Genomic DNA, 72089 nt, shown 5'->3' with positions numbered 1-72089 from the left:
GATTTGCATGTCCTTTGGTATGTAGCATCTAGAGACACCCAAGACAAAAAGTTATCAAAAGCTTTTTGATAGACCAATGCGTTCTCGTATAAATTGACAACATATATGGCGGCGAGAACGCCAAAACGGACGTGAGGCCTTATCTTCGCAAAACTTTATTGTATCGACACGAAACTTGGTATATGTCATAACAGTCATGACCTGAGGGTGCCTGCAACGTTTCGTCACAGCGCCACCTAGTGGTCACGAGATTCGAAAAATGCCTATTTTCGCTTATAACTACTTCAAACTTGAGTCTAAAATCATGGAGGTGGTCTTGTTAGATTCCTTGAAGCATGCCGAGTCAAACGATACCAAACGGTTTTCGGTCGGCCATTTTGGGTGTCGGCCATTTTGAATTTTCTCATTAAGTTCAGTATTTCACAAACAGAATGGCGTATCGCTACGAAATTTGGCATGGTTCATCAGTGACATGTTCTGAGCGCACCTATAAATCTTTAGGACGGCGCCACCTAGTGGTCAGGATATGTAAAACATTTTTTTTAATCTTTATATCATTTGATTAAATTGCCACTATGACATAAGACTTCACTCTATTGATTCCTTGGCTCATGCTGAGTCCGACTGTACCAAATACGTCTGAGTCAAACCTACTTCCTGTCGGCCATTTTGAATTATATTGAACACCTACTTTTTCGAACTCCTCCTAGAGCGCTTGTGTGATTGGCTTGATTTTTGGTATGCATCATCTAGAGACACTCTAGACAAAAAGTTATCAAAAGATTTTCGGGAGACCTATCCGTTGTCGTATAACGCATCAAAGAATGCGAGGGCGAGCACGCCAAAATGTGTTTGAGCCTGTATCTTCGCAAAACTTTTGCGTATTAATATGAGACTTGGTATATGTCATAACAGTGATGACCTGAGGGTGCATGCACCATTTCGTCACACTGCCCCCTACTGGTCACGAGACATAAAAAATGTCTATTTTTGCTTATAACTACTGCAAATTTGAATGTAAAATTATGAGACTGGTCTTGTTAGATTTCGTGAGGCATGGCGAGTCAAACGATATCAAATGGTTTTTGGTCGGCCATTTTGTGTGTCGGCCACTTAGAATTTTCCTTTAAGTTCAAGTATTTCAGAAACGCAATTGCGTATTGTTATGAAACTTGGTATGGTTCATCAGCAACATGTTCTGGGAGGACTTGTAAACTTTCCGGTGCCCCCTAGTGGTCAAGAGATTTGAAGCTATATCTCTGCATCTCTTTATCGTATTTACACCAAATTTGGTGGGTGTCATCACAATCAAGACCTGAGTCACAATTTATTTTTTGGTCAGTGCCCCCTAGTGGTCAAGTCATTTAAGGCTATATCTCTCCATATCTTTATTGTATTTACACCAAATTTGGTGGGTGTCATCACAATCAAGACCTGAGTCACAATTTATTTTTTGGTCAGTGCCCCCTAGTGGTCAAGTCATTTAAGGCTATATCTCCGTATCGCTTTATTGTATTTACACTAAATTTGGTATGTGTCATCACAGTCATGACCTGAGGCACCATCTATTCTTTCGGCACAGTGCCACCTAGTGGTCTCAAGATACGAAAAAAATGCTTTTTTTCATAAAAATAATGCAAACTTAGATCTTAAACCATGACAGTCATCACATATGAATCATTTTTTGCCATGTTTGGCTTGACCCCGGTATCGCTGCTTGCAGCTATATTTAGGGGTCAAGCCCTGAAGGGGCGAAGACCCCTATTGTATCCGTTAGTTTTCTTTTTATTATTATTATTATTATTATTATTATTCTTCCTCCGCCATTGCGGTCTATGGCAGCCCATAGAACCGTACGTAGGAAAGTTATGAAATTTGGCACACTGATAAAGGACAGTCCAAATATTATCCACAGCAAATTTGGAGTCTCTATCTCAAACCCGCTAGCGCCACCAACAGTCCAAAGTTGCACTTATGTTTTTGCTTATAACTTTTGATCCGTAAGTCCTAGAAACGAAATTCTTGTTTCCTCTGATTCCTTGGCTCAAGACGATTCGACTGGACCCTATGACGTCATTTTCCGTCATGAAAATTTTTCCGCCATTTTGAATTATTCGTAAAACCTACTTTTGCGAACTCGTCCTAGAGCTTTTGCCCGATTTCCACGAAAATCGGTATGTAGCATCTACAGACCCTCACGGCAAAAAGTTATGGAATTCATGTCGATTCGCCAATCTGTTTGCGTAAACCGCGTCAACAAATTTTACGTAGAGTGCAAAAAAATGGATTTGAGGCTGTATCTTCGCCAAACTTAAGCCTATTGAAACGACACTTGGTACTTGTGATGCCAGTCAGGAACTGAGAGCGCATGCCCAGTTTCGTCGCAGCGCCACCTAGTGGTAAGACGAATGTTTTACACACCTATAACTTTGGCTGTGATCGACGTATTTTCATGGGACTTGTTTCCTTGGAGTCCTGAATTGTTGCCGAGTCCAACGATACCAAACATGCCAGAATTGGCCTTACGGTTAACCCTGCGCGGCAAAATAGCACTTAAAAAACACGCGCGAATATCTCCGCGAGCGTAATTCTGATCGACTCGAAAACATCATAGGAAGAATATTGCATTACCTTCTGAACAAAAAGTTCTATTGGCATTGTATTAAAATTTTCATCAGAAATGGCTGAAAATTGCAAAAAACGAAAAATTACCTTTAAATTTTGTGTTTTTACACATAAATGGCTATAACTTCGTAACGCAAAGAGATTTTTTTACCATATTTGATACCCTGATGTATGAGCATATTTTGAGGCCACACAAAAAAAATTGTATGCTTGCACCACTAGGTGGCCCTATAATTGAACAAAACCTTTGATATCAAGCCAGCCCTATGGTCATACAACTGTTTCTTCACTAAACTAAAGTGTATAGTCATAAAACTAGCTAGATGTAACACAGTTATGACCTGAGGTTGCATGCACAATTTTGTCATTGCGCCACCTACTGGTTTTGAGATAGAATAACGCATTTTTTGCCTAAAACTACTGCAACAACACTTCTAAAACCATGAGTCATCATGGATTATTCCTTTCATGGCTTTGACTATAATCACTGATGGTTGCCAATTCACTCCCTAGCAACCAATGAGAATACCTTATCAACCGTTTTTGCAAAAGCTATATCTCTGCATCGGAACACCGTAGAGACACGGGGGTGGGCTCTTTTCACTAATTAAACTTGGTTTATCTAGGTTCTTCAGTCTGCTTATCCAATCTCAATTATACATCCTTTTGGGCCCTTTTTGGCTTGACCCCGGTGATTGCTGCTTGCAGCTATATTTATTATTATTATTATTAGTTATTCTTCTTCCGCCATTGCGGTCTATGGCAGCCCATAGAACCGTACATAGGAAAGTTATGAAATTTGGCACACTGATAAAGGACAGTCCAATGTGTCCCCACAGCAAATTTGGAGTCTCTATCTCTAACCCGCTAGCGCCACCAACAGTCCAAAGTTGAACTTATGTTTTTGCTTATAACTTCTGATCCGTACGTCCTAGAAATTAAATTCTTGTTTCCTCTGATTCCTTGGCTCAAGACGATTCGATTGGACCCTATGACGTCATTTTCCGTCATGAAATTTTTTCCGCCATTTTGAATTATTCGTAAAACCTACTTTTGCGAACTCGTCCTAGAGTTTTTACCCGATTGCCGCGAAAATTGGTATGTAGCATCTAGAGACCCTCACGGCAAAAAGTTATCAAAAGAATTTCGATAAACCAATCCGTTGTCGTATAGCGCGTCAACAAAATTTTCGTAGAGCCCAAAAAAACAGATTTTAGGCTGTATCTTCGTCAAACTTAGGCCTATTGACACGACACTTGGTACTTGTGATGCCAGTCAGGAACTGAGTGTGCATGCACAGTTTCGTCGCAGCGCCACCTAGTGGCCAGACAGATGTTTTTTACACCTATAACTTTGGCTGTGATCAACGTATTTTGATGGGACTTGATTTTTAGGAGTCCTGAATAGTCGCCGAGTCCAACGATACCAAACATGCCAGATTTCGCCTTACGGTTAGCCCTGCGCAGCAAAACAGCACTTAAAAAACAAGCCCGAATATCTCCGTGAGCGTAATTCTGATCGACTGGAAAACATCATAGGAAGAATATTGCATTACCTTCTGAACAAAAAGTTCTATTGGCACTATATTAAAATTTTCATCAGAAATGGCCGAAAATTGCAAAAAACGAAAAATTACCTTTACATTTTGTGTTTTTACACATAAATGGTTATAACTTCGTAACGCAAAGAGATTTTTTCACCATATTTGATACGCTGATGTACGACCACAGTCTGAGGCTACACAAAAAAAATTGTATGGTTGCACCACTAGTTGGCCTTATAATTGAACAAAACCTTTGAAATCAAGCCACCCTATGGTCATACAACTGTTTCTTCACTAAACTAAAGTGAAGTGTATAGTCATGAAACTAGCTAGATGTAACACATTTATGACCTGAGGTTGCATGCACGAATTTTGTCATTGTGCCACCTACTGGTTTTGACATAGAATATGGCATTTTTTGCCAAAAACTACTGCAACAACACATCTAAAACCATGAGTCATCATGGATTATTCCTTTCATGGCTTTGACTATAATCACTAGAGGATGTCCATTTACTCTCTAGCAACCAATGAGAATATGTTATCAACTGTTTTTGCAAGAGCTTTTTCTCTGTATCAGAACATCACAGAGACATGGGGATGGTCTCTTTTGACTCTTTTAACTTGTTGTAACATGTTGTGACCCATGTTTGCCCACTGTAAGCATCACATACATGTCCTTCAGTGCTCTAATGTTCCATGATTGTCAATAACCGAAGGACAGTTGCAGTAGACAAGAATATAGATTACTTTTGTTGATTACCTTTGGATTTTTTCATCTGAAATCATTAGGTTTACCTAGGTTCTTCAGTCTGCTTATCCAAATGCAACTTTACATCCTTCTGTGCCCTTTTCGGCTTGACCCCGGTATTGCTGCTTGCAGCTATATTTATTATTATTATTATTATTATTATTATTATTATTATTATTATTAGTTATTCTTCTTCCGCCATTGCGGTCTATGGCAGCCCATAGAACCGTACGTAGGAAAGTTATGAAATTTGGCACATTGATAAAGGACAGTCCAATGTGTCCCCACAGCAAATTTGGAGTCTCTATCTCTAACCCGCTAGCGCCACCAACAGTCCAAAGTTGAACTTATGTTTTTGCTTATAACTTCTGATCCATAAGTCCTAGAAACGAAATTCTTGTTTCCTCTAATTCCTTGGCTCAAGACGATTCGATTGGACCCTATGACGTAATTTTCCGTCATGAAAATTTTTCCGCCATTTTGAATTATTCGTAAAACCTACTTTTGCGAACTCGTCCTAGAGTTTTTACCCGATTGTCGCGAAATTTGGTATGTAGCATCTAGAGACCCTCACGGCAAAAAGTTATCAAAAGAATTTTGATAAACCAATCCGTTGTCGTATAGCGCGTTAACAAATTTTACATAGAGCGCAAAAAAACAGATTTTAGGCTGTATCTTCGTCAAACTTAGGCCTATTGACACGACACTAGGTACTTGTGATTCCAGTCAGGAACTGAGTGTGCATGCACAGTTTCGTCGCAGCGCCACCTAGTGGCCAGACAGATGTTTTTTACACCTATAACTTTGGCTGTGATCAACGTATTTTGACGGGACTTGATTTTTAGGAGTCCTGAATAGTCGCCGAGTCCAACGATACCAAACATGCCAGATTTCGCCTTACGGTTAGCCCTGCGCAGCAAAACAGCACTTAAAAAACACGCGCGAATATCTCCGCGAGCGTAATTCTGATCGACTCGAAAACATCATAGGAAGAATATTGTATTACCTTCTGAACAAAAAGTTCTATTGGCACTATATTAAAATTTTCATCAGAAATGGCCGAAAATTGCAAAAAACGAAAAATTACCTTTAAATTTTGTGTTTTTACACATAAATGGTTTTAACTTCGTAACGCAAAGAGATTTATTCACCATATTTGATACGCTGATGTACGACCACAGTCTGAGGCTACACAAAAAAAATTGTATGGTTGCACCACTAGTTGGCCTTATAATTGAACAAAACCTTTGAAATCAAGCCACCCTATGGTCATAAAACTGTTTCTTCACTAAACTAAAGTGTATAGTCATAAAACTAGCTAGATGTAACACATTTATGACCTGAGGTTGCATGCACGAATTTTGTCATTGCGCCACCTACTGGTTTTGAGATAGAATATGGCATTTTTTGCCTAAAACTACTGCAACAACACATCTAAAACCATGAGTCATCATGGATTATTCCTTTCATGGCTTTGACTATAATCACTAGAGGATGTCCATTTACTCTCTAGCAACCAATGAGAATACGTTATCAACTGTTTTTGCAAGAGCTTTTTCTCTGTATCAGAACATCACAGAGACATGGGGATGGTCTCTTTTGACTCTTTTAACTTGTTGTAACATGTTGTGACCCATGTTTGCCCACTGTAAGCATCACATACATGTCCTTCAGTGCTCTAATGTTCCATGATTGTCAATAACCGAAGGACAGTTGCAGTAGACAAGAATATAGATTATTTTTGTTGATTACCTTTGCATTTTTTCATCTGAAATCATTAGGTTTACCTAGGTTCTTCAGTCTGCTTATCCAAACGCAACTTTACACCCTTCTGTGCCCTTTTCGGCTTGACCCCGGTATTGCTGCTTGCAGCTATATTTATTATTATTATTATAATAATTATTCTGCTTCTTCTTCTTCTTCTTCTTCCGCCATTGCGGTCTATGGCAGCCCATAGAACCGTATGTAGGAAAGTTATGAAATTTGGCACACAGACAGAGGACAGTCCAAATATTATCCATAGCAATTTTGGAGTCTCTATCTCAAACCCGCTAGCGCCACCAACAGTCCAAAAATGCACTTACGTTTTTGCTTATAACTTCTGATCCGTAAGTCCTAGAAACGAAATTCTTGTTTCCTCTGATTCCTTGGCTCAAGACGATTCGATTAGACTATATGACGTCATTTTCCGTCATGAAAATTTTTCCGCCATTTTGAATTATTCGTAAAATCTACTTTTGCGAACTCGTCCTAGAGTTTTTACCCGATTGCCGCGAAAATTGGTATGTAGCATCTAGAGACCCTCACAGCAAAAAGTTATTAAAAGAATTTTGATAAACCAATCCGTTGTCGTATAGCGTGTCAACAAATTTTACATAGAGCGCAAAAAAACAGATTTAAGGCTGTATCTTTGTCAAAATTAGGCCTATTGACACGACACTTGGTTCTTGTGATGCCAGTCATGAACTGAGTGTGCATGCACAATTTCGTCGCAGCGCCACCTAGTGGCCAGACAGATGATTTATACACCTATAACTTTGGCTGCGATCAACGTATTTTGACGGGACTTGATTTTTAGGAGTCCTGAGTAGTTGCCGAGTCCAACGATACCAAACATGCCAGATTTCGCCTTACGGTTAGCCCTGGGCAGCAAAACAGCACTTAAAAAACACGCGCGAATATCTCCGCGAGCGTTATTCCGATCGACTCGAAAACAACATAGGAAGAACAATGCATTACCTTCTGAACAAAAAGTTCTATTGGCGTTATATTAAAATTTTCATCAGAAATGGCCGAAAATTGCAAAAAACAAAAAATTACCTTTAGATTTTGTGGTTTTAACACATAAATGGTTATAACTTCGCAACGAAAAGAGATTTTTTCACCAGATTTGATATGCTGATGTATGAGCAGAGTCTGAGGCCACACAAAAAAATTGGTATGCCTGAACCACTAGGTGGCCCTATAATTGAACAAAATATTTCATATAAAGCAAGCCCTATGGTCATACAACTATTTCTTTGCCGAACTAAAGTGTATAGTCATGAAACTAGCTAGATGTAACGCAGTCATGACCTGAGGTTGCATGCACGATTCTGTCATAGCGCCACCTAGTGGTTTGGAGATAGAAAATAGCTTTTTTTGCCTAAAACTACTGCAACAGCACATCTAAAACCATGAGTCATCATGGATTCTTCATTTCATGGCTTGGTCTATAATCAACGGTGGATGTGAATTTACTTTCTAGCAACCAATGAGAATACCTTATCAACCGTTTTTGCAAAAGCTATATCTCTGCATCAGAACATCGTATAAACATGGGGGTGATCTCTTTTGACTCATTAACAACACTGTAACATTTTGAGAGCTGAGTATTGCCACTGCAAGCACCACTCATTTTAACGTCAGTGTTATGGTTATCAATGCTCTTCAAAAGAGAGGGAGAGATTTCACTAAATGAGAACACAGCTTTTTTGCAGATAACTGTTATATTGTTTTGTCTGAAATCAAGAGATTTTCTTAGGTACTTTAAACTGCTCATCCGAAGTCAACTTTACTTTCTGCTGTGCCCTTTTTGGCTTGACCCCGGTGATTGCTGCTTGCAGCTATATTTAGGGGTCAAGCCCCGAAGGGGCGAAGACCCCTATTGTATTTGTTAGTTTTCTTATTAGGGGTCAAGCCCCGAAGGGGCGAAGACCCCTATTGTATTTGTTAGTTTTCTTATTAGGGGTCAAGCCCCGAAGGGGCGTAGAACCCTATTGTTATTGTTAGTTTTCTTATTATTATTATTATTATTATTATTATTATTATTATTATTTTTCTTCCTCGTTCTTCCGCCGAAAGTCAATGGCAGCCCATAGAACCGTACATAGGAAAGTTATGAATTTTGGCACACATGTAGAGGACAGTCTCAGAAGTTACTATAGCAACATTGGTGTGTCTGACTCAAACCCTCTAGCGCCACCAACAGTCCAAAAATCCACTTATGTTCATGCTCATAACTTCTGACCCATGAGTCCTAGAAACAAAATTCTTGTTTCCTCTGAATCCTTGACTCATGGTGATTCAAATGCACACATTGATGTCATTTGTGTCATGCACATCTTTCCGCCATTTTGAATTTTTTGAAAAACCTACTTTTTCGAACTCCTCCTAGACCGTTTGTCCGATTTGCATGTCCTTTGGTATGTAGCATCTAGAGACACCCAAGACAAAAAGTTATCAAAAGCTTTTTGATAGACCAATGCGTTCTCATATAAATTGACAAAATATATGGCGGCGAGCACGCCAAAACGGACGTGAGGCCTTATCTTCGCAAAACTTTATTGTATCGACACGAAAATTGGTATATGTCATAACAGTCATGACCTGAGGGTGCCTGCAACGTTTCGTCACAGCGCCACCTAGTGGTTACGAGATTCGAAAAATGCTTATTTTCGCTTATAACTACTTCAAACTTGAGTCTAAAATCATGAAGGTGGTCTTGTTAGATTCCTTGAGGCATGCCGAGTCAAACGATACCAAACGGTTTTCGCTCGGCCATTTTGGGTGTCGGCCATTTTGAATTTTCTCATTAAGCTCAGTATTTCACAAACAGAATGGCGTATCGCTACGAAATTTGGCATGGTTCATCAGTGACATGTTCTGAGCGCACCTATAAATCTTTAGGACGGCGCCACCTAGTGGTCAGGATATGTAAAACAATTTTTTTAAATCTTTATATCATTTGATTAAATTGCCACTATGACATAAGACTTCACTCTATTGATTCCTTGGCTCATGCTGAGTCCGACTGTACCAAATATGTCTGAGTCAAACCTACTTCCTGTCGGCCATTTTGAATTATATTGAACAGCTACTTTTTCGAACTCCTTCTAGAGCGCTCGTGTGATTGGCTTGATTTTTGGTATGCATCGTCTATAGACACTCTATACAAAAAGTTATCAAAAGATTTTCGGTAGACCTATCCGTTGTCGTATAACGCATCAAAGAATGCGAGAGCGAGCACGTCAAAATGTGTTTGAGCCTGTATCTTCGCAAAACTTATGCGTATTAATATGAGACTTGGTAAATGTCATAACAGTGATGCCCTGAGGGTGCATGCACCATTTCGCCACACTGCCCCCTACTGGTCACGATATATAAAAAAATGTCTATTTTTGCTTATAACTACTGCAAATTTGAATGTAAAATTATGAGACTGGTCTTGTTAGATTTCATGAGGCATGCCGAGTCAAACGATACCAAATGGTTTTTGGTCGGCCATTTTGTGTGTCGGCCATTTTGAATTTTTCTTTAAGTTTAAGTATTTCAGAAACGCAATTGCGTATTGTTATGAAACTTGGTATGGTTCATCAGCAACATGTTCTGGGAGGACTTGTAAACTTTTCGGTGCCCCCTAGTGGTCAAGAGATTTGAAGCTATATCTCTGCATCTCTTTATCGTATTTACACCAAATTTGGTGGGTGTCATCACAAACAAGACCTGAGTCACAATTTATTTTTTGGTCAGTGCCCCCTAGTGGTCAAGTCATTTAAGGCTATATCTCTGCATCTCTTTATTGTATTCACACCAAATTTGGTGGGTGTCATCACAATCAAGACCTGAGTCACAATTTATTTTTGGGCAGTGCCCCCTAGTGGTCAAGTCATTTAAGGCTATATCTCCGTATCGCTTTATTGTATTTACACTAAATTTGGTTTGTGTCATCACAGTCATGACCTGAGGCACCATCTATTCTTTCAGCACAGTGCCACCTAGTGGTCTCAAGATACGAATAAATTGTTTTTTTCATAAAACTAATGCAAACTTAGATGTTAAATCATGGCAGTCATCACGTATGAATCATTTTTTGCCATGTTTGGCTTGACCCCGGTATCGCTGCTTGCAGCTATATTTATTATTATTATTCTTCTTCTTCTTCCGCCATTGCGGTCTATGGCAGCCCATAGAACCGTACGTAGGAAAGTTATGAAATTTGGCACACTGATAAAGGACAGTCCAATGTGTCCCCACAGCAAATTTGGAGTCTCTAACTCCAACCCTCTAGCGCCACCAACAGTCTAAAGTTGCACTTACGTTTTTGTTTATAACTTCTGACCCGTACGTCCTAGAAACGAAATTCTTGTTTCCTCTGATTCCTTGGCTCAAGACGATTCGACTGGACCCTATGACGTCATTTTCCGTCATGAAAATTTTTCCGCCATTTTGAATTATTCGTAAAACCTACTTTTGCGAACTCGTCCTAGAGCTTTTGCCCGATTTCCACGAAAATCGGTATGTAGCATCTACAGACCCTCACGGCAAAAAGTTATGGAATTCATGTCGATTCGCCAATCTGTTTGCGTAAACCGCGTCAACAAATTTTACTTAGAGTGCAAAAAAACGGATTTGAGGCTGTATCTTCGCCAAACTTAAGCCTATTGAAACGACACTTGGTACTTGTGATGCCAGTCAGGAACTGAGAGCGCATGCCCAGTTTCGTCGCAGCGCCACCTAGTGGTAAGACGAATGTTTTACACACCTATAACTTTGGCTGTGATCGACGTATTTTCATGGGACTTGTTTCCTTGGAGTCCTGAATAGTTGCCGAGTCCAACGATACCAAACATGCCAGAATTGGCCTTACGGTTAACCCTGCGCGGCAAAATAGCACTTAAAAAACACGCGCGAATATCTCCGCGAGCGTAATTCTGATCGACTCGAAAACATCATAGGAAGAATATTGCATTACCTTCTGAACAAAAAGTTCTATTGGCATTGTATTAAAATTTTCATCAGAAATGGCTGAAAATTGCAAAAAACGAAAAATTACCTTTAAATTTTGTGTTTTTACACATAAATGGCTATAACTTCGTAACCCAAAGAGATTTTTTCACCATATTTGATACGCTGATGTACGACCACAGTCTGAGGCTACACAAAAAAAATTGTATGGTTGCACCACTAGTTGGCCTTATAATTTAACAAAACCTTTGAAATCAAGCCACCCTATGGTCATACAACTGTTTCTTCACTAATCTAAAGTGTATAGTCATAAAACTAGCTAGATGTAACACAGTTATGACCTGAGGTTGCATGCACAATTTTGTCATTGCGCCACCTACTGGTTTTGAGATAGAATAACGCATTTTTTGCCTAAAACTACTGCAACAACACATCTAAAACCATGAGTCATCATGGATTATTCCTTTCATGGCTTTGACTATAATCACTAGTGGATGTCCATTTACTCTCTAGCAACCAATGAGAATACTTTATCAACTGTTTTTGCAAGAGCTTTTTCTCTGCATCAGAACATCGCAGAGACATGGGGGTGGGCTCTTTTGACTCATTAACACCACTGTAACATTTTGTGAGCTGAGTATTGCCACTAGAAGCACCACTCATTTTTACGTCAGTGTTCTAGTTATCAATGCTCGACGAAAGAGAGGGAGAGATGACACTGAATGAAAACACAGCTTTTTAGCTGATAACTGTTATATTATTTAGTCTGAAATCAAGAGATTTTCCCAGGTTCTTTAAACTGCTCATCCGAATTCAACTTTACTTTCTTATGTGCCCTTTTTGGCTTGACCCCGGCATTGCTGCTTGCAGCTATATTTATTATTATTATTATTATTATTCTTCTTCTTCTTCTTCCGCCATTGCGGTCTATGGCAGCCCATAGAACCGTACGTAGGAAAGTTATGAAATTTGGCACACTGATAAAGGACAGTCCAATGTGTCCCCACAGCAAATTTGGAGTCTCTAACTCCAACCCTCTAGCGCCACCAACAGTCTAAAGTTGCACTTACGTTTTTGTTTATAACTTCTGACCCATACGTCCTAGAAACGAAATTCTTGTTTCCTCTGATTCCTTGGCTCAAGACGATTCGACTGGACCCTATGACGTCATTTTCCGTCATGAAAATTTTTCCGCCATTTTGAATTATTCGTAAAACCTACTTTTGCGAACTCGTCCTAGAGCTTTTGCCCGATTTCCACGAAAATCGGTATGTAGCATCTACAGACCCTCACGGCAAAAAGTTATGGAATTCATGTCGATTCGCCAATCTGTTTGCGTAAACCGCGTCAACAAATTTTACGTAGAGTGCAAAAAAACGGATTTGAGGCTGTATCTTCGCCAAACTTAAGCCTATTGAAACGACACTTGGTACTTGTGATGCCAGTCAGGAACTGAGAGCGCATGCCCAGTTTCGTCGCAGCGCCACCTAGTGGTAAGACGAATGTTTTACACACCTATAACTTTGGCTGTGATCGACGTATTTTCATGGGACTTGTTTCCTTGGAGTCCTGAATAGTTGCCGAGTCCAACGATACCAAACATGCCAGAATTGGCCTTACGGTTAACCCTGCGCGGCAAAATAGCACTTAAAAAACACGCGCGAATATCTCCGCGAGCGTAATTCTGATCGACTCGAAAACATCATAGGAAGAATATTGCATTACCTTCTGAACAAAAAGTTCTATTGGCATTGTATTAAAATTTTCATCAGAAATGGCTGAAAATTGCAAAAAACGAAAAATTACCTTTAAATTTTGTGTTTTTACACATAAATGGCTATAACTTCGTAACGCAAAGAGATTTTTTTACCATATTTGATATGCTGATGTACGACCACAGTCTGAGGCTACACAAAAAAAAATTGTATGGTTGCACCACTAGTTGGCCTTATAATTTAACAAAACCTTTGAAATCAAGCCACCCTATGGTCATACAACTGTTTCTTCACTAAACTAAAGTGTATAGTCATAAAACTAGCTAGATGTAACACAGTTATGACCTGAGGTTGCATGCACAATTTTGTCATTGCGCCACCTACTGGTTTTGAGATAGAATAACGCATTTTTTTGCCTAAAACTACTGCAACAACACATCTAAAACCATGAGTCATCATGGATTATTCCTTTCATGCTTTGACTATAATCACTAGAGGATGTCCATTTACTCTCTAGCAACCAATGAGAATACGTTATCAACTGTTTTTGCAAGAGCTTTTTCTCTGTATCAGAACATCACAGAGACATGGGGATGGTCTGTTTTGACTCTTTTAACTTGTTGTAACATGTTGTGACCCATGTTTGCCCACTGTAAGCATCACATACATGTCCTTCAGTGCTCTAATGTTCCATGATTGTCAATAACCGAAGGACAGTTGCAGTAGACAAGAATATAGATTATTTTTGTTGATTACCTTTGGATTTTTTCATCTGAAATCATTAGGTTTACCTAGGTTCTTCAGTCTGCTTATCCAAATGCAACTTTACATCCTTCTGTGCCCTTTTCGGCTTGACCCCGGTATTGCTGCTTGCAGCTATATTTAGGGGTCAAGCCCCGAAGGGGCGTAGAACCCTATTGTTATTGTTAGTTTTCTTATTATTATTATTATTATTATTATTATTATTATTATTATTTTTCTTCCTCGTTCTTCCGCCGAAAGTCAATGGCAGCCCATAGAACCGTACGTAGGAAAGTTATGAAATTTGGCACACTGATAAAGGACAGTCCAATGTGTCCCCACAGCAAATTTGGAGTCTCTATCTCTAACCCTCTAGCGCCACCAACAGTCCAAAGTTGCACTTATGTTTTTGCTTATAACTTCTGATCCGTAGGTCCTAGAAACGAAATTCTTGTTTCGTCTGATTCCTTGGCTCAAGACGATTCGAATAGACCCTATGACGTCATTTTCCGTCATGAAATTTTTTCCGCCATTTTGAATTATTCGTAAAACCTACTTTTGCGAACTCGTCCTAGAGCTTTTACCCGATTTCCACGAAAATTGGTATGTAGCATCTAGAGACCCTCACGGCAAAAAGTTATCAAAAGAATTTCGATAAACCAATCCGTTGTCGTATAGCGCGTCAACAAAATTTTCGTAGAGCGCAAAAAAACAGATTTTAGGCTGTATCTTCGTCAAACTTAGGCCTATTGACACGACACTCGGTACTTGTGATGCCAGTCAGGAACTGAGTGTGCATGCACAGTTTCGTCGCAGCGCCACCTAGTGGCCAGACAGATGTTTTTTACACCTATAACTTTGGCTGTGATCAACGTATTTTGACGGGACTTGATTTTTAGGAGTCCTGAATAGTCGCCGAGTCCAATGATACCAAACATGCCAGATTTCGCCTTACGGTTAGCCCTGCGCAGCAAAACAGCACTTAAAAAACACGCGCGAATATCTCCGCGAGCGTAATTCTGATCGACTCGAAAACATCATAGGAAGAATATTGCATTACCTTCTGAACAAAAAGTTCTATTGGCGTTGTATTAAAATTTTCATCAGAAATGGCCGAAAATTGCAAAAAACGAAAAATTACCTTTAAATTTTCTGTTTTTACACATAAATGCTTATAACTTCGTAACGCAAAGAGATTTTTTCACCATATTTGATACGCTGATGTACGACCACAGTCTGAGGCTACACAAAAAAAATTGTATGGTTGCACCACTAGTTGGCCTTATAATTGAACAAAACCTTTGAAATCAAGCCACCCTATGGTCATACAACTGTTTCTTCACTAAACTAAAGTGTATAGTCATAAAACTAGCTAGATGTAACACAGTTATGACCTGAGGTTGCATGCACGAATTTTGTCATTGCGCCACCTACTGGTTTTGAGATAGAATATGGCATTTTTGCCTAAAACTACTCCAACAGTACATCTAAAATCTTGGGTCATCATGTATTATTCCTTTCATGGCTTGGAGATCATTGATGCATGCCAATTAACTCCTTAGCAACCAATTAGGATACCTTATCAATCCTTTTTACAAGAGCTATATCTCTGCATGAGAACATCGTAGAGACATGGGGGTGGTCTCTTTTGACTCATTAACACCACTGTAACATTTTGTGAGCTGAGAATTGCCACTGCAAGCACCACTCACATTTTCTTCAGTGTTCTAGTTGTCAATGCTCCTCGAAAAGAGAGGGAGAGATGACACTGAATGAAAACACAGCTTTTTTGCTGATAACTGTTATATTATTTAGTCTGAAATCAAGAGATTTTCCCAGGTTCTTTAAACTGCTCATCCGAATTCAACTTTACTTTCTTATGTGCCCTTTTTGGCTTGACCCCGGCATTGCTGCTTGCAGCTATATTGGCAATTGTTTCTGTTAGTAAATTTTTCTTCTTCCGCCATTGCGGTCTATGGCAGCCCATAGAACCGTACGTAGGAAAGTTATGAAATTTGGCACACTGATAAAGGACAGTCCAATGTGTCCCCACAGCAAATTTGGAGTCTCTATCTCCAACCCTCTAGCGCCACCAACAGTCCAAAGGTGCACTTACGTTTTTGCTTATAACTTCTGATCCATAAGCCCTAGAAACAAAATTCTTGCTTCCTATGATTCCTTGGCTCAAGACGATTCGATTGGACCCTATGACGTCATTTTCCGTCATGAAAATTTTTCCGCCATTTTGAATTATTCGAAAAACCTACTTTTTCGAACTCGTCCTAGAGCTTTTGTCCGATTGCCACGAAATTTGGTATATATGATCTTGAGACACTCATGGCAAAAAGTTATCAAAAGAATTTCGATACAGCAATCCTTTTTTGTATACCGCCTTAACGAATTTTACGTAGAGTGCAAAAAACAGATTTTAGGCTGTATCTTCGTCAAACTTAGGCCTATTGACACGACACTTGGTACTTGTGATGCCAGTCAGACACTGAGGGTGCATGCACAGTTTTTTTGCAGCGCCACCTAGTGGCCTGACAAATGATTTATACACCTATAATTTTGGCTGCGATCAACATATTTTGACGGGACTTGATTTTTAGGAGTCCTGAGTAGTCACCGAGTCCAATGATAACAAACATGCCAGATTTCGCCTTATGGTTAACCCTGCGCGGCAAAATAGCGATTAAAAAACACGCGCGAATAACTCCGCAATCATTATTCCGATCGACTCGAAAACACCATAGGAAGAACATTGCATTACCTTCTGAACAAAAAGTTCTATTGGCGTTATATTAAAATTTTCATCGGAAATGGCCGAAAATGGCAAAAAACAAAAAACTACCTTTAAATTTGGGTGTTTCACACATAAATGGTTATAACTTTGCAACGAAAATAGATTTTTTCACCAGATTTGATACGCTGATGTATGAGCATATTCTGAGGCCACACAAAAAAATTGTATGCTTGCACCACTAGTTGGCCTTATAATTGAACAAAAACTTTGAAATCAAGCCACCCTATGGTCATACAACTGTTTCTTCACTAAACTAAAGTGTATAGTCATAAAACTAGCTAGATGTAACACAATAATGACCTGATGTTGCATGCACAATTTTGTCATTGCGCCACCTACTGGTTTTGAGATAGAATATGGTATTTTTTGCTTAAAACTACTGCAACAACACTTCTAAAACCATGAGTCATCATGGATTATTCCTTTCATGGCTTTGACTATAATCACTGGTGGTTGCCAATTCACTCCCTAGCAACCATTGAGAAGATTTTATCAACCGTTTTTGCAAAAGCTATATCTCTGCATCGGAACATCGTAGAGAGACACGGGGGTGGGCTCTTTTGACTCATTAACACCACTGTAACATTTTGTGAGCTGAGTATTGCCACTGCAAGCACCACTCATTTTTACTTCAGTGTTCTAGTTATCAATGCTCGTCGAAAGAGAGGGAGAGATTTCACTGAATGAGAACACAGCTTTTTTTGCTGATAACTGTTATATTGTTTTGTCTGAAATTAAGAGATTTTCCTAGGTTTTTTAAACTGCTCATCCGAAGGCAACTTTACTTTCTGCTGTGCCCTTTTTGGCTTGACCCCGGTGATTGCTGCTTGCAGCTATATTTATTATAATAATTATTCTGCTTCTTCTTCCGCCATTGCGGTCTATGGCAGCCCATAGAACCGTACGTAGGAAAGTTATGAAATTTGGCACACTGATAAAGGACAGTCCAATGTGTCCCCACAGCAAATTTGGAGTCTCTAACTCCAACCCTCTAGCGCCACCAACAGTCCAAAGTTGCACTTACGTTTTTGCTTATAACTTCTGACCCGTACGTCCTAGAAATGAAATTCTTGTTTCCTCTGATTCCTTGGCTCAAGACGATTCGACTGGACCCTATGTCGTCATTTTCCGTCATGAAAATTTTTCCGCCATTTTGAATTATTCTTAAAACCTACTTTTGCGAACTCGTCCTAGAGCTTTTGCCCGATTGTCAAGAAAATCGGTATGTAGCATCTACAGACCATCGAGGCAAAAAGTTATGGAATTCAAGTCGATTCGCCAATCTGTTTTCGTAAACCGCGTCAACAAATTTTATGTAGAGCGTTAAAAACGGATGTGAGGCTGTATCTTCGCCAAACTTAAGCCTATTGACACGACAATTGGTACTTGTGATGCCAGTCAGGAACTGAGAGTGCATGCCCAGTTTCGTTGCAGCGCCACCTAGTGGTAAGACGAATGTTTTACACACCTATAACTTTGGCTGTGATCAACGTATTTTCATGGGACTTGTTTCCTTGGAGTCCTGAATAGTTGCCGAGTCCAACGATACCAAACAAAGTCATCATGGATTCTTCATTTTATGGCTTGGACTATAATCACAGGTGGATGTGAATCTACTCTCTAGCAACCAATGAGAATACCTTATCAACCGTTTTTGAAAGAGCTTTTTCACTGCATCATAACATCGTAGAGACATGGGGATGGTCTCTTTTGACTGATTTAACTTGTTCTAACATGTTGTGACATGTTGTGTTTTATGCCACTGCAAACATCACTCACATGTCCTTCAGTGCTCTAATGTTCCATGATTGTCAATAACAGAAGGACGATTGCAGTAGACAAGAACATAGATTATTTTTGTTGATAACTTTTGTGTTTTTTTCATTTGACATCATGAGGTTTACATAGGTTCTTTAGTATCCTTATCCAAACTCCACTTTACACCCTTCTGTGCCCCTTTCGGCTTGACCCCGGTATTGCTGCTTGCAGCTATATTTAGGGGTCAAGCCCAGAATGGGCGAAGACCCCTATTGTTTCTGTTAGTTTTCTTTTTCTTTTTCTTTTTCTTTTTCTTCCTCCGCCATTGCGGTCTATGGCAGCCTATAGAACCGTACGTAGGAAAGTTATGAAATTTGGCACACTGATAGAGGACTGTCCAAAAAGTCTCCACAGCAAATTTGAAGTCTGTATCTCTAACCCGCTAGCGCCACCAACAGTCCAAATTTGCACTTATGTATTTGCTTATAACTTCTGACCCGTAAGTCCTAGACACTAAATTCTTGTATCCTCTGATTCCTTGGCTCAAGACGATTCGATTGGACCCTATGACGTCATTTTCCGTCATGAAAAATTTTCCGCCATTTTGATTTATTCATAAAACCTACTTTTGCGAACTTGTCCTAGAGATTTTGCCCAATTGCCACGAAAAATGGTATGTAGCATCTAGAGACACTCAGGGCAAAAAGTTATTAAAAGAATTTTGATAAACCATTCCGTTTTCGTATAGCGCGTCAACAAATTTTACGTAGAGCCCAAAAAACAGGTTTTAGTGTGTATCTTCGCCAATCTTATGTCTATTGACGCCACACTTGGTAGTTGTGATGCCAGTGAGGATCTGAGGGGGCATGCAGAGTTTCGTCACAGCACCACCTAGTGGTCATACGAATGTTGTACATGCTTATAACTTTGGCTCTGATCTGTGTTTTTTCACGGGACTTGTTTCGCTGAAGTCAAGAATAGTCGCCGAGTCCAACGTTACCAAACATGCCAGATTTCGCCTTACGGTTAGCCCTGCGCAGCAAAACAGCACTTAAAAAACACGCGCGAATATCTCCGCGAGCGTAATTCTGATCGACTCGAAAACATCATAGGAAGAATATTGCATTACCTTCTGAACAAAAAGTTCTATTGGCATTGTATTAAAATTTTCATCAGAAATGGCCGAAAATTGCAAAAAACGAAAAATTACCTTTAAATTTTCTCTTTTTACACATAAATGGTTATAACTTCGTAACGCAAAGAGATTTTTTCACCATATTTGATACGCTGATGTACGACCACAGTCTGAGGCTACACAAAAAAAATTGTATGCTTGCACCACTAGTTGGCCTTATAATTGAATAAAACCTTTGAAATCAAGCCACCCTATGGTCATACAACTGTTTCTTCACTAAACTAAAGTGTATAGTCATAAAACTTGCTAGATGTAACAGTTATGACCTGAGGTTGCATGCACGAATTTTGTCATTGCGCCACCTACTGGTTTTGAGATAGAATATGGCATTTTTTTGGCCTAAAACTACTGCAACAACACATCTAAAACCATGAGTCATCATGGATTATTTCTTTCAGTGCTTTGACTATAATCACTAGTGGATGTCCATTTACTCTCTAGCAACCAATGAGAATACCTTATCAACTGTTTTTGCAAGAGCTTTTTCTCTGCATCAGAACATCGCAGAGACATGGGGATGGTCTCTTTTGACTCTTTTAACTTGTTGTAACATGTTGTGACCCATGTTTGCCCACTGTAAGCATCACATACATGTCCTTCAGTGCTCTAATGTCCCATGATTGTCAATAACCGAAGGACAGTTGCAGTAGACAAGAACATAGATTATTTTTGTTGATTACTTTGCATTTTTTTCATCTGAAATCATTAGGTTTACCTAAGTTCTTCAGTCTGCTTATCCAAACGCAACTTTACATCCTTCTGTGCCCTTTTCGGCTTGACCCCGGTGATTGCTGCTTGCAGCTATATTTAGGGGTCAAGCCCCGAAGGGGCGAAGACCCCTATTGTATTTGTTAGTTTTCCTATTATAATAATAATTATTCTGGTTCTTCTTCCGCCATTGCGGTCTATGGCAGCCCATAGAACCGTACGTGGGAAAGTTATGAAATTTGGCACACTGATAGAGGACAGTCCAATGTGTCCCCACAGCAAATTTGGAGTCTCTATCTTTAACCCTCTAGCGCCACCAACAGTCCAAAGTTGAACTTATGTTTTTGCTTATAACTTCTGATCTGTAAGTCCTAGAAACAAAATTCTTGTTTCCTCTGATTCCTTGGCTCAAGACGATTCGAATTGACCCTATGACGTCACTTTCCGTCATGGAAATTTTTCCGCCATTTTGAATTATTTGTAAAACCTACTTTTGCGAACTCGTCCTAGAGCTTTTGCCCAATTTCCACGAAAATCGGTATGTAGCATCTACAGACCCTCACGGCAAAAAGTTATGGAATTCATGTCAATTCGTCCATCCGTTTCCGTAAACCGCGTCAACGAATTTTACGTAGAGCGCAAAAAAACGGATTTGAGGCTGTATCTTTGCCAAACTTAAGCCTATTGACACGATACTTGGTACTTGTGATGCGAGTCAGGAACTTAAGGTGCATGCAGAGTTTCGTCACAGCGCCACCTAGTGGTCAGACTTATGCTTTAAACGCCTATAACGTTGGCTCCGATTGACATATTTTCACGGGACTTGTTTCTTTGGAGTTCTGAATAGTTGCCGAGTCCAACGATACCAAACATGCCAGAATTCGCCTTACGGTTAACCCTGCGCGGCAAAATAGCACTTAAAAAACACGCTCAAATATCTCCGCGAGCGTTATTCCGATCGACTCGAAAATGCCATAGGAAGAACATTGCATTACCTTCTGAACAAAAAACTCTATTGGCGTTACATTAAAATTTTCATCAGAATTGGCCGAAAATTGCAAAAAACGAAAAATTACCTTTACATTTTGTGTTTTTTACACATAAATGGTTATAACTTCGCAACGAAAATAGATTTTTTCACCATATTTGATACCCTGATGTATGAGCATATTTTGAGGCCACACTAAAAAAATTGTATGCTTGCACCACTAGGTGGCCCTATAATTGAACAAAACCTTTGATATCAAGCCAGCCCTATGGTCATACAACTGTTTCTTCACTAAACTAAAGTGTATAGTCATAAAACTAGCTAGATGTAACACAGTTATGACCTGATGTTGCATGCACAATGTTGTCATTGCGCCACCTACTGGTTTTGAGATAGAATAACGCATTTTTTGCCTAAAACTACTGCAACAACACTTCTAAAACCATGAGTCATCATGGATTATTCCTTTCATGGCTTTGACTATAATCACTGATGGTTGCCAATTCACTCCCTAGCAACCAATGAGAATACCTTATCAACCGGTTTTGCAAAAGCTATATCTCTGCATCGGAACATCGTAGAGACACGGGGGTGGGCTCTTTTGACTAATTAAACTTGGTTTAACTAGGTTCTTCAGTCTGCTTATCCAATCTCAATTTTACATCCTTTTGGGCCCTTTTCGGCTTGACCCCGGTATTGCTGCTTGCAGCTATATTTATTAGGGGTCAAGCCCCGAAGGGGCGAAGACCCCTATTGTATTTGTTAGTTTTCTTATAATTATTATTATTAGTTATTCTTCTTCTTCCGCCATTGCGGTCTATGGCAGCCCATAGAACCGTACATAGGAAAGTTATGAAATTTGGCACACTGATAAAGGACAGTCCAATGTGTCCCCACAGCAAATTTGGAGTCTCTATCTCCAACCCTCTAGCGCCACCAACAGTCCAAAGTTGCACTTACGTTTTTGATTATAACTTCTGATCCGTAAGTCCTAGAAAAAAAATTCTTGTTTCGTCTGATTCCTTGGCTCAAGACGATTCGACATGACCCTATGACGTCATTTTCCGTCATTAAAAGTTTTCCGCCATTTTGAATTATTCGTAAAACCTACTTTTGCGAACTCGTCCTAGAGCTTTTGCCCGATTTCCACGAAAATCGCTGTGTAGCATCTACAGACCCTCACGGCAAAAAGTTATGGAATTCATGTCAATTCGTCCATCCGTTTCCGTAAACCGCGTCAACAAATTTTAAGTAGAGCGCAAAAAAACAAATTTGAGGCTGTATCTTCGCCAAACTTAAGCCTATTGACACGATACTTGGTACTTGTGATGCCAGTCAGGAACTAAGGGTGCATGCAGAGTTTCGTCACAGCGCCACCTAGTGGTCAGACTTATGCTTTAAACGCCTATAACTTTGGCTCCGATTGACGTATTGTCATGGGACTTGTTTCTTTGGAGTTCTGAATAGTTGCCGAGTCCAACGATACCAAACATGCCAGAATTCGCCTTACGGTTAACCCTGCGCGGCAAAATAGCACTTAAAAAACACGTGTGAATATCTCCGCGAGCGTTATTCCGATCGACTCAAAAACACCATAGGAAGAACATTGCATTACCTTCTGAACAAAAAGTTCTATTGGCGTTGTGTTAAAATTTTCATCAGAAATGGCTGAAAATTGCAAAAAACCAAAAATTACCTTTACATTTTGTGTTTTTTACACATAAATGGTTATAACTTCGCAACTAAAAGAGATTTTTTCACCAGATTTGATACGCTGATGTATGAGCAGAGTCTGAGGCCACACAAAAAAATTGGTATGCCTGAACCACTAGGTGGCCCTATAATTGAACAAAATCTTTCATATCAAGCAAGCCCTATGGTCATACAACTATTTCTTTGCTGAACTAAAGTGTATAGTCATGAAACTAGCTAGATGTAACGCAGTCATGACCTGAGGTTGCATACACGATTATGTCATAGCGCCACCTAGTGGTTTGGAGATAGAAAATAGCTATTTTTGCCTAAAACTACTGCAACAACACATCTAAAACCATGAGTCATCATGGATTCTTCATTTCATGGCTTTGACTATAATCACTGGTGGATGTGAATTTACTCTCTAGCAACCAATGAGAAAACCTTATGAACCGTTTTTGAAAGAGCTTTTTCTCTGCATCAGAACATTGTAGAGACATGGGGATGGTCTCTTTTGACTTATTCAACGTGTTGTAACATGTTGTGACCCATGTTATGCCACTGCAAACATCACTCACATGTCCTTCTGTGCTCTAATGTTCCATGATTGTCAGTAACATAGATTATTTTTGTTGATTACTTTTGCGTTTTTTTCATCTGAAATCATGAGGTTTACATAGGTCCTTTAGTATTCTTATCCAAACTCAACTTTACACCCTTCTGTGCTCTTTTTGGCTTGACCCCGGTATTGCTGCTTGCAGCTATATTTAGGGGTCAAGCCCAGAATGGGCGAAGACCCCTATTGTATCTGTTAGTTTTCTTTTTCTTTTTATTATTATTATTAGTTATTCTTCTTCCGCCATTGCGGTCTATGGCAGCCCATAGAACCGTACGTAGGAAAGTTATGAAATTTGGCACACTGATAAAGGACAGTCCAATGTGTCCCCACAGCAAATTTGGAGTCTCTATCTCTAACCCGCTAGCGCCACCAACAGTCCAAAGTTGAACTTATGTTTTTGCTTATAACTTCTGATCCGTACGTCCTAGAAATGAAATTCTTGTTTCCTCTGATTCCTTGGCTCAAGACGATTCGATTGGACCCTATGACGTCATTTTCCGTCATTAAATTTTTTCCGCCATTTTGAATTATTCGTAAAACCTACTTTTGCAAACTCGTCCTAGAGTTTTTACCCGATTGCCGCGAAAATTGGTATGTAGCATCTAGAGACCCTCACGGCAAAAAGTTATCAAAAGAATTTCGATAAACCAATCCGTTGTCGTATAGCGCGTCAACAAAATTTTCGTAGAGCGCAAAAAAACTGATTTTAGGCTGTATCTTCGTTAAACTTAGGCCTATTGACACGACACTTGGTACTTGTGATGCCAGTCAGGAACTGAGTGTGCATGCACAGTTTCGTCGCAGCGCCACCTAGTGGCCAGACAGATGTTTTTTACACCTATAACTTTGGCTGTGATCAACGTATTTTGACGGGACTTGATTTTTAGGAGTCCTGAATAGTCGCCGAGTCCAACGATACCAAACATGCCAGATTTCGCCTCACGGTTAGCCCTGCGCAGCAAAACAGCACTTAAAAAACACACGCGAATATCTCCGCAAACGTAATTCTGATCGACTCGAAAACATCATAGGAAGAATATTGCATTACCTTCTGAACAAAAAGTTCTATTGGCACTATATTAAAATTTTCATCAGAAATGGCCGAAAATTGCAAAAAACGAAAAATTACCTTTACATTTTGTGTTTTTACACATAAATGGTTATAACTTCTTAACGCAAAAAGATTTTTTCACCATATTTGATACGCTGATGAACGACCACAGTCTGAGGCTACACAAAAAAAATTGTATGGTTGCACCACTAGTTGGCCTTATAATTGAACAAAACCTTTGAAATCAAGCCACCCTATGGTCATACAACTGTTTCTTCACTAAACTAAAGTGTATAGTCATAAAACTAGCTAGATGTAACACATTTATGACCTGAGGTTGCATGTACGAATTTTGTCATTGCGCCACCTACTGGTTTTGAGATAGAATATGGCATTTTTTGCCTAAAACTACTGCAACAACACATCTAAAACCATGAGTCATCATGGATTATTCCTTTCATGGCTTTGACTATAATCACTAGAGGATGTCAATTTACTCTCTAGCAACCAATGAGAATACGTTATCAACTGTTTTTGCAAGAGCTTTTTCTCTGTATCAGAACATCACAGAGACATGGGGATGGTCTCTTTTGACTCTTTTAACTTGTTGTAACATGTTGGGACCCATGTTTGCCCACTGTATGCATCACATACATGTCCTTCAGTGCTCTAATGTTCCATGATTGTCAATAACCGAAGGACAGTTGCAGTAGACAAGAATATAGATTATTTTTGTTGATTACCTTTGCATTTTTTCATCTGAAATCATTAGGTTTACCTAGGTTCTTCAGTCTGCTTATCCAAACGCAACTTTACATCCTTCTGTGCCCTTTTCGGCTTGACCCCGGTATTGCTGCTTGCAGCTATATTTCTTCTTCCGTTTCTTCTTCCGCCATTGCGGTCTATGGCAGCCCATAGAACCGTATGTAGGAAAGTTATGAAATTTGGCACACTGATAAAGGACAGTCCAATGTGTCCCCATAGCAAATGTGGAGTCTCTATCTCTAACCCGCTAGCGCCACCAACAGTCCAAAGTTGCACTTATGTTTTTGCTTATAACTTCTGATACGTAAGTCCTAGAAACAAAATTCTTGCTTCCTCTGATTCCTTGGCTCAAGACGATTCGATTGGACCCTATGACGTCATTTTCCGTCATGAAAATTTTTCCGCCATTTTGAATTATTCGTAAAACCTACTTTTGCGAACTCGTCCTAGAGCTTTTGCCCGATTTCCACGAAAATCGGTATGTAGCATCTACAGACCATCACGGCTAAAAGTTATGGAATTCATGTCAATTCGTCAATCCTTTTTCGTAAACCGCGTCAACGAATTTTACGTAGAGCGCAAAAAAACAGATTTGAGGCTGTATCTTCGGCAAACTTAAGCCTATTGACACGATACTTGGTACTTGTGATGCCAGCCAGGAACTACGAGTGCATGCAGAGTTTCGTCACAGCGCCACCTAGTGGTCAGACTTATGCTTTACACGCGTATAACTTTGGCTCCGATTGACGTATTTTCACGGGACTTGTTTCTTTGGAGTTCTGAATAGTTGCAGAGTCCAACGATACCAAACATGCCAGAATTGGCCTTACGGTTAACCCTGCGTTGCAAAACAGCACTTAAAAAACACGCGCGAATATCTCCGTGAGCGTAATTCTGATCGACTCGAAAACATCATAGGAAGAATAATGCATTACCTTCTGAACAAAAAGTTCTATTGGCGTTGTATTAAAATTTTCATCAGAAATGGCCGAAAATTGCAAAAAACGAAAAATTACCTTTAAATTTTCTGTTTTTACACATAAATGGTTATAACTTCGTAACGCTAAGAGATTTTTTCACCATATTTGATACGCTGATGTACGACCACAGTCTGAGGCTACACAAAAAAAAATTGTATGCTTGCACCACTAGTTGGCCTTATAATTGAATAAAACCTTTGAAATCAAGCCACCCTATGGTCATACAACTGTTTCTTCACTAAACTAAAGTGTATAGTCATAAAACTAGCTAGATGTAACACAGTTATGACCTGAGGTTGCATGCACGAATTTTGTCATTGCGCCACCTACTGGTTTTGAGATAGAATATGGCATTTTTTTGGCCTAAAACTACTGCAACAACACATCTAAAACCATGAGTCATCATGGATTATTCCTTTCATGGCTTTGACTATAATCACTAGTGGATGTCCATTTACTCTCTAGCAACCAATGAGAATACCTTATCAACTGTTTTTGCAAGAGCTTTTTCTCTGCATCAGAACATCGCAGAGACATGGGGATGGTCTCTTTTGACTCTTTTAACTTGTTGTAACATGTTGTGACCCATGTTTGCCCACTGTAAGCATCACATACATGTCCTTCAGTGCTCTAATGTCCCATGATTGTCAATAACCGAAGGACAGTTGCAGTAGACAAGAACATAGATTATTTTTGTTGATTACTTTGCATTTTTTCATCTGAAATCATTAGGTTTACCTAAGTTCTTCAGTCTGCTTATCCAAACGCAACTTTACATCCTTCTGTGCCCTTTTCGGCTTGACCCCGGTGATTGCTGCTTGCAGCTATATTTAGGGTTCAAGCCCAGAATGGGCGAAGACCCCTATTGTTTCTGTTAGTTTTCTTTTTCTTTTTCTTTTTAGGGGTCAAGCCCCGAAGGGGCGAAGACCCCTATTGTATTTGTTAGTTTTCTTATTATTATTAGTTATTCTTCTTCTTCTTCCGCCATTGCGGTCTATGGCAGCCCATAGAACCGTACGTAGGAAAGTTATGAAATTTGGCACACTGATAAAGGACAGTCCAATGTGTCCCCACAGCAAATTTGGGGTCTCTATCTCCAACCCTCTAGCGCCACCAACAGTCCAAAGATGCACTTACGTTTTTGCTTATAACTTCTGATCCGTAAGTCCTAGAAACAAATTTCTTGTTTCCTCTGATTCCTTGGCTCAAGACGATTCGATTTGACCCTATGACGTCATTTTCCGTCATAGAAATTTTTCCGCCATTTTGAATTATTCGTAAAACCTACTTTTGCGAACTCGTCCTAGAGCTTTTGCCCAATTTTCACGAAAATCGGTATGTAGCATCTACAGACCCTCACGGCAAAAAGTTATCAAAAGAATTTCGATAAACCAATCCGTTGTCGTATAGCGCGTCAACAAATTTTAAGTAGAGCACAAAAAAACAGATTTTAGGCTGTATCTTCGTCAAACTTTGGCCTATTGACACGACACTTGGTACTTGTGATGCCAGTCAGGAACTGAGTGTGCATGCACAGTTTCGTCGCAGCGCCACCTAGTGGCCATACAGATGTTTTTTACACCTATAACTTTGGCTGTGATCAACGTATTTTGACGGGACTTGATTTTTAGGAGTCCTGAATAGTCGCCGAGTCCAACGATACCAAACATGCCAGATTTCGTCTTACGGTTAGCCCTGTGCATTAAAATAGCGCTTAAAAAACATGCGCGAATATCTCCGCGAACGTTATTCCGATCGACTCGAAAACACCATAGGAAGAACATTGCATTACCTTCTGAACAAAAAGTTCTATTGGTGTTATATTAAAATTTTCATCAGAAATGGCCGAAAATTGCAAAAAACGAAAAATTACCTTTTACAATTTGTGTTTTTATACATAAATGGTTATAACTTCGCAACGAAAAGACATTTTTTCACCAGATTTGATACGCTGATGTATGAGCAGAGTCTGAGGACACACAAAAAAATTTGGTATGCCTGAACCACTAGGTGGCCTTATAATTGAATAAAAACTTTGAAATCAAGCCACCCTATGGTCATACAACTGTTTCTTCACTAAACTAAAGTGTATAGTCATAAAACTAGCTAGATGTAACACAGTTATGACCTGAGGTTGCATGCACAAATCAGTTGAAATTTTTCATTGCGCCACCTACTGGTTTTGAGATAGAATATGGCATTTTTTGCCTAAAACTACTGCAACAACACATCTAAAACCATGAGTCATCATGGATTATTCCTTTCATGGCTTTGACTATAATCACTAGTGGATGTCCATTTACTCTCTAGCAATCAATGAGAATACGTTATCAACTGTTTTTGGAAGAGCTTTTTCTCTGCATCAGAACATCGCAGAGACATGGGGATGGTCTCTTTTGACTCTTTTAACTTGTTGTAACATGTTGTGACCCATGTTTGCCCACTGCAAGCATCACATACATGTCCTTCAGTGCTCTAATGTTCCATGATTGTCAATAACCGAAGGACAGTTGCAGTAGACAAGAACATAGATTATTTTTGTTGATTACTTTTGCATTTTTTCATCTGAAATCATTAGGTTTACCTAGGTTCTTCAGTCTGCTTATCCAAACGCAACTTTAAATCCTTCTGTGCCCTTTTCGGCTTGACCCCGGTATTGCTGCTTGCAGCTATATTTATTAGGGGTCAAGCCACGAAGTGGCGTAGACACCTATTGTTATTGTTAGTTTTCTTATTGTTATTATTATTAATCTTTTTCTTGATCTTCCGCCATTGAAGTCAATGGCAGCCCATAGAACCGTACATAGGAAAGTTATGAAATATGGCACAAATGTAGAGGACGGTCTTAGAAGTTACTATAGCAACATTGGTGTATCTGACTCAAACCCTCTAGCGCCACCAACAGTCCAAAAATCCACTTATGTTCATGCTCATAACTTCTGACCCGTGAGTCCTAGAAACTAAATTCTTGTTTCCTCTGAATCCTTGGCTCATGATGATTCAAATGCACACATTGATGTCATTTGTGTCATGCACATCTTTCCGCCATTTTGAATTTTTCGTAAAACCTACTTTTTCGAACTCCTCCTAGACCGTTTGTCCGATTTGCATGTCCTTTGGTATGTAGCATCTAGAGACACCCAAGACAAAAAGTTATCAAAAGCTTTTTGATAGACCAATGCGTTCTCATATAAATTGACAACATATATGGCGGCGAGCACGCCAAAACGGACGTGAGGCCTTATATTCGCAAAACTTTATTGTATCGACACGAAACTTGGTATATGTCATTACAGTCATGACCTGAGGGTGCCTGCAACGTTTCGTCACAGCGCCACCTAGTGGTCACGAGATTCGAAAAATGCCTATTTTCGCTTATAACTACTTCAAACTTGAGTCTAAAATCATGAAGGTGGTCTTGTTAGATTCCTTGAGGCATGCCGAGTCAAACGATACCAAACGGTTTTCGGTCGGCCATTTTGGGTGTCGGCCATTTTGAATTTTCTCATTAAGTTCAGTATTTCACAAACAGAATGGCGTATCGCTACGAAATTTGGCATGGTTCATCAGTGACATGTTCTGAGCGCACCTATAAATCTTTAGGATGGCGCCACCTAGTGGTCAGGATATGTAAAAAAATGTTTTTTTAAATCTTTATGTCATTTGATTAAATTGCCACTATGACATAAGACTTCACTCTATTGATTCCTTGGCTCATGCTGAGTCCGACTGTACCAAATATGTCTGAGTCAAACCTACTTCCTGTCGGCCATTTTGAATTATATTGAACACCTACTTTTTCGAACTCCTCCTAGAGCGCTTGTGTGATTGGCTTGATTTTTGGTATGCATCATCTAGAGACAATCTAGACAAAAAGTTATCAAAAGATTTTCGGTAGACCTATCCGTTGTCGTATAACGCATCAAAGAATGCGAGGGCGAGCACGCCAAAATGTCTTTGAGCCTGTATCTTCGCAAAACTTTTGCGTATTAATATGAGACTTGGTATATGTCATAACAGTGATGACCTGAGGGTGCATGCACTATTTCGTCACACTGCCCCCTACTGGTCACGAGATATAAAAAAATTCTATTTTTGCTTATAACTACTGCAAATTTGAATGTAAAATTATGAGACTGGTCTTGTTAGAATTCGTGAGGCATGTCGAGTCAAACGATACCAAATGGTTTTTGGTCGGCCATTTTGTGTGTCGGCCATTTTGAATTTTTCTTTAAGTTCAAGTATTTCAGAAACGCAATTGCGTATTGTTATGAAACTTGGCATGGTTCATCAGCAACATGTTCTGGGAGGACTTGTAAACTTTTCGGTGCCCCCTAGTGGTCAAGAGATTTGAAGCTATATCTCTGCATCTCTTTATCGTATTTACACCAAATTTGGTGGGTGTCATCACAATCAAGACCTGAGTCACAATTAATTTTTTGGTCAGTGCCCCCTAGTGGTCAAGTCATTTAAGGCTATATCTCCGTATCGCTTTATTGTATTTACACTAAATTTGGTATGTGTCATCACAGTCATGACCTGAGGCACCAACTATTCTTTCGGCACAGTGCCACCTAGTGGTCTCAAGATACGAAAAAATTGCTTTATTTCATAAAACTAATGCAAACTTAGATGTTAAATCTTGGCAGTCATCACGTATGAATCATTTTTTGCCATGTTTGGCTTGACCCCGGTATCGCTGTTTGCAGCTATATTTATTATTATTAGGGGTCAAGCCACGAAGTGGCGTAGACACCTATTGTTATTGTTAGTTTTCTTATTATTATTATTATTATTAATCTTCTTCTTGTTCTTCCGCCATTGAAGTCAATGGCAGCCCATAGAACCGTACATAGGAAAGTTATGAAATTTGGCACACATGTAGAGGACGGTCTTAGAAGTTACTATAGCAACATTGGTGTATCTGACTCAAACCCTCTAGCGCCACCAACAGTCCAAAAATCCACTTATGTTCATGCTCATAACTTCTGACCCGTGAGTCCTAGAAACTAAATTCTTGTTTCCTCTGAATCCTTGGCTCATGGTGATTCAATTGCACATGTTGATGTCATTTGTGTCATGCAAATCTTTCCGCCATTTTGAATTTTCCGTAAAACCTACTTTTTCGAACTCCTCCTAGAGCGTCCGTCCGATTTGCATGTCCTTTGGTATGTAGCATCTAGAGACACCCCAGACAAAAAGTTATCAAAAGCTTTTTGATAGACCAATGCGTTCTCGTATAAATTGACAACATATATGGCGGCGAGCACGCCAAAACGGACGTGAGGCCGTATCTTCACAAAACTTTATTGTATCGACACGAAACTTGGTATATGTCATTACAGTCATGACCTGAGGGTGCCTGCAACGTTTCGTCACAGCGCCACCTAGTGGTCGCGAGATTCAAAAAATGCCTATTTTCGCTTATAACTACTTCAAACTTGAGTCTAAAATCATGAAGGTGGTCTTGTTAGATTCCTTGAGGCATGCCGAGTCAAACGATACCAAACGGTTTTCTGTCGGCCATTTTGGGTGTCGGCCATTTTGAATGTTCTCATTAAGTTCAGTATTTCACAAACAGAATAGCGTATCGCTACGAAATTTGGCATGGTTCATCGGTGACATGTTCTGAACGCACCTATAAATCTTTAGGACAGCGCCACCTAGTGGTCAGGGTACGTAAAGTAATTGTTTAAAATCTTTATAGCATTTGATTCATTTGCCACACTGAAATGAGACTTCAATCCTTTGATTCCTTGGCACGTGCCGAGTCCGACTGCACCAAATATGTCTGAGTCAAACCTACTTCCTGTCGGCCATTTTGAATTATATTGAACACCTACTTTTTCGAACTCCTCCTAGAGCGCTCGTGTGATTGGCTTGATTTTTGGTACGCATCATGTAGAGACACTCCAGACAAAAAGTTATCAAAAGCTTTTCGGTAGACCTATCCGTTGTCGTATAACCCATCAAAGAATGCGACGGCGAGCACGCCAAAATGTGTTTGAGCCTGTATCTTCGCAAAACTTTTGCGTATTGATATGAGACTTGGTATATGTCATAACAGTGATGACCTTAGGGTGCATGCACCGTTTCGTCACACTGCCCCCTACTGGTCATGAGATATAAAAAATGTCTATTTTTGCTTATAACTACTTCAAAATTGAATATAAAATTATGAGATTAGTCTTGTTAGATTACGTGAGGCATGCCAAGTCAAACGATACCAAATGGTTTCAGTCGGCCATTTTGTGTGTCGGCCATTTTGAAAATTTTCTTTAAGTTCAAGTATTTCAAAAACGCAATTGCGTATTGTTATGAAACTTGGTATGTTTCATCAGCAACATGTTCTGAGAGGGCTTGTAAACTTTTTGGCGCCCCCTAGTGGTCAAGAGATTTGAAGCTATATCTCTGCATCTCTTTATCGCATTTACACCAAATTTGGTGGGTGTCATCACAATCATGACCTGAGTCACCATCTATTGTTTTGGTCAGTGCCCCCTAGTGGTCAAGTCATTTAAGGCTATATCTCCATATCGTTTTATCGTATTTACACTAAATTTGGTATGTGTCATCACAATCATGACCTGAGTCACCATCTATTGTTTTGTTCAGTGCCCCCTAGTGGTCAAGTCATTTAAGGCTATATCTCTGTATCGCTTTATCGTATTTACACTAAATTTTGTATGTGTCATCACAGTCATGGCCTGAGGCACCATCTCTTGTTTCGGCACAGTGCCTCCTAGTGGTCACAAGATACAAAAAATTGCTATTTGTTCCTAAAACTAATGCAAACTTAGATCTTAAATATGCCTGAATAACTTAAAAATACAAGCAGTGTTAAAATGCTTTTGTATATCGATTTATTTCAAGATACTTTCAAGCTTATATTGCTCCACAAATATGAATAGAATAGACAGGATTTAAATTGAATTTCTTTATCTAACTTTTGCGAGTTTGTCCATGGTTTATATTGTTGTAGTTTTATATTGATTAAACAAATGATTGGTTTGCTTATTTTAAATAAATCTAAGGATCTTTAGATGTATTTATGTATTAAGGCAGGTAAAATATTTTCCATTTATTCGTTTTTGTTAAACCTTCTCCTTTATATAAGTGAGTCATTTTAGTAATTTATTGTTGTTCTGTTATAATAAAATAATAATAAACAAACACTAAGCAGTCGTATTAATGGAAAATTATGTCTTTCATTTATTTGTGTTAGAACGCATACCATCCATCGAATTTGTTTTATTAATAAACAAGCTGTTTTAGCGAGTTTGTCTGAACTTGTTGTACTATTTTATTGGTTTTAAGTTTTTCGTTCATAATATTAATAAAGAAACATTTTAAAAAACTATTTTAATTCAAGAAATTGAAATATTTAATAATCTGACTTTAAAAGCAAAAGTGATCTACAGATGAACGTCTTTGCTAAATATAGGCTATTTCCTATAAAAATATGCGGTTTGTTTAGTTCAGAAGGTGAAAAAATCCTTACCTGTATTTCCCTCAGAGCCGGCCTTAAGCATCTGGTGGCCCGTTTCAATAACTAATAGGAGGCCCTACCCACATAAAACATAAGCATAATAGAGCAAAAAGCAAGGATTCCTGTTGGTTTGCATCAATGGTATATTATTTTATTACGTGCACTTTTAGCTTCACGAACAGGCAGCTCAAAAGAAATGATCCAACCTTATTTAATTACAACTATACAATTATAGTTGCCTCGCCCTTTCATGGACGCTAAATTCTCTGCTTAATTGATTTGCGCAGTATATTTTCAGCTGTCTGGGCTGACTTTAAAAAAAAACATCTCAAACATCCCCTCAACTTGAATTATTTAACAAAAGCAAACAAGACAAGTGTCTGACTGACACTGAACCGAACTTATAAATAAGGATGGGCTCCGCGTTTTTTCAGCACCGTAGACAGCTCACCTGGCGGCGAGCGTAGATTTCACCTAAACCTTATTAGAAATCCACCTTTCTGTGTTTGGGTGCTGAGAATTCCCTGATAAGTTTATCTTTGTCCAGCGATTTTGTCACCTCGTGCTCAATAAAAATCTGAACGAGAGCTGACGGCATCTATGTTCAATAGGCTATTATAAAAACAGTTTACATTGTTATGCGGGAGCAAAACAAAAATAGACGATTTCCAAGCCACTGTAAAAAAAAAATCACCCCTCATTTATCTAAAGTTCTTGGTCATTATGTTCATTTAATGGAACATTGTGTGGATGTTGCGTTAGAGGAAAATGCCGTCATGCACAAAATATATTAAAGGCAGTCAGTAAATGCACACAGATGTTATACACATATTTTAAATACAATTAAATACTGCATTAAGGTTAGTATAAAATCCAATAATATTATTTAAAAAAAAAACCATTGAAATCAGTCCCTAAAATAATGTATTATTAAAAACCTGGAATCGCACTTGCACAGACAAGCCTGATGAGAGAGAGCATGGTCGAATTCAAAACTGCGTTTTTGCGCCCTTGAAGGGCACTTCGGGAAGGGAGCCGCTTAAACTTTCACTCCAGATAAAATGAAAATGACGTTGCTTTCATTGCTCTATTCTCCAAGTGTATTTTAGCGGTCACAGTCACGCAATGAGACACAATTGCGCAACTCTCTACTCTGATATTTGAAGGGAATAAATAGGGCATATAGCGATGAGTACTTCAAATTGATATTTTCTCCATTTGTGACGGAAAATTTGTCGGAATGAATGCGCACGGGCTAACTACGACAGGTATCACATTTAAGAAATGTCGGTTTTCACAAAAATAAGGCTATTAAGCTCTCGTCTAGTGATCCCGATGCTAAAGAATAATTAAACCTCTAGAATTATCCACATGTGCACGTTTTCTTAGAGTTTTTATGAAGCACTGTGATGCTGCTGTAAACGATTCTACATTGATTTATAAAAATGAAAGAAATTACTTTTAAAAATAATTTAAATGACATATAATAAATATTAATGCAGTTCTATATTTTTTTATAAAATACATTCATTTCATATTAATAATCCGATTTCTACAGGCTAAAGCGCGTATGAACGTCCGAGAGAAAATAAAGAGCAGAAATTAATTGATTTAAAATGAAAGATATGTGATTGCTTAACCCTCCAAAGTCTAAGGGGTATTAAGTCCGCCTGGCACTATGTTGACATATTGGCTTCTGGAATGGTCAATATTCATAGCAGAGTGAAGAGAGAGATATTTCTGGATTCTATAGACTCTCAGCTACAATGTGGATGCATTGACAATACATTTCTTGAGACACTTGTGTGTGTTCTAATATGATATATCACCAAGAAATACAAAAACAGAAGTTAAATTTTTTTGTTTTTATTATATAAAAATATGAAACATAAATGAATAAAGGATTTTACAACAAATATTTATTCCTCAAAGGCTTTAGAACACCTGCAAAAAAAATTGGGTGAAAAAATATAAAGAAACAAAAGAACTATTTACATTTATGTGACTGTAGTCACCATACGTTTTTATTTGAAAAACACAGAAATAAGAAAATATAAAGGGAACAAAAATCCATTTGAATGGAATATTACTAAACATCCAAAAACCACCCCTAGATGGCACTGTGCACTGCATTTGAAAGACTTGTAAGAAAAGAACAACTGATGAACAGCACATCAATCTTTCATGTTGTGCCACATATGGAAGCAGTTACGGTCTGGCTGTAGGCAGAGTGGCACATCACACTCATTGCATTTCCATGAGGTGTCTTTTCTTGGGAGCCCATCTGTCTTGCATTTCTCACACCTCAGCCTTCCAACTGGTTTTGAGATTGGCACAGGTGTATGTCCAGTTCTCCTCTGTACAGGCACGGCCCCGACTGTGACACCACACAGCTCAGCCACAAGCTGCTCCACGTAGGCCTTGTGGGTGATGAGCTGGTTGGCTGGTGTGTTCCTCAGCTTCTGAATTTCTCTGTACATTATAAAGCCATTGGTCACAGCAATGTCAATGAAATGAAAAAACATGGTCCTGTACCATCTTCTTGTTGTGTGGTGAACTGAATAGTACTGTATCAGCTGGTCTGATAAGTCCACTCCCCCCATGTACATGTTGTAGTCCACAATAGGTTTTGGGACTGGTATGTTTGTCTCCTCCCAGGATCCATCCATCTTTTTCTGTTTCCTCTTGACAGTGTCCCCATCATAAGCAACATGGATACTGCTGCACATTGCCACCTCCCTGTTGTCCATCCACTTGGTGAAGACAAGGTTCTCTTCTCTTATCCACCTGAGAGTTCCTCTGGGGGATTTCTTGGTCAGTTGGTTTATTTTTGTTTTTGGAGCCTCCTTCCTCCCTTCACGAATGGTACCACAGGCTCCAAAATTGAGGGACAGCAGGTGCCTGAAGAGTTTTGGGCTGGTGTAAAAATTATCACAGTAGAGGTGATAACCACTGCCTAGGAAAGATGGCCTCATCAATGCCACCACAGAGTCAAATGAGAGCCCTAGCCCAGAGGCCAACCTGCTTTTACCTGTGTAGATGTTGAAGTCACAGGTATAGCCATTGCTGGAGTCTGCCAGCACAAACAGCTTTATTCCCCACTTGGTCGGTTTTGCTTTCATGTACTGGGTCATCCCAGTTCTTGCCTTGGTGGCCACCATCCTCTCATCGATGGAAAGCTGCTTCTTGGGATGGTATGCAGACTGACAGGCGGCCTTGATCTCGGTCATCAGTGGCTTCAAACGAAAGAGTGTGTCATACTCATCTGGCTGACTCTGCTTCTTTCTGTCATTCACAACATCTTCCTCTGGGTCACTCATATGAATATTCCAGGATATGGCACGGAACCTATCCCTTGTCATGACCGTGTTCGGAAAATTCACAGAAAAAATGTTTTTTCTCTTCCAATAGTCACTGACTGCTGGGAGCTTTAGAACTCCCATGTACAGAACTAAGCCAATGAATTTGAACATTTCTGCAGGGTTGATGGTGGTCCACTTGTATCTTTTCCCAGCAGCAATGTTTCTCTCTGCCAGTTTGTTTGTGTTGGCACACAATGTCCTGATGGAATCAGCACTAAAAAAGTGCTTGAAAAGGCCAAGGGGGCTTTGCTCTACAGAGGTGTCCAATTGCACTCCAGGTTCCAGTCTGGGACAAAACCTATGTGGAATGGGGGCCACATCAGGATCCTTTTCAGTCTTCCATCCTTGTTTCAGCTGGTCTGGTGGTGCTGGACATCTCACAGGTGAAAGTGACTGGCCTACTGTGGAGCCAAACTGACTCTGTGACGCAGAGGGCCTCCTTCCCCTATGACGCGACCTCAAGGCAGGGGTCACAGACGATCTTGGTGGGTCTATGGCAGTGCTGGAGGAGCCGGGTCGAGGAGGACAAATGGATCTGCGGGCTGCAGGAGGAGACCTAGATCTGCGGGCTGCAGGAGGAGACCTAGATCTGCGGACAGCAGGAGGAGCCGAAGCGGTGCTGGGTGGAAAAGGGCGAGCCGTCGGGGTCCTGGGTTCAGCAGATGTACTCGGCTGCTCTGTGGTTTCCGGATTTAGACTAAAACACACAGATTTTGTCATTAGTTTAGATTCCCACATATCAAAAGGTGTACAGCCTTTCTTATTTATATATGTGTATGTGTGAGTATTTATAGTTGTATTCATTTATTGTTGTGTGTAAGATTTGGACCTTGAGTCTGTAATAATAAAAGTATATATATTATAATGAAATAAAGATTAGCTAGTCATCATCATGTGTGCATTTTTTTACATCCAAGTCATAGGACTTCTAACTACAAAATTATTACTGGAGCCTTCATCATAGTATTATATGCACAGAGTAAATACAATGTCTAAACCAACCAAACCCCCTCCCATGTAGACAAATAGTACAGGCCTTAGATAAGGCTTACTGGACCATTATTTCTGAAAAACTACAATACAATTTCCCTAAAAAACATTACAATAAAATAGACAAGCAAAGTAAACTAAATAGCTTATAATGAAGATGGACTCGTTACATGCGGCCAAAACGCGCACATTTGATGGCACACATTATTTGATTACTGCTCCGTTATTTCTGAAAAGCTAAAATAAATCACTAAAAAAACGATACAATATATATTAGAAAATATATTATCAGCAATATAGCATTCATAATACTTACTCCTCAAATGGATCGATTCCGTCCAAGATTTGATCCTCTTCCTCCGAATCAAACCTATCTGGATCAGATCCATTCTCACTCTCATCGCTGTCGGCAAAAAGCATTTCAGCAACTTGCTCGGCAGAGAATCTTCGTTTTGCCATGTTTTCTTTGAAAATAATCTTTCTAAGTACAAACAAGCGTATCTGATATCTCTAAATGTGCGCGTCCAAAGACCGTGTATGAAAAAGTTGCGTCAATCGCAGGTGGGAATCCCAGGTGGAAATGATTCCAACCCCCTCCCCTTTTTTACGTTCCTAGGCCATGCTGACAACGTCATTTTTTGTTTGGTTCACACACAGATCTGTGATTGGTTCACACACCCCAACAGCCTTGCATATCATTAGATAGAATAAAATTAGATTTCCTTGTTTTGCGGTAAAATACTATAGATTTGCACTAAAATACTGAAGGCTTATCATTCGCGGAAGTCAACACTGTCTATGCAGACGAATGTCAGCTTTTTCATAAAAAAAAAAGTAAGTTAATACCATAATCCATTCCGAAGTTATTAATAGATATATCAGGGGTGCGCACTTTGACGCTCTAGAGCGTCAATCGACTTAGAAGGGTTAACATCCACAGGCACTGACAATGTGAGCTCCCCCGTGCAGGAATCATAGCCCCACGTTCAAACATTCTTGCGCCGGGCTGGGGCCCTCCTTTAGGGCGGGGCCCGTTTCAATTGAAACGGTTGAAACATAGCTAAGGCCGCCTCTGATTTCCCTAATAATAAAAATACAACACATCTATGTAAGAACGTAAGTCTCCGTGTTATTTTTACATTATGACTTAAAAGAACAATTTGGAAAATTAGATTAGAAGCGCATGAATCCGCAATTACACTTGCTTTGAAGGCAGCTTATTTTTCCAGAGAAAGATATGGTAACATTTCTTCAGAAGAATTGCTGAAACCTATTAATTTACTGATGTTTTTATTAGTACTCCAGCTGTTTTATCGGCCTTTGAGATGGGACGCGGCAGTCAAGTTCATGCTGAAAGCGGGGTGAATTCCAAATGGCGTTTTAGCGCCCTTGAAGGGCACTTCAGGAAGGGGATGTCACACAGTCGATCCAAATAAAGAGAAACTGATGTGCGTTTTTCATTGCTCTATTTGCCAAGTCTATTTGAATTGACCACACCATGAGACAATTGTGCAACTTTCTCTAGAGTTTATACATCAAGTGTTCTGATCTTCGAAGGGAATATGGCATAGGGATAGTATGCTATTGGAATACGCCCTTTATCTTTTCGTGAGCGGCAGTCGCGTAGGCTTTAACCAATCATTGAACAGATTTTTAACAACAAATCATAAAACATTTTACTGACCCTAAAGTGTTAAAAAGATTGCGGGAAAATGTTTTGGAATTTCTTTTAATTCAAACATTAAAAATCTCATACATATAAACTAAGAACACAGGGCTTTGAATGTGATGGCGCTTTAGGCAAATCTTTAAACAAAATACACAGAAGAATTTTCGTTGTGTTTTATTTATCCATCTTGATGTGTGGCGCAAGAACGGATAACATTCCGATCACAAACGCAGCCGAGGACGGATCTCACTCAATCCAGCCATGGAATCTGCATTTACAGGTCAACGTCACACAAAACACCGCTAACTATCATTAATCTTCTCCCTGACAGCTGTCAAAAATAAAGGAGGTTAGGTAATGGAGCGCATTTTAACACTCCTGCTCGTATTTTTAAGTTATTCAGGCATATGTTTAATATGTTCCAACTATTAATGTAGAGATTTAATTTAATATTTAGTAGCAGAATTTAATGGATCGTTTTAATGTTTGAGTTTCCATGGCGACATATCCATGGGTCATTATGTGAATGTTGGTCAGTCAGCAGTTTCTATCTCATTTAACACGTTTTAGGTTAAACACGTACTAACCATAATAAAATTGACCAAATACATTTGCTCAGTGTTGGTTTTATGCAAAGTAAGTTTCTTATACCTAAATGTGTTTGTAAATTACATTACTTCACTTCTTACACACTAGACTAGAGGGAGACATGAACAGGAAATTTAGGAAATTGTTAGCTCTTTTATTTAAATCATATTAAACTTATCAGGAAACAAAGGTAACAACAGTTTATTGTTGATATAGAAATATGTGAGTGAACAAAGTAGGCTACAGAACAAAAACGTATAAGTTCAGACAGAGCCTAAAGCACGTTATTAAGGCAGACTAAAACAGTGAAGTCGAGATTGTCATCCTCATGTTTCACATTAATTTTGTTGGTAAAAAGCATGTGGGTGAAAGTCGAGTTCAGGTAAAGTACGCGGTGCGGACGCTGCAAATATTAATAAGCAAAGATAAAACCTTTAAAGCTTAAAATATAAAGCTAAAAAGGTGAATCACGGTTATTAGGGTTGCTAGTTATTCTCTGCTGTTTGCTTCTCAGTAGAACTGTACAATACGGGAGTGCGGTTACCGCGACAACCCTAAATCATATGGTTAAAGCCAGTTGTAGCCATTTGTGATTGACAGCTATTCATCCAGCGCGTCTCCCCCCACAGGGATCGATCACACATCCAGATACAGAAGCCACTTTGATGTTGATAAATGTAAACGGACTGTGTCCTGATAAACTGATGATACGATCTGCCAGATGTGAAAAATGTGTTCGTATGTTAATGCAAATAAACCCTTTGCCTGAACTTCACCCACTTCCCGTTTCGGTGTCACGTGACCAATGGAGCGTAAATGATTGGCTGGATGTTGAATGATTTGATACAGGGATCGATTGCTTCTCTTTGCTTCCCCGGATGTTGACTCTGAATATTTTTACACTGAATTTTTTGAGACGTTGAATTATTTTGCACTGAATTTTTTGAGACATTGAATTTTTTACACCAAATCTTTTGAAACATTGAATGTTTTTACACTGAATCTTTTAAAACACATTGAATTTTTTTTCATTGAATTTTTTTAGACATTGAATTTTTTTTACACTGAATTTTTTAAAAACATTTAAAAAAATGTCATAGGCAAAAAAAAACAGTGCTAGATATTCGATGGCTTTAAAAATTCAAAGTCTGAATTAGATGCAAAATAAAATTCGGTGTTAAAAATTTGATGTAAAAAAATTCAGTGCTAAGAATTAGAATTCAAAACCCAACAGCACAGATTTACTTCCATATAGTTTGCTAAATATTCACTTTAGAATATAATTTTTAAGTAATTCTTTGAGAATGATGTGGCAATTCTACATTAATTATTAATGGGTTCCCATTGTTTTCACTTTCGAATATGGTTTCAGGTTCTAAGTAATTCCTTAATAATGATGTGGTAATTCTGCATTAATTAACAGTGGGTTTGAAGTAATTTTTTAATAATGATGTAATAATTCTACTTTAATTATTAATGGGTTCCCATTGTTTTCACTTTAGAATACTGTTCCAGGTTCTTAGTAATTCCTTAAAGGTGCCATTTGTAATAATTGAGGTAAAAGATTTAAAAAAATTAGCTACACGCATCAAAAGAATGAGAAGAAATAAGGGCAAAGATGTCATTAAAAAAATGACAAGGTATAGTGCTGCAGAAATATCAATCTGAATTAGCATGCTAAATTACTAGCTACAGCCCGACTGGTGTTGTAATACCAGTTTCGACCATGGGAGGCGGTATGCGGGCCACGCACATAACCGCCAGCCAAACTGCAATACACGAATAAGTCGCATGTGTGAGAGTACAGCCCTCTACTACTACCGCTGCGTCCGAAAACTAAGGCAGCTGACTTGTTGGCTTAAGATTCATGAAGGCAGCTCAGAGAAATGCAATTCGGACAGCCATGGATTCGGACATGCCTTGATGCCTTCCTGCCTTGCAATAGGGGTTTCAGACGTATTTCAGTTCAGGGAAGAGAGCGGAAGAATGGCTAAAGCAAGAGACATTTACCACTACCACAAACATTTGCTGCAGGGAACAACGCGCTCGGAATCACAAATAAAATATGATAAATAAAGTAACCGAACCAGAGTAAATACTGGCACTGCTTTTCATCGCTGGAGACAACTAATGGACATGAAAGAAATGAGGTTCGACTCCGAAATGACAACATTTCTTTTCGATTGGTAAGTAAGATGCTGTTAGTATTTCGCTAGAAGTTCACTTATAATAGGCATTGCGATAACCTATGCTCAGCTTGTATATGAACTACGGCTTTGTGCAGTAAATGTGGCTCCATCTGAAAGCAGCTGATGGCGATTCACTTTTAATCAAGAAACCGGCTTCACTGACGAGAAGCGCAATGACTATCGCATGCAAACTATTGCGCATCCTTAGCTGTTAGCGTTTAATAGTTAGCTCTACCCACGGATCCGATCCGGTTTTCACCCGTTATCTACCAAGCTGATGCTAAAATGTAACATTAGCTAAGAAGCTTGAAATGTCTTCGATTATAATGAACACCAAATGGACGCACGAAACGTAGTGGAAAACATTGCAATTTTAATGAGACGGAATGTTTTTTTTGTGACTAATGATAACTTAGTTGCTAATGTAAATCAAACTTGATATATGCTGCTAAATTTGCAGCTGCTAAATTAAAATAGACCAACTCACTTTTCTGGAGGTATACTGCCCCCGTCTGTTTGGAGTGTGGAGTATGAATTGATTTTTTTTGGGCGGACATGTTAAATGGTCCCTTTAATAATGATGTGGTAATTCTGCATTAATTATCAATGGGTTCCCATTGTTTTCACTTTAGAATACTGTTCCAGGTTCTTAGTAATTCCTTAATAATGATGTGGTAATTCTGCATTAATTATCAATAGGTTCCCATTGTTTTCACTTTAGAATACTGTTCCAGGTTCTTAGTAATTCCTTAATAATGATGTGGTAATTCTGCATTAATTATCAATGGGTTCCCATTGTTTTCACTTTAGAATACGGTTCCAGGTTCTTAGTAATTCCTTAATAATGATGTGGTAATTCTGCATTAATTATCAATGGGTTCCCATTGTTTTCACTTTACAATACGGTTCCAGGTTCGTAGTAATTCCTTAATAATGATGATGTAACTCTGCATTGATTATCAATGGATTCCCATTGTTTTCACTTTAGAATACGGTTCCAGGTTCCCTTTCAAGGGATACTTGACGCTGTGTCATGGTAATGACATTATGGGGAACGCTATGCAGCGTGACGCACGTGAATATTCTTTCCAACTAGGTCTATATATAGACGCCGGCGGATGACGTCATGTGACGTCGCAATGCGAAGCTATAAATAGCCGGAGAAAATGTAGGTCAAACAGCTTTTCCTATTTTCAGCGAACGCTTGTGTGAATGTGAATGTGTCTAATTCTATATCTAGTGAGATTAGATTAGATTAGATTAGATTAGTTTAAAAAACTAGGAAAACATGGATAAAGAAAGGGATTTAGAAGTGTGTTACCCCCTGTCCTAGATTATTACTGACGGGGATAGCACAAGCTTTGTGTGTGTGTGTTTGGTGCGGAATACACGCACGCTTTCCCCGAGGGGGAGGCGTGCGGGCATTGTGAGAAAATACTATTTAAATACTCCGCTCTCGATGGTTTTGTTTGATCAAACAAACCTTGCAAGCCTCGTGTTTCAACGGGTGCCCGTGAGTCGGCTTTACCCGTTTTAACCGAGTGCGGTGAATTACTCTAGTTCTGAGGATCTAGATGTAATTAATGTTTATACAAAAAACACAAATGAGCTTACTGATAATACCTTTTCTCCATGTTACGAAGAATTATGTTGTGACCCGATCGGCTGTAACAATTTAATATTGACTGGCCAGCACTCGATCAAAATATGAAGGCTGCCAGTGAACTTGACGAAAGAGGTTTCACTTTCTTCTCTGATTTACACTGAGAAGTTATTAAACGGAAGACCATGCAGATTCCTATCATTTATTGTTAAACACATCAGCGAGTTTCTCAACCATTTTGGGTTTTTTTAAATAATCCAGATACGGCAAATGCCCCGTATTGAAAGGTTCTCGCGGTTTATTTGTTGCGAGAGACAGCAACAATATAAATAGATAAACACGTTTATATGGTCGCGGGTCGCGCTGGAGCTTGCCTTCGCAATATCGGCATTCTTCACGTATATCAAGCAGATTTATTGGATGAAATTAAGGGTAAACTTGAATCCTGAAATATTAGATGAGCTCAGGAGAGCGGCAGACTTTTCTCTCCGTGCTACTAAAGAAAGGGGTTTTTCCTCGACGTGGTTTCCCCCCAGAATCTGCATCAGTTTTCACAACATACAGATAATAAAAAACAGAGTGTTATCTCTCGTGCCCCCCCTCTCCATCAGAGAGCCTGGGGGACGAAACAACAACCAGCAACCATAGAGGCATATAAAGACTGATCTGAGAGCAGTCATTGTCTCAAATCATAAGGCTGCGTTAAAGGGGACCTGTCGTTCACACGTTGCCTTTTGGGGCACCCCTCATGAGAGCGCAGATAAAACCTGCGCTTGATGTGCCCTCACATACAACATAGTTTGTTAACCCCTTATGTTCCGTCTTTATTAAAGAAGACTTATTTTTTGTCTCCATTAAAAAAGACATATAAAACAGAACAATAGGGCATTTTAGTAGCTCAGCTGTGCCCTGCTGGTCCTCCGCTTCAGGGCAGTGAGCATTCGATTTCCGGAATCACTCTCCTTTTTAGTGTATTTTTTTTCCACGAGTGGAGAAAAATTATAAAATGTCACAAAATGGCTGCTAGAGGTATTGTACCAAAGAAGGATGGAGGGCTGAGGCCTATTTAGATCGATCTCTGAGGAGATACAATTCTAAAAATGACAATTCCTTCTATTGTGGTGTCAATCAGGTCTGAGGACTGGTTCGTCATGATACATTTAAAGGAACCCTATGTATATATCTATCCTCCTGCTACATCTGGAATTTCCCAGGTTTGCTTCCGGGGGCAAAGCATACTAATATCGGGTTCTGCCGTTCAGCGTAGTTCTTCCACAGCGCATAATGCATGGATTTAACCCTTGCTCCTCTGAGATTTCAAGGGATCCAAATACTTAATTACATAGATTACTGGCTAGTGTAAGTCCAGTCTGGAGAGATGGCAGTTCGGCATCGAGATGTCGTAAACCCTCATATGAAGCGCCTAGGGCTACGGAACAACGCCAAAAAGGGCATTTTAACACCCTAGCAGAAAAAATAATTTCTTTGGGTAACTTGGGACTCAGTGAAGATGTAGGCACATATGTCTCCTGCACACACAGATTCGATCCTGGCATTAGTGTCTAGGATCAGATAAGGCCAACTTTACACTGTAAAGCACTTTCTAGAGTGTTAGGTCGGTTGGCAGCAGCATCCAGTATTAGGGAGACCTGAGGTCGCGCCCTCTATACAGACTGGTGCATCAGGTTCTCCTTTGGTCTCACAGGAAATTTTTTGTCATTTAGACATCCCCGGAGTCCAAAATGTGAGAGCAGACACCCTGTCGAGGCAGGGGCTGAGGCCGGGGGAATAAGGATTCCACCCAGAAGTGGTGATGGAGATCTGAAATTGGTTTGGTCGAGCCAAAGTCGACTTATCTGCGTCTCGAGGGACGACTCATTGCCCATTGTGGTTTTTCCCTTTCGCATCCTGACCCAACAGGGCTTGGGCTTCTTGTTCATGCCTGGAGTTCGCTCCAGACGAAATTAAGGCTATTTTAAATGGAGACTATTCACTACTCTGTTTAGTGACAAACATTTATTTCCAAACTGCCCAGTGGCTTCAGTTCTGGAATTTTTACAAAATCGGTTTTCATCCGGTTTATATCCATTTACTACCAGAGTATAGGCTGCGGCTATCTCTGTTTTTTATACTCCTATTACTAAGGGCTCTATCTGAAGTTGTTTGAAAGCCCTTTTCATGGCCTCTTTCGAACACATTGACTCATGTACAGATACATTTCTGTCACTGAAGTATCTCTGGTTTCACACTCATATCCCTGAGGGCTCGATGGGTAGTAGTTTTGAAAGGGCTCCTTATGACCTCTTTCGAACCCATTGACTCGTGTACAGATAAATATCTGTCACTGAGGTTAGCCTATTTATTAGCCATCACTTCTCTGAGGAGAGTGAGTGACTTACAAGCTTATCAGCTTCTTATTCATGCCTGGAGTTCGTTTAAGATGAATTAAGGCTATTTTAAATTATTCACTACTTGGTGTAGTGACAAATATTTAGTTCCAAACTGCCCAGTGGCTTCAGTTCTGGAATTTTTTACAATACCAGTCTTTTATCCGGTTTATACCCAGAGTATATGCTGAGGCTATCTCTGGTTTCACACTCATATCCCTGAGGGCTCTATGGGTAGTAGCATCACTTCTCTGAGGAGAGTGAGTGACTAACAAGCTTATCAGCTGCTTCTTCATGCCTGGAGTTCGCTCCAGACGACATTAAGGCTATTTTAAATAGAGATTATTCACTACTCAGTGTAGTGACAAACATTTACTTCCAAACTGCCCATTGGCTTCAGTTCTGGAATTTTTACAATACCATTTTTTCATCTGGTTTATATCCATTTACTATCGGAGTAGATGCTGCGGCTATCTCTGCCTTCACGCCTTTATGCGTGGTACATTTAGGATGAGGCCTCCTGCTCAAATCAGAGTTCTAGTATGGGACCTGGCAGTAGTTCTAAAAGGGCTCTTTATGGCACCTTTCGAACGCATTGACTTGTGTACAAATAAGTTTCTGTCACTGGAGTTAGCCTTTTTATTATCCAACACTTCTCCGAGGAAAGTGGGCAACTTTCAAGCTTATCAGCTTCTTCTTTAGCCTGGAGTTTGCTTCAGGAAAAATTAAGGCTTTTGCACCCGAGACCGGGTTATGTTCCCAAGGTTCCTAGCGATGTGGCTAGAACATTGGTCTTTCAGGCTTTTTATCCTTCTCCTCAAGAGTCGGCGGATCAACAGAGGCTACATCTTCTTTGCCCTGAGCGGTTTTAGATGTTTACATTAATAGATCTTCCACCTTAGAAGATCCGACCAACCTTTGGTCTGTGTTTGGTTCTTCAAGAGAGAACATCCTTCCTCTAAACAAACAATCAACAATTGATTGTGGAGGCTATTTTTATAGCGTATGAGGTGCGCAATATGCTTTCACCTCTACGGATTAGGGCACACTCGACTAGGAGTATGGCGTCTTATCTGGCCCCTTTGTCAGGGACCTCCATGCAGGATATTTGTTGTGTGGCGGGATGATCTCCCCCACACATTTTTATGAGGTATTATGATTTTAGACCTCCCTTTTCTACCTGGATCTCAGGTCTTTATGTCTTAAGTTGTGCGTAGACACCTTTACACTTACAGACAGTCACAATTAATTATGGCGTAGTGCAGTGGTGTAGTCTAGATTTTTGTAGTGAGTATACTGTGATTTTTCCCTCTCACCCTTATGCTTACTCGTCCTAGCGCGACACCTCATAAGCACCACCACACTCACAGATGCATACAGTATCATGTAACTGAGAGCATTCTGAAAGTGTTCTCATAAACACATAAACTGAATGTGTTCTCTTTTTTTAAGAAAAAAAAAGACTTTAGAGCCAATGGGTTTACAGCTGGGGAAACTGGACTGATTTTTAGACTGGTTTAGTGTTAATCAACATCTAACTCAGGGACAAAAGTTATTTAACTGTTAATTAAAATTAAATAAATCTTCAATCTGTGGCTAACACGTGCATTGAACGAGAACAAAATATCTTTCAACAGCTATTATCTGACAACTATTGATAACATTACCATGTGTAATTTAATGGTGTAAATGTTTTTAATTAATACACATTTAAGATGACCATGAATTAACTCTAATTTGCATAGTCATTGATATAAAAGCTTATTTTTGCATATAATATAAGCATTGTCTAAAAATGAAAATAGGCTTATACTTAATTATTATTACAAGACCATCATGTAGCCAAATATTAGACACCCAAACCAAACAGAAGTTTAAGATCATATACATCTTGAAAGTAGATATATAAATGAACACAGAGAAGGGAAGTTTAACACTGTGAAGCACAAGCAAACATGCAGAGCAACTGAAGGCAGCTAAAAACCATCAGGATATAATCACGGGCTTATTTTATTGCATTTGGAGCCTTACCTCCAGATAAAGTAATAAACTGGACTGATGATTTAAATGTTGTTTACTCACATGTGCGTTGTAAACTCTATGGATTTTATGTTGCAGCACTCCTTCACTTCTCTAGAGTCTAGACTGTTTGTTTACAGTGTCGCGTGAGCAGCTACACTGCAGGTTCGACTTCATTTGGCGCTAAGCAGACCTCTTGGTGATGTCAAAGTACCGCGAGAGCGAGTCAAAGCAGATTTCTCCATGTGATAACTGGAGTCTCTCTCGCGGTACTTTGCTGTCACTCGCCAGTCTGCTCCCCAGTTACTTTCGCGTCACTATAGTAATCTGATTTCATAGAAATTCATACGCCGATCGGATCGCGCAGTTCGGCATGAAGTATATAGCCTAATATGTATTTCAACCCGCTAAAGTAGCAAGTGTAGCATGCTAATGGTCAATGCTTCACATCTATATTATGACTAAACTTTAATAATGTCACAAAACCATGCTGTTACGCATCCTCGCGCTATTTTTAGTGGGTATACGGAAATCCTTGACAATTTCTAGTGGGTATACGGCGTATACCTGCGTATCACGTAGACTACACCACTGGCGTAGTGGGTATCTCGTTCCCCATAATGTCATTACCATGACACAGCGTCAAGTATCCCTTGAAAGGGAACGTCAGGTTACGACTGTAACCATGGTTCCCTGAGATAGGGAACGAGACGCTGTGTCCCTTTGCCATAACTCCTTGTGCCTGTAGCATTCGCTTCTTTTTAGCAGAAGCTGTTTGACCTACATTTTCTCCGGCTATTTATAGCTTCGCGTTGCGACGTCACATGACGTCATCCACCGGCGTCTATATATAGACCTAGTTGGAAAGAATATTCACGTGCGTCACGCTGCATAGCGTTCCCCATAATGTCATTACCATGACACAGCGTCTCGTTCCCTATCTCAGGGAACCATGGTTACAGTCGTAACCTGACGTTCTTAGTAATTCCTTAATAATGATGTGGTAATTCTGCATTAATTATCAATGGGATCCCATTGTTTTTACTTTAGAATACGGTTCCAGGTTCTTAGTAATTCCTTAATAATGATGTGGTAATTCTGAAATAATCAATGGGATCCCATTGTTTTTACTTTAGAATACGGTTCCAGGTTCTTAGTAATTCCTTAATAATGATGTGGTAATTCTGCATTAATCATCAATGGGATCCCATTGTTTTCACTTTAGAATACGGTTCCAGGTTCATAGTAATTCCTTAATAATGATGTGGTAAATCTGCATTAATTAACAGTGGGTTTGAAGTAATTCTTTAATAATGATGTAATAATTCTACATTAATTATCAATGGGTTCCCATTGTTTTCACTTTAGAATACGGTTCCAGGTTCTTAGTAATTCCTTAATAATGATGTGGTAATTCTGCATTAATTATCAGTGGGTTCGAAGTAATTCTTTGAAAATGATTTGGTAATTCTTTGATCATTTCCTTAAATACAGAATTCATTTGTCATTACTTTATAATGAGAATGTATGTATATATATATATAAACATACCTCTCCGCTGACAGTTGGAAACCCCCAGTCCCTTCTCTCTTACAAAACGGGAGATATTACAAAACTCATATATATTAAATGTGTGCGCTCAAACTTTAACCTGAATGTGACATATATCAGTATAGTAGGTATAAATCTAAGTAAATCGACTAACATTAGTAGTAAATAAGAAGACAGGCCATAACCTGATACTGAGCATCACAGTTCATTAATAGTTACTTAATAGTTATTCCTCCTGAAGCAGAATTAGTAGTTACTTAATCGTAGTTCTTCAGGAGGCATGACTGAATTGATAAGTTACTGATTAACTAATAGTTACTTAACATAATTAAAAACCGTTATGAGATACTGATTAGTTAACACATTTTCCTTAGTAGTTAATATTAGTGACTTGAGTGTTAATGAAGAACTAACGATTAATTCTGCAGTAATTCCTTATTAGTTATGCAGTAAGTAAGATACAGTATTCTAAAGTGTTACCGTCTGGCCTATAAAGAGAGAGGCCAGCCTCACTGAAAGCACTTGTTAGCCAAGTCGTTAGTGGTAGTGGGGTAAAGTTGTTTGATATATTTTTGATATTTGCCTTTTTGTTTATTTGTATTTTGGGAGGGGGGGGTTTGTCTGCACCTGTAAATATAAATATATCACCTTTTGTTATCTTCTTATGCAGTCTGCACCTCCTGCTCAGTCATCGATGAACTTGGGAAGTCTGCAGATGGATCTACCAACCCCAGCAGCACGTACAGGTAGAGGTACAGGTCATTATGCTGCAGATCATGACGTAAGCTCTCAGAGATTCCCTGCTCCCAATCAGCCGATACAACAGGCAGAGCCGAAAATACCTGTCTTTGGGCCCTAATGATTTGTAGAAATCAAAAACAAAATATATAATGAATACCTGAAATAATAAATAAAAAATAATTTGAAAAAATAAGATTTGTCAAAGAAACACTCAGCCTTGATTTAAAGATAGGAAATTAATACAGGTCATAGCATAGAAAATGAATACAGGTCATTTTAGACCTATGTTTTGCTTTAGAATCTTTTTACAAAAAAATTAAGATAAGATGATCAAAAACAAGTTAATTGAGAAATACCTGCTATATTGAATGATTAAATTAATTTCATACAAAAAAAACTCTGTAGGGTCACTTTGTATCCATGTTCTGCATCAAAGGGTTAATTTAGTGTAGTGTGCAGGATCATATCTAAATAGTAGCAACATTCCAATTAACCAGAAATATAGTAAAGACTGGCTATCTGACCCACATAGTAAGAATGCATATGTAGTTGTCTCTTGCACCAGGCTGCTTATTCCTAATCTAATAAATGTTTAAGCTTACACAAAATATCACTCTTCCCAGCGAGGATTGACATTTGTAGTGGGTTTTGTAAACCCTGCGGCCAGATCGCTAATGGCAAAACAGCCTCTTTGTATTCAAAGAGCATTAAAAAGGCAAATCTGTCTGAGAGGAACATCAGATGATAGCACCAGCGAACAAATGCCACAGACAAACTTCACTCAAAAGCAGAAAAAGACAGCTTGTTTCAGAGTCTGTTAAGTATGTCCATGCCAGTGGGCCTTTCAAAAGAAAGTGCAGTGCTCCCAGGCCTTTCAGTGTCTGATTTTGAGGCTGATTGAAGCTCTGAGCTAAGCAGCCTGACAGGATAATAGGACATCTGGAACAGATGTTTACTCCCCCATTTGTAAAATGATGTTGGCTATGGGTGAATTGTTATGGTAATGAATACCCAAACATGCCCTGTCTTTTGCCTAAGCTCAGCTGCCAACTTTTTTTGTAAAAACTTGTTTACTGATTTAATATAACTATGACATTTTAGGGTGGTTAAAAAACAGGAAAACATAATAAATAAGTCCAAATTAGTCAAACTAGTCTGTCTTCTGGTGTTCTCATTAAATGTGTTGCTATTTAGAACTTTACACATTTTAAGAAATTTAAGGAGCTTCTGTTATCGTCACTGCAGTAGTCAGTCTAGCAACCAGTTTAAAGGGATAGTTCACCCAAAAATGAAAATTCTGTCATCATTTACTCACTCTTATGTTGTTACAAACCCATATAAATTTCTTTGTTCTGACTAACACGAAGGAAGATATTTTGAGGAATGTTTGTAACCAAACCTTTGGTGGACCCCATTCACTTCCATAGTCGGGAAAAATAATACTATGGAAGTAAATGGGGTCCACAAACGGTTTGGTTACAAACATTTCTCTAAATATCTTCCTTTGTGTTCATCAGAACAAAGGAATTTATACAGGTTTGTAACAACATAAGATTGAGTAAATAATGACAGAATTTTCATTTTTGGGTGAACTATCCCTTTAATGATGAATAATGAAATGACTGTCAATGGAAGCAAACACAAAATGTAATACCAGTGGTGTGATCATACACCAAACCCCCAGTTTACTCCATGGTTTTTCTGTAATAAACACTGAGCCATCTGTAAAACTGCAATTTACATAATTGGTGTACATTACATGCTTAGTGTAAAGCACATTTTTTACTGTCATTTCTACTTCAGACATCTAATTGTGAATGAGTTTATGGGAGAAAAACATTGAGAGTCCTGTGCAATGCTAAAAAGCAGATTAGCTAGCAGTGGGCTGCACCTGGTCCAGGTGCACAAGGGTAAAAGGTCAAGTGGCCTTGCTTTTATCTGAAAAACTGTTCAGTTACACCTGGAGGAAAGACAAGAGTTTAAACGCATGAGTGAATGGGTATGACACTGCAGTCTCTTACAGCTGCTCAAATTCAGCATAAATTGGACTCTATTAGAATTAATAGCCTTTGCTCAATTATAATTTACATATAAAGTCAGGGGGACATCTGTCATAAAGTATCTAGAAGCAGATGTCTCTAAACAGTTTGTTTAATAATATGTTAACAGATATTAAGCTGTATCTACTGTACAGCATTTTGTATAACAAAATAATTCAAAATCTTGAACAGTTTAGGTGTGTTTGCTACATTATAGATACACTGTTAAGCAGTGGCGGTTCTACACGGAGGCCAAGGGTGGCCCGTGCCTCTGTAGACATGTCCCTGGCCACCCCTGTGGCCACCCCGTGTTGACCAAATAAAAAAGTATACATTTATTTTGATTTTACACGCGAGCGCCAAAAGCGGAACTAATGCGACGCAACGTTCTACACGGGCAAATTAGAGCGGCGCACCCAACCACTGTAGTCGCTTGTGGGTGCTGCTCGGCAAGTGTCTCAATTTGTTCCCAATCTCCCGATGTTGAGAATGTGTATGCAGGTTTGGGCACTGGTAAGGACTCTAGCTCACTTCACATCGGGACACTGTTCACTTGTTCTCCTGTGACGTGGCTGCGTTAAGCGTGTTGTGATCATTTACAGCTGTTACTCATCAACAACCAGCAAAACCAACATCTCGCTAACTTTTTAAAGTTTACACATTGTAAAAAGCGCTGTAATTATGCTCTTACATATACGTGCATAAAATTGGAGGAATATTATTAAATGTTACATATAAAAATTTTTACAATTTAAAATAAATATTATTTTAAATGTTGATTCGATTGTGGTCCCTAACTGTCTAGCAATGTGTGTTTATATGTAAACTAAAACAAACGTTTGTCTTTATAAATGTTTTCATTTCATAAAGTTTATTGAGTAGGCTTACATGCTTTTCAGTTGGGGGGCTTTAGAAAAGAGCCCAGCTCCTCTTTTGCACCTGCACTAACTCTTGTATTAAATAAAAAAGTATATGATTGTAAAGTAAAATAAAGTTTACGGGGTAGTTTCCTGGAAAGGGACTAGTCCTAGACTAAAATAAATGTAAGAGCTGTCCAAACTGAAAACAACTTGCAATGCCATATCTTAAAATACAGCTTTGTTTTGCTTCAAAATGGAGACAAGTAATGTATAATGTATGTTAAATCTAGTTATATTTCCTAATTAAACTAAGGCCTAGTCCTATCTTAAACTAATTCCTGTAACCACCTCTATAACCTTTAAATATAATTTCTTGCCATTTCTTTATATGCCCCTCTGGTAAAACACTGGCCCCTCCTTGGGCCCCCCTAGTGAAATTTGTCTAGAACCGCCACTGCTGTTAAGACTGTATACATGCATTTGCTATCTTATGAAGATATTTAAACGTATTCAGTCATATCAAATAATATTTTTGACAAATGGTGGCCAGTTAATAACTGAAACACATTGTTGCTGATGTCAAGAGGGTGACACTAATATTCGTCCTCTTAACGGCTGAATACAGGCCATAATTTTATTAATTAAGTTGGCTTGAGAAAGCCAACTTATTGAAATGCTACTTAAACTTATTATTAGTGGTGCTTGCATTTATGCAAGGCATCACTATTATTAATCCTCAGGGATATAATTAGTGGTACATGCATTTATGCAAGGCATCACTATTATTATTGCTCATACTTATTATTAATAGTGGTGCTTGCATTTATGCAAGGCATCACTATTATTATTCCTCAGGGATATTATTATTAGTGGTGCTTGCATTTATGCAAGGCATCACTATTATTATTGCTCAGGGATATTATTAGAGGGTGCTTGCAGTTATGCAAAGCATCACTATTATTATTGCTCATACTTATTATTAGTGGTGCTTGCATTTATGCAAGGCATCACTATTATTATTGCTCATACTTATTATTAGTGGTTCTTGCATTTATGCAAGACATCACTATTATTATTGCTCAGGGATATTATTATTATGTTGGCTTGACAAAGCCAACATACTAATATTGTATTTAAACTTATTATGTTGGCTTGAGAAAGCCAACATACTGTTGTTACACTTAAACTTATTAGTGGTGCTTGCATTTATGCATGGCATCACTATTACTATTGCTCAGGGATATTATTTTTATTATTATTTCTGGACAAAATTTCGGCGCGTAACTCGTCCCGCACGGTTTGTCATAGACCCATGAAAGAGGGCTCAAATCGCTATATCTTTTATAAGCGATCCGGTGCAGGATTTCCGAAAGGGGGGCAAAAAAACACCCGAAAAATCCCATTGACTTACCATTGGGTTGAAATTTGAAAGATTATAGCTCCGCTCAAGGATTTTGTAGAAACCTGTGGGTTACAACATTTGAAGAGCGTGGTAGACTCTGTAAGAACAAACATCACATTGGGGTGTAAGCTGTACCCCTGGGGTGTAAGAGGCCCCCGATATCTCCCATACAAAGTCAATGGGCGAAAATCCCATAGACTTAACATTGGGAAAAAGTTTGATGGGTCATAGGCCTGAGCGAGTATTTCGTAGAAACATGTGGGTTACTAAATTTGAAGAGGGTGCTAGACTATGTCAGGATGTACCCCACAATGGGGTGTAAGGTTACCCTAGCAACCATTTTGGGCACCCTAGCAACCTATCCCTTAGACTCCCATTATAAAATGCCCAGATGAATATCTTTGCACCACAGTGTCATAGAGCCATGGTGGTGGGCTCATTTTACTCAGGCATCCAATCAGTCTTTCAGGATCCTTAGATAGATATTAAGCCACGCCCCAACAACCACTTTTGAGCACCCTAGCAACATAAAATTCAAACAGTTATATCTTGACATCAGAACATTGTAGAGACACGGGGGTTGGACCGTTTTATTTGTGACTCGGAGTGTTATCAATGACCACATCATTGGCCACTCCCAAGCCACGCCCCTAGCAACCAAATATGAGCACCCTAGCAACAGAATAAACAAAGCCTTATATCTCCGCATCAGAACATTGTAGAGAAACAGCAGTTGGAACGTTTTACTTGTGACTCGGAGGGTAATCACTAGTGGTTGCCAAGAGGTATTAAAGGATAATTCCGGTATTTAACACTTTGAGTCTCATTTCTGGTTTGTTTTGGATGAACTACAGTGATGGACACAAAAATTTTGACAATTTCTAAACAAGTCAAAAACTCAAGACACGACCCTTTGTCAAAATTTCTGTGTCCATCACTGTAGTTCATCCAAAACAAACCAGAAATGAGACCCAAAGTGTTAAATACCGGAATTATCCTTTAAGCCACGCCCCTAGCAACCAAATATGAGCACCCTAGCAATGGAATAAACAAAGCCTTATATCTCCACATCAGAACATCATAGAGACACGGGGGTTGGACCGTTTGACTCGTGACTCAGAGTGTAATCACTATGGGATGCCATTTTTTCCCTAGCAACCAAATACATTACCCTAGCAACCGAATAAACAAAGCCTTATATCTCTGCATCAGAACATTGTAGAGACACAGGGGTTGGACCGTTTTACTTGTGGCTTGGAGTGTAATCATAATGGGATGCCAATTTTCTCCCTAGCAACCAAATACAGTACCCTAGCAACAGAGTAAACAAAGCCTTATATCTCCGCATCAGAACATCGTAGAGACACGGGGGTTGGACCATTTTACTCGTGACTTGGCATATAATCACTAGTGGATGCCAAATTTTTCCCTAGCAACCAAATACATTACCCTAGGAACAGCGTAAACAAAGCCTTTTTTCTCCGCATCAGAACATCGTAGAGACACGGGGGTTGGACCGTTTTACTTGTGACTCGGAGTGTAATCACTAGTGGGTGCCAATTTTCCCCTAGCAACCAAATGACAGGCTACAGCTGATTGCGCATGCGTCAAGGCTGAGCATATCAGGAGAACGCCAACCTCAGACAAAAGCCTGAAAATACTGGAAATTAAAGCTCTATAAGATATATAACAACTGTCAGGCAAGTATAAAGCTAAATATGATTGAATGATTTGTTTGTGATATGTCTAAGAAGAAAACACGGTCGCAAACGAAGCTACGTGAACTTGGCCTTGCTGAACAGGTGCCTCAGATTGATATGGCGGCAGGAAAAGATATCAACATGCAGGAGTTATCTGAACTGATTCGAATCATAATAAGGGATGAAATTAATGCGCCGGTTGATAAACTTCAACCTCAACTTGATGTCGTTAAAAATATATTTCCGAGTGTTCCAATAAAGTTTCTGTTATACAGGAAGCACTTGACCACATGGAAACCAGGGTTGCGGTGTGGAGTCTGCAAACGAAAGTTTGCGCAAAGAGAACACGGACTTAAAAGAGAAAGCAGATCGTTTGGAGAATCATAGTCGGAAATATAATATCCGGATTCTCGGCTTGGTTCGAGATATTGAGAAGGGGAATCCAACAAGTTTTGTGTCCGCTTTGCTTAATGATCTGTTTAAGGATAAACTCCATTGCGCACCTGAAGTGGAAAATGCTCACCGCATTGAACCTGCGGCTAAATTTGGTCAGTGCGTAATGATTGTGAGGATGCATAGGTTGGATACAAGAGATGAGATTCTACGTCTAGCCAAGAAAGAAAAGCTGTTTGAGATTCGTGGAATGAAACTGCGTATTTTTCCTGATTTTACTGATGAAACAGCTAAAGCCATGGCGCTTTTCCATGAGGTGAGGACCAAGTTGTGGAGCGCGGGAGAGAAACATGGGATCATGCATCCAGCTATTTTGATTTTGACTTATGAAAATGAAAAGACCATCAAGTTTACTGATCACCTAGCTGCAGAGAAATTCTATAAGACTGTGGTTGAACCGGTGATGCAAAGTATGAAGGAACATTGATGGCCAAGTAGGTACAGACTTTGTGTATATACTTTAGTTTACAGACATATTTAAGTCTGTTTCTGAAGGTCTAATTTTAATATGATTTCAGTATCTCGGTTTAATTATATAAGTTTAAATGGTAATAATGAGTTTAAGTGGTTGGTTTGATTGATGATTTATGTTGTGTGATTCAATTACCACAGAAGCTATGTGTAAAATAAGAAGCTTGTCTGAGTTGGGTAATATTCTATTAGTTGTTGTTTACAAATGTTGTCAAATGGGGAGTGTATCACTGGGAATGTGTATGTATGTGTGTTTTTGAGTGTTGTTTGTTTTTGTTGTTTTATTTGTATATTTGATAGCTCTTTACTATGTTTAATCAGAAATTACTTTGAGTGTAAAATAAAAAATGGTGATGGATAAAATATTCTTAAAGAAAGGGTTAAAAATAGCTAATTTGATTTTTTGTAGTTTGCGAAATAAGATGCAGGATATAACTGGGATTCTGAAAAATAATAATATACATATTTTGGCAATATCTGAAACGCATTTGGATGCAACTATAGATAGTTCTTTGTTGCATGTAAATGGATACTTATTATATAGACAAGATAGAAATATTAATGGAGGAGTGGCATTTTATGTTCAGGATCACATTCCAGTAAAAATAAGACGGGAACTTGGTTGTGTTGGGGTTGAAGTGCTGTGGTTGGAGGTACAGTTGCCACATTTAAAGTCTATCTTAGTTGGTTGCTGCTATAGGCAGAGGTGGAAAAGTAATAAAATATTGTACTCAAGTAAAAGTAAAGTTACTTTGATAATATTTTACTAAAGTAAAAGTAAAGTTACTGGTCTAAAAATCTACTCAAGTAAAAGTAAAAAGTAAATCATTTTAACTTTACTCAGAGTAAAAGTTACTTTTTTTACAGCGGGGAGAGGTGGAGGATTCTAGTTCAAAAACGACAAGGGACTATAAATCTCAAACTAGTTGTTTTTAATTGTAGGAACATCTTTACAATTAAAGTGCAATAACAAAAAGTTAATAAAATAAAAAGCTTTTTTAAACTAAGAAACATTTATGGAATTGTTTAATGATTTTTACATTTGAGTTATGCACTTTTGAAAGTGGTCAGCAGCTGGTAAATACAATCACTATAGTAAGTTTGTAATTGATGTATTGCTGGTAACATACATTATTTTATTAAACTATATATAGTTTAAATGAGCATATAATGAGATGAGTGCCATGGCTATATACTTTTGACACGTTTATTGTCTTCTAGCTTCCCTGACCTGGGTACCTGATGTCAGACTTTTATTCTTCTCTCTCCCTCTCTCTTTCTCTCTCTCTCTCTGCAATGTCTAATGACCTGCGCATTCTCGAGGACGTTCTGAAAGTTGTGTTTGACTTGACGCGAAGCTCGGAAGATAATGCGCATGGTATTAAAAACGCGTTGTGCAAATGAGCGGTTAAAAACCCGGTCGTTTCGTACTCAAGAGCATGAATCCTACACAGGGCCGGGGTCATGGGGGGGCAATCGCGGGCAGTGCCCCCCGAACAGGTTGTTGTGCCCCCCTACAAAGTTTTTATTAATTTAATATATATCAAGAATAATTAAAATAAATTAAACATTGAATGTTTCATGACTTGTAATGTAATCAAATGATGAAAATATAGTTGATATATGTTTTCTTTAATTAAAATAGACCAGTTTCTCTGATTGGATGTATTGCCGCGTCTCACCCGTCTTACGTCTTTAGCATATTTGTGACTTGATACTAGCAACGTGTTTTTTCGCGGCATTTTATGGATTGTGTAAAATATGAATATTAGAACATTTAGAACGAACCAGCACCGCCTGCTTCATCTGACTTCATGCAAACACAGACTGGCTCAAACTCAGAGATTAGAGGTCGTGGTGGAATTTACAAATCTACAGGACACTGTTTTAAGGAAGTTTAATGTTCTTACACGCCGTCTTCAGCTATTTTAAAGGTAAGTTAGCGTTGTTTTAAATTACGTAAGCTTAAATGTGAAGTGTGGCTATAGACCGTTAACAGCATTACGACGTGATTATGGTAAAGCGGCTTTTTTAAAGCTAGGACGCGGTGTGCGCTGTGCCCATTCATTTCAATGGCTTGCGCCGCGCGAGGGCGGTTTGTTGTTGCGTCGAGTAGCGCGAGCGCAGCGGAGCGCAGCGGAGCGCAGCTTGCGCTCACACCGCGGTCGAAGTTCAGTAGTTTTGCGCATAGTTTGTGGTCTTTTGCACTTTATACGGGAAATGAGCTGACAGTCTGTACCAGTTGTATGAGTGTGTGCTTGCTGTATTTGTTGTTTTAATGTCTTGTTTCTGCAAGTTATTGTTGCTATTGCGTGCCCCCCGTTGGAAGCCGAGTGCCCCCCTGTTAGTTATGGTCTGGCGCCGGCTCTGATCCTACCTTTCATATGAGAAACACTCGCCTCGCGTCAGTGGTAAGTGGTCGCTTAAATATGACCAGGGGTTTATGGGGTGTGAAAGCTGAACTTTCTGCTGATTGATTAGCTAACAGACATGAGAGCTAACGTGTATACGCTCGACTGCCGTCTGGCCAAAATCCTATAGTATAGAGCCGTCAGACGTATAATTTAATGCGTTAGACGTCACGCCAAATGTCAGTGGCGGGGTGGCGGCGGCGTAACTGAGAAATTGATATTTTGTAATTTGCGTCTGGATGACGTACGTGTAAATAAGCGTCTGAATAACATACTTGTAGATAACGTACTTGTGTATAAGCGTCTGAATAATATGAAAGGCCGTGGAGGTCAAAAACGCGCGAAATCTTACACGTAAACAACACGTAAACAACGTGTTGTTTGCGCGTAGAATACGTGTTGTTTGCACGTAGAATACGTGTTGTTTGCGCGTAGAATACGCGTCGATTTTTCACACGTAAACAACACGTATTCTACGCGTTGTTTACGCGTTGTTTACGTGTGAAAATTCGAGCTATTTTGACCCTTGTGGCAACATGACCAGTTTCAACGAGTGAGCCTGATGAGTTCCTATTGGCTGCTGGGCAGTTGGGTTAAACCATTACTGTAGGCTTAGGGGGTTCCCGTCCATTTCTAGGCTATGACACCAAAATGCAAGTAAAATGCTAAGGATCAACTTATTTCATTGTGCTTTTTCCTTCTTACATGTTGGCTATAATGTAAAATACTGCAAATAAAATAACAGATTGTCTATACTTACACAAATTGCCCACCTTGTTGGCAAGCACTATGTACATTAACTGAAACAACACTCACTTCTCTTATCAGGCTCAGTGGTGTGTGGTTGGTTACAACGCATTTGGTGCGGTAGACCCGGGTTCGATTCCACCTTTTGCCAAGCAAGTTTTATTTTTGCTTTTGCTATCCCTGATCAGATTCCAAAAGCATATATCTATCTATATATATATATATATATATATATATATATATATATATATATGGAAGGTGGAAAAAAAGCACTTCACTGGTACTTCATAATATCTGGAAGGGTTTGCTTGTAAGTGTATATGGAGGGTTTTAAATGTCTCAGTAAAGACACGTTACTAAGCCTATTGCTTGCACATTTGGTGTATGTGCACTTGGAGATAACATTAATCAGAAAGATAACATCAGTCAGTGATATGTAAGAGCCACCCTGCACTTGTTAGAAAGACACATGGATTTTTAACCATTTCAGTGGCTTGTGGTGGGCAAGCTTCTCTCTTTTTACTATCACAGATCAGATTAGAGAAAGACTTTTCAATGCAAAAAAGAATTATGTCTAAAGTGGAAATAAAGTGCTTCACTGGTACTTAATAATGAAGTGTTTATCTGGTAGTCCTATTGTTTGTACTATAAGCACTCTTTCAGTTTGACCAATACCGTCTGTACAACAACTGCATAATGTTGTAAAGGGTGCAGGTATATATTAAATTAATAAAAAAATAAGCCACTACATGGTAGTACTATGATTGTGTTTAAATGTTAAAATATTTATATATAAATTTATAACGTATACATGTTCATCAGTAGAAAAACTGTTTTTCTTTGGGAAAATTAAATGTCTTGAAAATGAATACAGACAGTTTTGTACACTTTCTTTATTGTCATCTGAACTTAGTTTAGTTAGTTTGTAACTGCCGATTTAAAATGATGCACTGGAGCACACATAAGCATACATATATTCACATTTAGAACATCAAGAAGGGTGTGACATAAGATTTAAAAACCAAACAATCAAACATTAGCATGTAGAACACCAATGCCCGGTTTCACAGATAAGGCTTAAGGCAAAACTAAAATGAATGTTTCCGCTGTCTTAACTGAAAATAACTTGCACTGAGATATCTGAAAGTATGTATTTGGAAAAATGTGTTATTAACCAACCAACCAAATTTGCATGCAAAACACCAAGTAATTAAACTAAGTTATCAAAATCTTGGAAAAATAGGCAGTATTTTGTGCTCTCAAACGGTGGTGGTATGTACGCCGTCAAAGCTGAAACAACACCCACTTACTGTTTCTCAACTTTCAAATACCACTTCAACCTGAATGGATGGTCACAATTGTGTTAGGGGCGGGGCCACGCTGGGTGTCTCAAGTGCATTATCGAGCAACCATTTTAGGACCATCTAAAATATCCTGAACTCAGAAATACACAATCTTTACTCTGCAATTCAGAACTACGTAGTTTATAGTTTTTGTTGTGTATTTCTGCAATACATTTTTTAAACATTTATAATGTGTTCAGAAACAATTTTTTAAAATTGACGTTACAAGGACTTAAGAAAACATTCAAATTTGTAAACATGTTAAGATTAAGTAGTTTCCATCACTGTGCCACAATGAGTTGGGACCTGCAACATGGTAGGTTCTTCGGTGCAGTCTTTGGGCCAACGCTCTACGTGCAGCTCCAGTTGGGTTACTTGTTTAATAAAAACAAGAGAAAAATTATAGGACAACAAAGTACAGCGGCTCAGATTAAACCGTACTAGTGAGCGGAGTAATAATGTAATGTAACTCTTTAAGTTAAGCTAATGTCAGCCGACCCCAAGGGGTTTAAAAAACTCCTAGGAAAAAAACCCTTATAGGGGAAAAAGTCACCTGGAGAAAGAAAACCCTTGAGAGAGACCCAGACCTAGCTGATCCTAGAAAATATATACTATATATTGAATAGGCCTTCTATATTCTTAAAATGTATGGGAATTATTGTTAAAGGTTTAAATCATTTAAATTAAAAGTTAAAGTAAGTGGTTGGATGTCACTAAGCAGAATTACGCGATCCAATAAAAAACTATACTATACGATTTATTAAGAATTAAAAAATTTAGAAATAAAGGGAAGCAGCGGGTGGTCGCTGGTCAGACATTGGCAGGGCATCACGATGATGGGAGGCCAGTAGATCATGGTGTGATGAGCTTCATGGCAGCAGGAACAGGGTCTGTCAGTCTCAGTGTCCTTGGGTTCTAGGACGAGACAGGGAAAGAGAAACAAAATCCTATTAGCATAAGTCATCACATATAATGCAAGTGTCATACAGTATAATGGATGAAAGTGTGCTCTGTTCCAGACAAGCTAACTATTGCGGCATACGTATATTTAATAGGCGAATTATGTGAATCCTTTGTTAAAGAGATATGTCTTTAGTTTAGACTTAAATTGAACATTGTTGGGCAAAACATTCTAAAGCTTGGGACCTAAGTAGGTAAAAAGTATTTACTCTAACCATACAGTCCAAGTCTCCTTTGCGGCACTCAAATATTTATAGCTGCAAGCCTGGACCGAACAGCATTTGCCCCAATCTTCTAATTTTCTCCAACCAAATTCTGAACAATATCATAAAGTTGGGAATCTGAAAGGTGTGAATATCTCAAGACAGAAAGGTTGATCTCTCTAGGAAAGAAAAGAAAGATTTCATTGTAAGTGTATTGGCTTTTGATGAACATGACAAAAGAAACATCTTATACAGATAACTAGGACAGCTATAATAGAGAAGCATTTAAGACAAACTCCTTTCAAAATGTTCTATAAAACGACTTTACAATTTATACTTTTAAATATCTTAAAAGCATGCTTTAACAATACTGTAATATATATGTATTGCAAAACTATAAAAATTATAGTTCTTTATAATTTTGCTTAAAATAATAAGAAGAGTTCATGTTCCCCAAATCAGCATATTACAATGATTTAAGTAATGGCTGATGAAAATTCACTGCTGTCAGATGTTGCACATATAAATGACTTTGACAGACAAAGCATTGTTTGTAAAGTTGAATTAGTTAATAAAATAATAGTCTGATTACACAAGTCATGCTGCATGTGGTACCTGATATTGCTAAGACAAACACAAGCCCACAAACAAAATAAATCGAAGTGCAGAACAAATGGTTAACACTGTAGTCACTACTAAGATAAATGATTAACTAATCAGTAGGTATAACATACTGATGTTTAGGTTTAAGTAAAAATTACTTGTGCAGTTAATTATTTAATAATTAATATTACACTCTGTAAAAGCATGTGTTCATTTTTTTTTTTACACATTTTTTGTGTTATGCGCTTTAACACATTATATGCAGTTTTAACATATTATGTGTCACTTTGTGTTAAAATAAATAAAAGTGACAACACTTGTATTTAAAGTAACACAAAATGTGTTGTTCCAATAATAACAGAGATTTGTCTGTTTTGGGACAATGCATTTAGTGTGTTGTCCCAAAACTAACACTGTTTGTGTTGTTTCTAACATCAAAACAACATTTTTAATCTGTTTAGAGTGTAGAATGCAATTATCCATATTACCATATAGAAAGTGCCCCATTTAACTCTTGTGGATATGTTATTGACTGCTGCAGTACTTTGGTCGGGGAGTTGGGAGTCATCAGATTTGGTCATGTATTGCACAAGAGTGACCATTTTCACATAGTGGTGTACTTGAGGTAGTATTCTGAAACATGATAACAGAAATAATAAATAATGATTGTCTAAATATAACAAGTAAAAAACATAAGAGATTACAAACATCAATGATAAACAACTAACTTTACCATTAAGTTACACAACGCACTGATATATGACAAATAAATATCAGCATAAGATAATAACAAACTGCATAATGAAGTAAATACTACAAAGAACAATAATAAATTGAATATAGAAATGATACTGTATTGTTAATAAAGCAATAATTAAACAGAAATGTTGCACTTTTGAAAGAATAAACAAGTAAACATTAAACATATTAGCCGCGATGCTAACGGCACTAATCTGCTCATAAAACATTATCAAATTTCACTCAAACAGATCTCGGTGCAACAAAGTTAACACAGCTGCGGTACATTGTAATAATCTGCATTGACGACAACAACATAGAAGAAAACTTACTTGTCACGGACTTTCACTTCCACATAAATGCTACATATGAATAACTGCATATGAATCCGCGATCTGACTGCTACTCTGGAGTTCTGGTGAGTTCTTCTTCTGGTGTTTTATGGCGGTTTGGCACACCAATAAACAAGTGATTACCGCCACCTACCGATCTGGCGTGTGGAGTGAACAGATTTGGAAAAAAGAAATACAAAAAAAAAATAGATTCTATCTCTTGTTCTTGTGTTTTACAGGTATTTCATTACTAATGAATGTACTCTTGATTGTCTTGACTCGTTTCCTAACAATACTTTTAAAGAAGTATTAACTCCCAACCATAATTCTTGTCTTTACGGTGAGTTCTTTGCTCGAAACACTGCTATACGTGTCAAAACGTCACACACAGAAAACTTTTAAGTTCTCAACGATACCAATTAAACCCTTAGCATTGTTATTCTGTTTTCTATCATATTGATGATAAAAAAATATCCATAAAAATGCACAAAAAAAAATAAAGATTCCATGTTTTCAAACCCTGTCGGATTCATTCTTTTTAAGTGTAGAAGATAAAGACTCAGGAGGTGTGCTTTTTAACATTAACCTTTTCTTAATATTAAGAAAATATGGTACCTATTAATTAATGTAAGTAATTGGCATGTGGGGGACGTGAAAAATGTAGCCTACGTTTGTGTGTAGAAGTCTGAGCTAAAGATATGCGGATTGTCCGCTGTCGGTAGGTCAAGCAATTCTGTTGAATATGAGAGTGGATGCGTGAAACCACTGAAAATGAAATATTATCTACATTTCTAACATGTAAACGCGTTAAAAAGTTCTGCGGATGTGATAATTTACTGGTCTGCATGTGTGACAGACACAATAAACTTTAGGCTACACGTTCGTTTAAAATATATTAATTTACCATATCTGTCACAGTAATGAGACTATGGAGGGTTCGGGTGAGGATATAAATTAAAGAAAACCATTAGGTGACCCCAAATAGTCAAATTGTCAAATCATCACAGACGTGCTATGAAATGAGGATCATTCAATTTTGGCCATTTGGGGGACACATTATCTGATTTCACATATAACAGCTTTCTTCCAATATATTAATATAGGCAACAGCATATTATTTGCATAGCATTATCATAATATGTGAAGAAGTAGCCTAGCTTTCAATAAATATTTATAAAATGCGTTAATAAATCCAATAACCCCCGTGACAGGGCTACATGGCCATAAGAGGTTTCAAGGCTTTGTTTCTGCATTTAAAAAGACAAAGCTGGCAATTCTGGCTACTCTTTCGTTATTTTAATAATTTCTTCATTTTATTTTATTTTATTTATAAATTACTCGGGTTAATCTAATTTAATTATTATGCTTGTGTTTTGTTTCCGTGCACTTCAGGCATTTTGCACATATTTGTCCTGCACCTTGTTACTTCTGACCTCTTTTTATTTAATTTTTATTTATTATAAAGGTAAATTCTGATCTCAACTTAAGTAAATTTTGGATTGCTTCTTGTTGTAGTTATAGCCTATCAATGTTGCACTGTTGCGTGCTGGCCATGGTGCTGGCGAATGCTAAGGTGCTAGGTGCGCTCTGAGTGTCATATTTAGGAGTTCATCAAACTAAACTTAAAAAAATATTTTTTTTTCGACAGGTATAAGTTTAAAAATGTATTTAAAACAGGGTGGTTATCTTGTCAAAAGTATAAAACTGCACCAAATTAATTCCAGACGCGACTGTCTCTCTTGTGATTTAAATTCTTGAAATAAATGATATTAGAATCATCAGGTTTTTCTACACTTAAAGTGAATACATAGATGATAAAAGTCAAAATAAACAAGCAGCAAAATAATACAACGTAGTGTCTATAAAATTATTAATTTCAGTGTTTATCTTGTTATAAATTAACATTCAAGGAATTGTATATAAAGCTTAGTTTTTATAATTTAGGCTACAGTAAATCATATTCGTGTGGGTGTCAGATGTTTAATTTAAAATCTTTGTGTACGTTTGTGAATTACAAATTCTGTAGAATGTATAAAAAGTATGTCTCTTTTTTAATCACTGGGCCACCCCTGAAAAGAACGTTCTGGCACGCCCCTGTGTAGCAGAGTTTGATTTCTGACGACTACAATAAAATTAATGTGACTAGATTAAAATAAGTGTGCTTTCACCGAATTGACCCAATTACGAGGAGCAAAACATTGAATATTCAGAAGAATAAACCATTTAATGGATAAGTGATTGAGATTTCAGCACTCAAGCACGCAAACTCCACCGCACCTTGGTGTAAAAGTTCATAAAAATTAACAAGTTACCTTGCGCACATAATCATAATGCTTTTTGCTGTATTATGCGTTTTCATGACATAGCTTTTAGCCTTTAATATTTTATTAATATGTTAAAATATTTTTTTATATATTTGTAGTGCTTTGTAATGCTATTGTTTGCTAATTTTAGCTATTTTTAATGTGATTTAGTGATTATTTTATGCTACAGAGGTAGCATTATTAGTTTATTTAGGTCTATGTATAGAGTTATACATTTTACCGCCTCGACTTAAACCTTTAACCTCAGTTTATTGCTAAAGCTACATTTCTAATTTTCGTTTAGTTTAGATTAGTTTAAAATAATATTTAGATCTATATTTTATTTGATATTTTATTTGATATCAGTTAAAAGAAATTATTAAAAATGGTTTAGTAAATGATAATAACCCTACTATGGTAAAGAAATGAATGAAAATGAATAACAAAGCAGTCTGAAAATGAAAATTCTGTTGCATCATGCTGCTGTTGTGCCCTTCCGAGGTTGCAAATACAAATATATCATGTGATACGACATTTGATAATATGCGTTTCCATCAGCTATAGCTGTAAACTGTTTAATAATGTCTTTTTATTTGTGTTGTTGGGGATGTTTTCATCCACTACAGAGTTTTTTTTACTCTTAATTTGGCCGTAACTTTCTCTCTGTTTTAGCAAATTGAATGATTTTTGGTGACAAATCTTATATTTACATATATTTTAAGAAAATGCTTTGAATTTTTTTTAAAACTCAACGATATACCGTGGGCAAATTTACTACCCTTTCGTGTTGTTAGTGGATGAAAACATCCACTAAATTCAACGGCTGTAAAAATTTATCAGATGAATATTTTTTCCAAATTTTTTTTTCATAAATCTGTTAATTAACCTCAGTACTGATCAAAACTACCAAATCTTCACAAAAATTCCATGATTTTAACCCTTTAATTGCCGAGTTTATAAGGTGTGTCACTGATTTGGGGAAAAAACACACACAAAATGACAGATTTTCAATTTAAAAAGTGATTGTAAACTGGATTTTTGTTTACCTTTTTCAGAGTCTTGAACATGTCTAAGATTGGTAAAAACATTGGCTTTGAAACATTTTTAGTTTTTGTGTAGCATCAGTTTTAATTTTTTTCTCCCTCATTTATTGTTATTGGCTGTTTTTGCCCCATTGACTTCCATTATAACCACATTTTTTGATTGCAGAGCTATGACACCTTTTTATCATGCATTTTTGAACGTTGGATTTTTTTCCTTTTGCTAAGAGGTCAAATTTGTAATTTTTACTGTTGATCACCATGTGGCACTATTAACCCTTTAGTAGCCCTGTGCAAAAACAAAGCTTAATTTCTGACTTGTACATTGAGTTATATGGAGTATAACTCCATAATAAAAGCATATTATTGTGTGTGTGCGTGTGTGTGCGTGTGCGTGTGTGTGTGTGTGTGTGTGTGTGTGTGTGTGTACCTGGTAATTATCACGTTGTGGGGACCAATTGTCCCCACAAAGATAGGAATACCAGTGTCTTTGTGACCTTGTGGGGACATTTTGAGGTCCCCATGAGGAAACAAGTTTATAAATCAAACAAAATGATGTTTCCTGAAAATGTGAAGTAGGAGAAGGGTTTTTGTGATGGTTGGGGTTAGGGAAATTTTCTGTAAAAATCTTCTCTGCATCGGATTTATGAACATCATTTATTATGAACACAAAAACAACTTCAAATAAATTGAACAATGAAGCAAGAGTAGAGGATGGATGGAGAACTAAACAATCAAACTAACTTTTAGTGTGTATGTGTGCCGGGGGTGTGTTCAGTATTTCCAGCAGGACTTGCAGCATATCACTTGGTGCTCTCTGCAAGTTTGTCCACCACAACAGATGCAAGTGCTGACATGTTTGTTCTTTGCACCAATTGCATGTTCCCCTCTTCACTCCTGAGCTGCTGGTGCCTGCTGGTGTCTGTGGTTTGTGTCTAGAGAGACAGCTGCAGGAGACTGAATCTCTCTCACCAGTGCAGTAGCAACTGGTGTGCGAGGGTGATGCTCTCTCCTCAATATTGCTGCAGAGATTTTCCCAGGTCTTCTAGGAAAGCCTTCTCCTAAACAGCTTTTCACCTCCCTCGTGCATGAGTTGCTGTCCCTCCAGACAAACTTGCAGAGAGCACCAAGTGATATGCTGCAAGTCCTGTTGGAATGACTAAACACTTATGTGTTCATAATAATGATGTTCATAAATCTAATGTCTAATGCAGAGAAGATTTTTACAGAATATCTTTTTTTCATGCACATACACACACATACGCACACATACGCATGCACGCACGCACACACACACACACACAAACACGCACACGCGCGCACACACACACACACACACACACACACACACACACACACACACACACACACACGAATATGCTTTTATTATGGAGTTATACTCCATAAAACACAATGTACAAGCCAGAAATTAAGCTTTGTTTTTGCACAGGGCTACTAAAGGGTTAATAGTGCCACATGGTGATCAACAGTAAAAATGACTAATTTGACCTCTTAGCAAAAGGAAAAAACACCAACATTCAAAAATGCATGATAAAAAGGTGTCATCGCTCTGCAATCAAAAAATGTGGTTATAATGGAAGTCAATGGGGCAAAAACAGCCACTAACAATAAATGAGGGAGAAAAAAATGTAAACTGATGCTACACAAAAACTAAAAATGCTTCAAAGCCAATGTTTTTACCAATCTTTGGCATGCCCAAGACTGTGAAAAAGGTTTAAAAAAATCCAGTTTACAATCACATTTTATATTGAAAATCGGTCATTTTGTGTGTGTTTTTTCCCCAAATCAGTGACACCACTTATAAACTTGGCAATTAAAGAGTTAAAATCATTGAATTTTTGTGAAGATTTGGTAGTTTTGATCAGTACTGAGGTTGATTAACAGATTTATGTAAAAAAATTTGGAAAAAATATTCATCCGATACATTTTTATAGCCGTTGAATTTAGTGGATGTTTTCATCCACTAACAACACGAAAGGGTAGTAAATTTGAACAATGCACAAGGGTTAAAAAGTGTTACTGATCAAATCATATCTGTTATATTTGCTCTTTGTATGAAAGTGACAATCAACCAGAAGATATTTCAAGATTTTAAATGTTTCAAAGCATGAAATTATTTTGCCCACATGTGCCATGAGGGTTCCACATTATCATCCCACATGGGCAAACCTATATATGTGACCCACCCACATAGTGAAACCCACATGGACCCACACATATTGCCCATGTTAAGCCCATGCCCACATGGAACCCATGCTGAACCCACGTAGGTCCCACATAAAAGAATATTATGAGTTTGCATACATTGAAATATAAAAGTGTACGCTTAATAAATAAGAAAAGCACACTCTTTTAACTAGCTTTTTAAAACAGGACATGGCAATGCCTACAGAAACTACAGCGTCACATCTGAGGTATTTTAATGCAGAATAGCTCTTATAATTAATCTTACAAATTTAATGCAGTTAACTGAAATAAAACAATGAGTTCTCCATAGGATGCAGCCTTCCCAACCCAGTTAATGAAAGAAAAAATTTAATTCATGGTTACAGATAGATTGGACGCCATTCCTGCTGGGGTCAAAGCAGTCCTTAAAGACTTATCCCAGCTTACTGTTATACTGTATGCATCTGTTTGGCACTTTTTTGGAATATATATTTTTTTATCCAGTTGCGTCGCAACAAAAGAATTAGAAAATTATTTCACATATGGATGTGATCTCTATCCATTGTCCTAGACGTGACGCAACACGGCACTTCTCGTCCAGTGTGCGACCCCCTTCAGATTTTTGAATGCATGTGAAGATTTTTTTTTAACTTAATAAATAATAGTACTGTCAAATGTATTTCAGATATTAAAAATACTCTAGTTCACTGTATGTATTTGTTTGTTTCATTAAGAAAAAAGTCTGAAGGACACCATCAAATAATTATATAAATTCATACAGGGCTAGTAGTATGCATGTACAGCTGTATGTACAGATACACCGCCAGGTATCAGCTTAGACTAGGTATTAGACTAGTCCTACACTAAAATATAAACGTAAGAGCAGTCCAAAGTGAAAACATCTTGCACTGTCATATCTTAAAACACATCAGTGCCCGCTTTGCCATAAAATGCACACAAGTAATGATTTTAGGAAGACTTGTTTGTTAAAACTTGTTATATTTCCTAATTAAACTAAGACCTAGTCCTGACTTAAGATAATCCCC

The 72089-nt window shown here is 38.4% G+C and overlaps 1 long non-coding RNA gene across 1 annotated transcript; it reads right to left on the bottom strand.

Annotated features, from left to right (window-relative positions):
• Positions 1–62203: 62203 nt before the first annotated feature.
• LOC135774497 (uncharacterized) lies at positions 62204–65623 on the bottom strand. Its single transcript, XR_010543701.2, has 4 exons — positions 65514–65623; positions 64932–65076; positions 63853–64019; positions 62204–63592 (listed from the first exon to the last, which is right to left on the bottom strand). It is a non-coding gene; the product is annotated as an uncharacterized lncRNA (long non-coding RNA).
• Between the last annotated feature and the right edge of the window lie 6466 nt (positions 65624–72089).

This window comes from Paramisgurnus dabryanus, chromosome 5 (assembly GCF_030506205.2).
Source record: "Paramisgurnus dabryanus chromosome 5, PD_genome_1.1, whole genome shotgun sequence".
Lineage (NCBI taxonomy): Eukaryota > Metazoa > Chordata > Actinopteri > Cypriniformes > Cobitidae > Paramisgurnus > Paramisgurnus dabryanus.
The sequence above is the reverse complement of the archived record's forward strand: the minus strand, read 5'-3'. Positions and strand labels throughout refer to the sequence as shown.